Consider the following 67,101-nt stretch of genomic DNA (forward strand, 5'->3'; position numbering starts at 1 on the left):
GCCGGATCCGTGCCTCTGTTCATTGGGGGCAGTGCGCTAGAGTCTAAGCAATGGCTGACCAAACTTGAGCGAGCGCGACGGATGGGCAAGTGGTCTTTCGATCGGTTCATGGCGGTGGTTTCAACGAAAATGAGAAGAGGTGCGGCAACCTGGCTGGGAATCTCGGGGGAGTCGTGTGAAGCTTTTGATGGATGGCGGAGCGAATTTTTGAAAGCGTTCGTGCCGGCTAGATTGAGGAGTCAGCTCATGGAGCAATATGTTGCGAGTCGGCAAAATCGCGGAGAATCCATGATGGAATTCGCGAGACGGGTGGAAGCGTTAGGAATCGAGATAAATACGGACACGGAGGATATGAAGTACGTTATCATCCGATGGTTGAGCCCAATGAATAGGCGGTTCGGGGAGATGGTGGTTAATTCGTATCACAAGAAAACCACGGATCTCATCCATGACCTGGAGGAAGTCGAGGGTGGGCTCGGTAGGAACCTGCAGCGCACGAGTTCTTTTCAAAATGACGAAGGGCGGTATGTGGCACGGCAAATAACGTGTTATCGCTGCGGACATGAGGGGCATCGGACGATCGACTGTACGGAGCGGTATAGCCCAGGCGAGACGTCTTGGCGACGCACAATCCCAGTCTCGACGCCGGTTGAGTGAGGATAGAGGAGACAGAATTTCAAAATCTGGATCATATAGGGAGGGAGATACGCGGAGCAGCGAGGTGACTAATCAAAGGGGGAGAATGGCGAAGCCTTACGTGGCGGAACCTGCGGCGGCTAGAACGATGGCGAACGTCGGCGCGGTAATTGATCGACAGAGTGCACGTAACGCGTCGACAAGTCGCTATAGGTGCGGTCAGCCAGGCCCCTTTTCGCGCAAGTGCACTACGGTAGTAGCCGTGGGTGCGGACCATAGCGAAAATGAGGAGATGCTCGAAAGAAACGAAATGTATCATTGTCGGGCATTGAAAAACGTGCTGATCAATGGTCAGCCGTGGACGGCAAAGGTGTATACTGAGGCGGGAGTTAGCATAATATCGGAGAAGGCAGCGGAGATGTTGAGTCTCGAACTGTTGCCGGTACGGAAACATCACTAGCATGAGTAGAGACGCCTGCAAACCAGTAGGTAGGGCGGTAGTGCAGCTGGGAGTTGACGGTCTTCGCATTGAAAATTTCTCTTTGCAGGTATTACCCCGCGGTACATGGAGGCGGAACGAGGTACTTCTGGGAAAGGATTTGATCAACGAGGGTTTTGTATCAATCTTTTATGGCGGTTCCTCGTGGTTCGTTCAAGACATCGTTCGCAAGAATCGCGAAGGAATTACCTCCGGGAGATCCGAAGGTGGAGTTCATTTTTAGAACGGAGGGAAATATCGCATGCCACAGTGCTGTTTTATCCGTACTCACGTCTTCATCCTTTAGTTTTACAATGATTATAAGCTTGGAGTACAGTAGCAATGAGCTTGGTAAGCTTTCAGAAACTTGAAATCAGGTCGGTCGGGAATTCTCGGAACCCTAAGCGTCTCCCCTAGATTTCTCCCGCGTCTCCCCCAGGAGACGCGTCCCCCTAGTTTGAGAAACGCTGGTCTAGGATAAGGCGGTAAGGGTTCCGGTGATAAATAACAAGAACGAAACGGTCAATTCAGGGCCAGGTACGGTCATTGCGCGCGGGCAAAGGGTCTCAGATAAGCGTGACGAGTATTATGATATCACTCGCGAGGGCCTAGTTGGGAGTAGTACAGCGGACTACAAGAAGCGAAGTCTCAAGTTTGAGGAAGCGGGAGAAGCTTCAATAGAGGAGGAGTTGCCTACCGCGACACTAGTATGTACGGCGGTACGGACCTATGATGAAATGATGATGATACAGGCCGATGATGTCGATATACAGGATAAGATAAAAATGATGCAAAAACCGGCGGAGGATAGGACGGTACGAGAGAAGACGATGACCAGAGACTAAAAGCTGAGAGGTGGAGTGTTGTTTCATGCCGAGAAAGGATGCTTCTTAAATATATTTTTAGAACTTGTCATGCAGCTGCTTAGACGTGGAATCGTCTCGAGAATCCAACGCACTGAGTTCCAAGGCGTTCACAGCAATATTCCCGGAGCTAGACCGGTTCTCATGGGTTCCATAGAAAAAATTCGCCTATTGTCACGGCATCGGCAGAAAAAATGTTCGAATTTTGCTTTTTGAATATATTTTTAGAAACTGTTTTGCAGCTACTTAGATGTGAAATTGTCTCAGAAATCCAACGCACTAAGTTCCGAGGCGATCCGAGCAATATTTTCCGAGCTAGACCGGTTCTCGTGGGGTCCATTGAGCTTTGTGGTACCGGCGAAAATGCGAAAGCACGTGCTGGTAATGGCACATGACAAGGCGGGACACTTCGGAATTGAGAAAACAATCGAAATAATGAGGCGGTTTTACTGGTTTCCAAAGATGAGACAGTACGTGGTTCATCATATCCAATCGTGTATGGAGTGTCTGTTCAATAAAGCGGCGGTTGGAAGACAGGAGGGAATGCTGAATCCAATTCGGCCGGAACGACGACCATTCGAGCGGGTCCATATCGATCATTTAGGACCTCTTCCGAAAACGAAAGGGAAAGAACATATCAGTGTTGGTGGACGGCCTAACAAAGTGCGTATTGCTGGAGGCGGTAAAAACAAGAAACGCGGCGGCTGTAATTGATTCCCTGACACGGACATTCAGAACATGGGGAACATGGAACACCGATGTGGCTAGTGTCGGATCGTGGGACGGCGTTCACGGCGAAATCAACGGAGGAATTTCTGAGCGCGATGGGGGTTCGGCATATTTTGATCTCGACTCAGAGACCACAATCAAATGGTCAGGTGGAGCGGTTGAATAAGGAAGTAGCGAGACTACTACGAACATCAGGCGAGAGTCCGGATAAGTCAGATTGGGCGGAACATATTCAGGGGGCACAGATGCACATGAAAAGAGCACCAGCGAGGGGGCAGCCTTTCGAGACATTACATGGTTATCTTCCGAGGTTATACAATTTTTCGGGGTTGGTTTTACAAGAACCAGAGACGGTATGGACGCCGGCAGAGGAAATTCAGGAGGAGATTCGGGAGACGATCATTAAAAATCAAGCGAAATACGCGGAGGATTACGATAAGAAAAGGGAACCAGATTGGCGGCGGTAAGAGATCGGGGATATCGTATTAGTGAGGCAGCGTCCGGTGCAGACGAAGTTAGAGAATATTCAACGGTCGGAGGCATCGAAGCAGTCGCTGGTGGAGAAGAACATCGAGCAGAGTGAACAAGAGGACATTCGAGTCGACGAGTTGTCACAACATTTCGAGGGTCTGAACATGTCGATCCACGCAGAGGAGACGGAGCCGAAGATTAGAAAAACAACAAAGGCGGTGGGGGAGGAATCAAGTGACGATTCTAGAAAAGACGGGGCGCCAAAATCGAAGAGCGAACGGGCCCGAAATCACCAGAAGGTTGAGGTTACACGTTACACCGCTGACGGGGAGAGAGGCTCGAAAACGACGAAAAGAGGGTGAAGCAAGAGTTCGGCCGAAGCGAACAGTGCATTTCCGAGGCAAATATACTAAGCAGATGGTTAGGCGGAAAAAGCAAGGAGGAAATTAAGAATATATGATGAATTAGAGAAAAATATATAGGTGGTAATGTGCTGGTAGGCAGTGGAAAAAGAACGTCCAAGTTGAGGGCAACTGGAGGGTAACGACGGCAGAGCGAGCGGGCGATGCACGCTGCAATCGGCGGAAAGAAGACACCCCCAACGGAAAAAGAGATCGGAAGGCTCGAATTGAACAAAGCAGCAGTCTTTTCAACGTTCGGTGTGCTACGAGCAGGTCGACAATGAGCGTGTGCGCGGACTGCCTGGACAATCGGCATGAGACAGGGTCGCCGTATTGCAGTGCAAGAAGACGGACGTGTCGAGCGTGTAATAAGGTGGGACATTTTGAGAGGAACTGTCCAGCAAGAGTGTGTTTCCGGTGCGGCGGAACCGGACATCTGAGAGACATTTGTCCCAGCCCAAGAAACATGCCGCCGGTTGTTCAGGAGGTTCGAGATTCGAGAGGTTCGGGAGGAACAACGAGAGGACGGCCGCGGAGGAACAGTCGGCAGAGGTGAAAATGGCTGGACCGAAGAAGACGTGCACAATTGTAGGATGGTGGCGCAGGTCGACAATGAGCGTGTGCGCGGACTGCCTGGACAATCGGCATGAGACAGGGTCGCCGTATTGCAGTGCAAGAAGACGGACGTGTCGAGCGTGTAATAAGGTGGGACATTTTGAGAGGGACTGTCCAGCAAGAGTGTGTTTCCGGTGCGGCGGAACCGGGCATCTGAGAGACAATTGTCCCAGCCCAAGAAACATGCCGCCGGTGGTTCAGGAGGTTCGAGAGGTTCGGGAGGAACAGCGAGAGGACGGCCGCGGAGGAACAGTCGGCAGAGGTGAAAATGGCTGGACCGAAGAAGACGTGCACAATTGTAGGATGGTGGCGCATTATAAATGTGCGGTGTGTCTGATGGCGCCGGATGATCCGCAGACGACGAAGTGCGGTCATCTTTTCTGTTATCTATGTCTCGCGGAGGTGTTAAGGCGGAATCCGTTATGTCCGACGTGCAGAACGTCGTTACGAGGTGAAGATGCCGTCAGGAATTTGTATCTATATGGCGGTCGTTAGAGTTGGAGGAGCTGTCAGGAGTCAGCTTACAATCAGGTAGCGTGACCGAATGTCGTGGTCAAAATGTGGTGTAGATGGACGTTGGACGAGTGAGGTGTAAGACGGATGTTCAGATGTGCGAGGTGTACAGTGTGCGAGAAGCAGTTGGAGAGGACGGTCAAAAAGCGACGAGGGGTCGGCTGTGGCGGTTATTGAGAGTGTGAAATAAACTAGAGGTGTCACAAGTTGGTTCGATATTACCGAGGTCTTCACTTGCCGTATCCCAGAAAGACAGGCCCGATACATCAAATTCATATGGCCCCCTGCCTGTTCCGAAAAAATACATTCACAGTTCGCAGCGAAGCGCGACCGGGCACGATAGCACTCTAGGTTCTTCCCTTAAGGTTCTCCTCCATCGACTCCATCTCCGTCACAATATGATGCGACGCCCCGGAATCGATGAGCCAAGAAGACGAATCATAGTCGAGCTCGGATACGGTGGCAGTGGAGATCTCAACGTCATCATCACTGCGAGGGGCGACTTCTGTCACATTTGCGGAGGCCGGGTAAGGACTAAGGACGGCGTTGGCGATTGTTATGTTGGGACGCTGGAATCTCGGTTGATTATTTGGACGGACACGTCGGTTAGACCGTATTGACATCTGAGGGAACATCGCTGTTGGGGCCGTGGGTATCGAACTTCTTGGAGTTTATGGTTTCTGCCTGAAGTTTGATAGCTTCATACAGATTCGGCAGCGTTTGCTCAGAGGCGGCTTTCACAGACCAGAATAGCCCTAATTGTGTACATGACGGAAGCAGCAGCTGGAGGAGACGGCGACATGCCATGGGTTCTCCCAGCGCGGCATCCGCAGCCTCTACACCAGCCGTGACCATATCGAGGACATCCATGTTCTGGATTACCCTTTTCCTGGGATTCCATTCAAATTTGAAGAATCGCGACACAGCGGTGACTCTTGAGGCCTCGGCCGTCGCACCAAAGCGCTTGTTGAGTTTGTCTCAGATGTCCGAAGCAGCCGCATCCTTAACTGTCGAGCTGACTTTTGAGGCAACAAGATTTTGAGAAATCGAAAACAGCAAGATAGCTTTTGCGGATAAAGCTTGCTTGTATTTGTCGTCACAAGGCCCTAATTTTCTTTTCCACTACCTCCCAGGCATTACCCTCTAATTGGAGACGCGTAGTCACAGTCGATTTCCATGCCAGGGAGTTGGAGCCGTCGTCTGCAAGTATCACCGAACCGAGTCGATTGAATTTCTTACCAGATGTGCTTTCAGAAGAGTCAGCCATAACTCCTACCTGACTGGTAAAGAGTTGAGGTGGAGCCAAGTCGTGATCGCGAAGATCAAACGAATGCTCAATCTCTGACTCTTTCTGCATGCGCCGAAAGAACCGTGTGAAGCTGTACGTAGTCGTACGTTTAAACCAGTAGGTGAAGACTGCGTTTTCAGCTTACCCTCTCGATCGTTGAGGAGATGTACAGGAACTCTGTGCAGCCAGTTGGTCAGGCCAAAAGTGCTGATAACGTAATAGAGGTCAAGATTCGTAGCTCTGGTACGGAGTAGGAGAGCAGCCCGCTCAGGAATACACAGAGATTTAATCGATCACATGTTCTATGATAAGATATACCTTTGTTGCACAAATGAAGAGTTTTCCCATTAAAAAAAAGATACCACAGTGAATTTTATTGGCCCCGTGGGGTTGCCATGAGTCATAGTCCTATTACGGAACGAGGACTACTAGTTTTCAGTTTCTATCCAAACCTCAACACGGAGCATTGAATTCCTTGAATTAGTCGTCGAAATCCTCTGCCTCTATATCTTCCAGGGTTTCCCCTGACCGCAAGCCGCTTCGGATGTATCTCCACGGCGCTTCTCCGCGTCTCAGCGAACCTAGTTTAAACATGCGAAAAATTAGCCAATCACACACGCTCCTTTCGCCACAAATACGAGGCGTCCGGAGAATTCTCTCGCGGTGTCTCGTTAGTCGGGATGCCACGTCTTCGCGATGTGGGCAAGCGCCCCGATTACGGCGAATACGCCTTCGAATATCAGGCCTCCCTTCAGGAAGACAAGACTGTACTCGTGGGTGTCCTCCTTCTTTGCCCGCAAGTTTTCTGCGCTCGGTCGATTCCTCGGCGGAGAAATGTTCAGTAATAACACAAAACATGCTTGCTCACATATTGACGCAGGACTGCATCCTAGGTCGCACTTGACGTAGGACTGCGTCCTAAGTCGCTTTTCACGTAGGACTGCATCTTAGGTCGCACAGATATAGGGGCACTGCACGAAGTAAACGAATGCAACGGAAGTAGTGTAACGGATATCGAAACCACTAAGAGCCGCCCACCAATCAGGAACTCCTGTTTAGATGAGCATCACAGACCGCCACCGCCATTGGTCTATCTGTTCAAAGAAACGGGACAGACGCTCTAATACGCACACATACTTACTTTGGAAAACTGCCACTTGGCCAATTCCATCTCGACGGTGACGGCCAATTCGCGCGCCAGTCAACTTGCGCGCAGGATCAATTTGCGCGCAGATTCAGTTCGCGCGCAGATCCAATTCGCGCGCAGATCCAATTTGGGCGCAGGGCCAATTTGCACGCCGATACGACTTGAGCGCACCGCTGATCTGGCGGATAAGTACCTCGGGCGGCCATTTCCACGGTTCTTCAGCCCCGAATTTTCCTCCTTGGCTTTGTTGATTATTATTGATGATCAAATCGATAAGCGTGAATCTTGTCGCTCTCCCATACTTCAATAACATCTCCATCGGAGGTCCGCAATAATTTTTCATTCGCTTTGAGTGCTTTGAATTACGCTTCCTCTCGGCACCATGAACAAGATCTTCTAATGATATTTTAATTTCTCTTCTCTAGACTCTACATGGAGCTAGAAACGAATGCTGTGTGCAATCGCTATCAGATACTCGAGTGGATCACGTCTGTCATACGACTCAACTACTTCTTCCCTTGTAGTTCCCCTCGGGGGCGGAGGTCTCAATGCAGCGCGCGCGTTGTTTCCGGTCGTGGTTCGTCATTATTCTCAGAATTATCAGGACGATCCTCAACGCGAAGCCGTTGTGGTACTGGGACTCGGAGCAAGCCAGGCGTATACGAATTCCAAGTCGTAAAGCCTCGTCGAGATAGCGTTGCGCGATGCAGTCGAAGGCACGGAGCCAGCCTGAGTTGGAGGTGAGAAAGAAAATGATTGATAATAAGTTGAAGGACGTCAGAGGAAGCATATTTATACCGACTCGGAAATTTCGGAGTCGACACTGATACGAGCGAAGGTGGCCGTCTGCCCGCGACGTGTCTCTTTCGCTTTCTAATGAATCACGATGAGGAGGAGAGCCCTGAGAAGGAGCTCATCTGGGAAGTCAGGCATGGATCCCATCGGAATTCCAATTGAAACCCCTTGCGATTCACAGGGTCTTTCGTTTGACCCACGTACAGCATCGATACTGAATCTTCCTCGGGTTCCTTGAAAAGAGGAAGCTCTGACCGACGTGGAGACGGAGAACTCCGCAAGAGAAAAGAATCAACGTGTGAATACTCCGAGACGAGCTCACGCTCGAACAGAGCACACGCATTCCCTGTCAGAGCTGACGAAGTTTAAGGTCTCGAAAAATCAATATTCAGTAGAGCAAGACCGCTGATGCTCGGTCGATCAGATTCTCAGACCGCTCGAATCACTTTCACTCGATATCCGGCATCTGCGAGGAGTATCCAATCGGAAGGGCTTTTCATTCGTCGAGAGTCCTGGTAGAAACACCCATGGAGTAACGAAAGTGAACGAAACATTTTGAGATATTTTTCACATACAATCGCGTGGTCCGACATGTTGTCAGCTGTCTCACGCTACAGCACGGCTGAACCGAGTATGGTATCATTCCTTGTCCCGGCGTTTTCAGCCCGTGGCAATAGGGCGGCCTCCTAGGGTCCGATCCACCAACTACAAGCTTCAGCGTCCGATCGTTGACGAGTGCATGAGCCCCGGAAACCCACAACAAGAGCTGAGGTAGCGAATCGCCCTCACCGTGAGGATAAGCTTTGAAGGTGAGAAATGCAAGGCACGCGGGAACACAGAGATAAAAATATTCCCGCGGGCGATTCCGGAGACTTGGAAACGGGAGCGCTCGGGCTTCCGCGGTCACAGATTCCAAGCACGGACGAAGAGGCGCGTCGAGCAAAAAATGCAAGAACAGAGTCGAGCTCCAGACATCTCGGCCACGAGTTGCCAGACGTGAGTGATCCGGCTGGGAAGTCGTTCGCATTTCTCGGAGTTGGGCTCACAATCGAGCGTCAGACTCTAGGAAACTGAGTCAGTGAATTTTCCGATCGCGAGAAGTCGGAGAAATGCGGCGGGATAACAGGAAGAGAGATCCAGAAATTCGAGACATTCAGTAGAGAAAGAGCGCTCGGATGTTAAAGGGGGACGTCGTACTCCTGGAGGAGAACACTTTTGCACTACGGGTCTTCAGCGGCTCCTCTGAAGGACGCCAGAAACTTTTCGCTTCATAAGTTCCATGGCGACCGAAGCGGATCTATTACTCCGGCCGAGTCCGTCCGTCCATTTATTGGGATGCCGGAAGGACGGAAGTAGATTAGTAGATGCAAGCTTCAGGGATAGACGGCCATCAGTGTAATAGGTCCGCAACTTAAAAAAGTTCAGGATGAGGGATGATGTAATTTACATGATTCCGGATATCGGCGAAATCGTCGTGAGGTCTTGTCTTGCTGGGAAGCCGAATCTCTTTGAAGCGGCCATCCTTGTTTGAAGAAAGACAGAATCGACTCAGCGAGGCGGACGGACGAAGAGCCTCGGCTCGAGCGGTCTTCGAATGATGAACTTTTGATGACTTCAGTCGCCTGTTCATGAACCCCCATGTATCTCGTCTTCCGAAGACTCTCTCATTTCGGGAGGAAGGTTGCAAGGAATCAGGAATTCGAAGAAGGGATGGACGCTTACCTCACGCTTCGAATCTGACCTCTCTGCCGGGATTTGCTTCACGACCGATCTGTTGAGCTCAGCCATCATATAGATCTTATCTGCAAGCAATCCAGGGGCCAAACCAAGTACAGAATGCAGTGCTTCCATTCGCATCGGCTACCATCCAGTGATAATTGGTTCTCACGCGGGAGAGCAAGCGACGAGTTAGCAAACAGGCATCCCGTAAAGAGCTCCACCTTCGGATATTGATGGACACTCATACCGCACACAAGAATCTCAAAAGAAGTTCGGAACGGGGTTCCGATGACCGACGAGCGAGACCATCCGATCTGCTCTTCCTCCTAGCATGATGGCGAAGGAGAACGCCACAAGGAGGGAACTTCCGCTCTTACCACCCTCTCTGTGTTCCCTTTCTAGGATTGAGGTCCCCTAGTTTGGGCAGAGCCCTGCCATACCCAGACTCCCCTCGTGAAGTGGTGCGCTTACCTGCACTCAGCTGGAACTCTCCGTGAATGAGAGAGCGATTCACAAGTCTCATCCGAATTTTCTTGAGAATAACTCTCGAGGAGTAAGGGTTGTTTCTGGAAGTATCCCCGCCTCCGTCCCCGCAGCAAGCGCTTTTTCCCTCCAGGGATGACCGGAGAGACTGAGCAGCTCAGCTGAATTCAAGATCAGCTCTGAATGCTCGATGTGATTGATGAATAGTCTCATAGACATAAACGATCTTCGGGAAGAAGAAGCCAAGTTTGATAGAGACAAAAGAGCTCGCCCCTGCTCATAGTTCCCCGTTGCCTCCATTTATTGAGAATCAAGTCGTGCCGGTGCCATGTTACAACAAAATATCGACGATCAGGCTAACCTTCGTGATGATTGATTGGTTCTCAGGAGCCTAGCATATACAAAGCGATGAGAGAGCTCTGGAGGAGCTCGGAATTCGATCGCTATCCTCGGCTCCACAATCATTGGGACACTTCGAGTGGAGTTGAAGCATGTCAGAGCAATGGTCGTGCTCCGCGTCAGAGCCGCCCGAACGGATAGGATATTGAGAATATTCCGAATCACTGCACGATGCAAATCAGCGGTAGACGACGGCAGCATCGACGGTATGTACAGATGTCGAGAAACTTTTGATTTTCACCATTTGACCGCCTTCGATCAACATGGGTTTCGAGTCGGCCCAGAGTTCTTCGTTGACTTCACCGTCTCTTTTCGTGTACACTAAGAGGTCGAAAGCCACTGGAAAGAAATCCGCGTATTATTCACGAGAGTTTCGGAAGTCGGAGTAACGAGAATTAGAGAGTGGAGCTTGTCGCAAACTTCTTGGCAGGCTCACGCTGTCCCTCAAGTTGCGGCAGAAAGGTCACACTCGCGACAATTTGCCGAATGATGGCTGCAATTTCCTGCTGTATTGTCTTCAGCTCTTTCGTCTTCGGAGCACTCTCCTCGGTCATTTCTTCGTCGACATGGACTTTGAATTCCCAACGTTCTAAAGTCTCTTTCGTTTCGACATCGGCAATCACCTGTGGAAATGAATGGCCCACTTCGAACACCATCGCAAACGATTCAGGGTCCGCGTAGTATCTTGTTTTCGAGCTCAGATGTCCCAGAGGGTATCCCAAGCATACTTACAAGCACAAGCTGCCGAATCATCTTCTTCCTCAGGAGTTCCTTGAGTTGATTAGCAACTCCCTGAAGGTACTCTTTGAGACGCTCATCGTCTGTGACCAGCATGGTCAAACCATACTTCTGGACGCGGCAAAAATTTTCGGGTGGATAGACCCCTCTCTGATACAGGATGCTGTTCACGCTGAACTCTGCGAGGGTGAGTCGGCTTTTAGCGGGGAATGAGTCGCCTTAATCAGAATCTGATAGAAGGGATATATTGTCCATAGATCGATTCCCGAGAGACAAAGCTTTACCGAAGAATTCTGCCACGATTGCCGCAGATCCTTGAAGGGTGACTGTGTTGCTCTGAAGGGTGGTAGCCATGATTTCAAACCGTGATACCGCTGGAAAAAAAGCACCCTGATGGGTTGCCTTCCGAAACGATCAAGTCTTTCGAGAGCACAGCCGAACTTCGTCGAGAGGTTCTGACACTGAACATCTGTTCTCCGAGGCTTCAAAGCCGACCGGGCCGGAGGAGTCGACACGCACGGCTGAGTTCCAAACTTCACTACGAGTCTCGATTGCGAGCAAGGACAGGAGCATTTCGAACGTAGACCGAAAGGAGTAGGAGGAATAATTCGTTCCCACTCGCGGGGAAGGTTTGCCTTCTCTTGCCGACCCCCTTAAATATCGAAAGCGTCGATCGACGCCATCTGACATACTCACCCTTGCTCCCATCCGCAGAGACTGCTCATGAAGCTTGTCTCGATAGCTCGAGCGCTGCAGCTTCAATTCGCTCTCGATAGGTGCCGACCGGTAAACATTCGGAAAACGAACCTTCCTCACTGACCGCGCTCAGATGATGACTGTGATTCGATCTGGTCTGGGTGCCGACACGGGCGGCCGGGTGGGCCTCAAAGCCGGTGCATCAAAATTATTAGCGTAGGATTACTCTCTGAGGTTAGGATTGGGGAAAAATTAGTGAACCAATTCTCTCAGAAGCGAAGCCTTAATCGAGGAGAACTCTCCTGGTCGACCTTGTCTCGAAACACGGCTTGAAAGCATCGAGAGAATGGCCTGTTAGTCGTGTGAGAATCGAGAAGGCTGTCGTACCTGGGAGGACCGCATAGTCTCGACCGGCCGCAAGGCAATGATCATGGACATCATTGATGATAATCGTCTGCTAGCGTATAAACAAGTTGGGATAGATTTCTGCGTGAAGAAATGAAGTTTCGCGGGATACCCGCGGCCGAAGAGTTCATGCGAACATCGGTCTCGCAGCGCCGACTCGCCTGGCGGATCCCAAACGGACCTTCGGTCTCGAAACTCCGTGCTGCCACCATCTCATCCGCGCGAGGCGGAAAATTCCGCCGGTTTTATGAGCTGTCTGCTCGGGATATACCCTTTGGTCAAGATGGCGGCCGAGGTGCGGGCTGTTCTGAAGAACCGCTTTCCGAAAATCGACGAAGAACTCTATGAGTACCTAACAGGTGAGAGAGATCGGCAGTGCGAGATCAATGTCAAGTTTCTTTGTAGCGATTGTCTTCGCGACTTGACCAAGATCAGGTGCGGAAATTCTGGCGGGGACATGCACGTTTCGAAGGGTCACAGATGTACGATTTCGGCGAGGCAGAATTCACAGAATATCCCCATTTTGAGCTGGGAATTCAGGACAGCCCCATCTCGAGGACGATTCCAGTACTGGTCATCGATTCTCTTTCTCTCTGCTCTGAAAATATCAATACATCGATTTAGAACACTTCCTCTACCTTTGGGGCTAATGCTCGTCTGGCTCGCCTCCTCCGATTCATTTTACAGCTCGCATCGAGCTGTCAAGCGAGTTATTCACCCTGGACTTCACAACTGAATCAAGGCTATACCGTTGTTCACAGGCGTTCTCACCGCTGACGATTTCGAATCCGTGGAAGAAATTCAAGATGCGGTCGGAGAGATGCTCGTCGAGGTCTCTGGAAATCAGATGGATCCGAAGGAGCTCGAAATGCTGTGCTCACAGTTCTTCCTGGCAGTCAAACCCGACGGGTGAGATCTCTAGGTCGGGAATCAGCTAGGGCGATACAGGGGATTCGGTGGAAGGCAATACTCGGCCTTGAGTCCTGGTAGTTTGTAGGTTCGAATCGGAATCAGACAGAATAATTCGATTTTTCAGTTTGGGAACTGATCTCCCGAATGGCCTCCATAAACTGCAGCAGCTCAACACTCCAGTCCTCATGGGGACGATGGGGGCACCTCAGCAAGATCAAGAAGAAGTGTCTTCAATATGGCTAGCTCAGAAGCAAAGCAGCTCGGTAAGCTGTCCCCGATTCCTACCTTCTCACCTTCCGTCCCAGAAGGACCGACTAGACGCTGCTGCGGTCTGATGAGAGGGTTATTCTATGCTTCTTTGCAGACCGTGGATCAGAGGAAGCTGGAGAAGGCAGAAGCGAAAATTCGCGCGAAGCAAGAGCGCCGCGAGGGTATAGAGGCTCCGAGTGGGTTCCAAGGCGCAACTCTCCAGACAAACAAGGAAGCAACTGCCACGCAAGCCCTCTCTCGCCGAGGACAGACGTCCGAAGCGAGTTCCAAATCTAGGGATATCCGAATCGAGAACTTCGACATAAGCATCGGCGATAAGAATTTGCTACTCAACGCGACTCTGTCGCTGAGTTTCGGGAGACGTTATGGTGTCGTTGGTCGCAATGGAATAGGGAAATCCACTCTCTTGAGGATGATATCGGCGCGTCAACTTTGTCTGCCGGCGCACGTGACCGTCCTGCACGTGGAGCAAGAGGTCGTCGGCGATGAAACCTCTGCGCTGGAAAGTGTCCTTGAATGTGATGAAGAACGGGACACGCTCATGAAGGAGGAACAGACCTTGACGAAATCGGGAGCGAACGACGCACGACTTGCTGAAATATACGCTCGTCTCCATGAGATAGAGGCAGAGTCAGCACCGGCTCGCGCGTCTGTCATTCTGGCTGGTTTGGGGTTCACCCCGGACATGCAGAGAAAGGCGACGAAGGAATTCTCCGGAGGCTGGAGGATGCGAATCGCCTTAGCCCGAGCCTTGTTTACAAAACCTGACCTGTTGCTCCTCGACGAGCCGACGAACATGTTGGACATGAAAGCCATAATTTGGCTCGAGAACTATCTAAAGGTAGGTAACTGGAGACTCGATGGGAATCACTCCCCGCTCGGGAACATGCCGTAGAATCAATCGCAGGAGTTTATGTTGTCAAGGCCTCCCTTTCCGAAGGCAACCTTCCCGCTGCTCCGTCCTCTTCCTCAGTCACCTGAGACATATTTCCTGCTCTTTCAGGGCTGGGAGTCGACGTTACTCGTGGTGTCTCACGACCGACAGTTCCTTGACGAGGTGCCGACTGACATATATCACTTCTATTCACAACGCCTGGAGCCCTACCGAGGAAACTACACGGACTTCATCAAAACCATGAACGATCGTCTCACGAGTCAACAACGAGAATACGAGGCACAATTGGCGTATCGAAAGCAGGCCCAGCTTTTCATCGATAAGTTCAGATACAACGCCAAGCGAGCATCTCTCGTTCAAAGTAGAATTAAGGCCCTCGAAAAATTGTGAGTTGAAACTTTTTATCACTAGCCCTTCACACAAGCTCTCCGATTGCTCCCTCCGACATCTGGAATCCTTCCGCATGCATACACATGTTTAGAATAATATATACATATGTATAATATACGTATTTAGGTACGAGAGCTCCTGTATCTGAGACCGCAGGGCTCCCGCGATTTCCCCCACTGGCTGAACTTCGCTCAAGGCGGCTTCCCCTTCCAGGCCCGAGCTGAAACCTGTCGAACGCGAGCAGGTCGTCACACTGAAGTTCCCGGAGCCCGAAGCTCTGTTCCCACCTGTGCTACAATTGGATAGCGTAACTTTCGCCTATGACAAATCGGCCACTATTCTCCAAAACGTGGACTTGTCGGCAAACATGCAGAGTCGAATCTGCATTGTTGGAGACAACGGTGCTGGAAAAACGACCCTGCTGAAGTTAGTCAACGGTGAGCGCCTGGAACCTCGACCATCTGGCGACCCACCGGTATTCGATTCCTTAAATGAACAACTCCTCCGGTCAATAATAAGCGAGCCTCTCTACATCGCAGGGAGTCTCGAACCAACAAAGGGAATACGGATGGCCCACCGCAATTTGGTCATCGGATACTTCAGTCAACATCACGTCGACGCTCTTGAACTCGAAGTTTCTCCTGTAGAGCTTCTCGCCAAGAGATTCCCTGGTAAATGAAGAGTCTTCGCCTTAATTGCGGGAAATTCCGGCGGCATGTTCATGGCGGGATATTCAAGGCTGTGCCCTTCCAGGAAAACCTTCCGAGAGTTACAGAACTCAACTCGGTCAGTTCGGCATATCCGGCGAAATGGCTCTGCAACCGATAGCGTCATTGTCAGGAGGTCAGAAAAGTCGGGTCGCTTTCGGCGTCATCGCCATGACTGTTCCCCATCTATTGGTTCTCGACGAGCCGACGAATCATCTCGATATCGAGACCGTGGACGCTCTCGGAAAGTGAGTGGGCTGAGCGCGATTATCGAATGTGCCGTTGCCTATGTAACGTCTTACCGAAGTTCAGTCCGCTTGACTCTTTTGAGGATATCGGACAGACCCCGAATAAGGGAAGAAATCGTTTTCCAGATGTCTGCAGACCTTCAAGGGCGGCGTGATACTCGTCAGTCACGATGAGCGTCTCGTGAAAACAGTCTGCAAAGAGCTCTGGGTCTGCGCAAAGGGAACGGTCCGTAGCGTCGAGGGTGGATTCGACGAATACAGGAAGATGGTTGAGCGAGAATTGGCCGAGCAGTGATAAGTCCGTGATCAGCCAGAAAATCTGTGCAATGCGGAGATTCATGGAATCGGACTCGAATGGGACGATAATTGTCAGTCGGTGACCGGACGGAGGTCGAAGGGAATCTGGAACTCATAAGCCGCGCTGCTGTCAGCTTCGGAGTTCAGAATCCTAGAGATAGGGAATTTATACCTTGTGATGTTACAATTTTCGAATAGTTCAATCCGCTCAACCCTGCCAGCGAATCATCGTTGGGTTATCCGCTGTTGTCGTGGGGAGTGAGCGAAACATGTCTTGTTCGGCGCACAGGGACATCATCCTACCAGGATATGATGAATATTCACTATTCCGGACGGAGTTGATAGAAAACTAGAAAATTGGGATAATATTATATTTTTGCCGTTTCTACGGAAATGCTCTGCCTCTCGCCGGGTCGCGCCTAGAGCTCTCATGGGTGCGTTGAGGGTTTCAATGAGTGGAAAGTCTCGAAAAAAATACAAGACATATTTTGGAAATTCGTGCTTTTCTTCATTGGGGGGAGTCCATGAACCCCGCCTCCGAAAAAATTAGCCGTCCACCTTTTCAGAACCATTCAGGTGATGAAGGAAGGGATGTGTGATCGATTCACTGTGAGTCGCATTGAGCAAAACTCGGGTTCCTGAGGAGCACGGCGGACTTCGTACAACGAGGGTTCGGGGAACAGGCTCATGGTTCATGGCTCTGGATTCGCAGTAAGCCACCAAAAAACTGCGATCACCATCACTTACTGGGCTTTCCACCATCTGCTCCGGCATATTTATTGTATTTGTCTTCGCAATTGCATCCGCAAGTATATTAACTCTGAACATTAAACCGTTGTCATAAATTTGCCATATGATGGTCTTGGAGGGATTTCGGCTCGATAAAGCTTTCACTTCGAAACATTAGAATCCATGTGCGTTGCCCTCGAAGGCTGACTGAATCTCAGGCCATAGCAGAACTCCTTGCGGTGAACTGGAACATCTCTTTTCGATCGCTTTCGCAACGTTGTTCAGGAGGAAGCTCTCGTTACGTTGGATGAACTTTTGCTGCAAAGCAAGCGGGACTTCCTGTTAAAAGCGTGGTGCACTGAATCATGAATTAATTTCCGGAAGGTAGAGACGACTTGTTCCAGACCTCCTTTTTTCTCGAGGAGGCGCGGGGAAACCCAGTGGTCTCGGAAAGTCGAAAGACATGCTCCCGTGAGGGCACATCGGAATCTCAGTGAATTGCACTTACGTCCGACTTCAATTTGGTCGCTGAAAAAGCAGCGGCGATGTGACGACGATGAGCTCTGACGGCTTCACAAACGCTATCGACCATGAGTCGATGCAACGGCGGTGTGTAGAGAGCCATCAAATCGCTCACGAAATGGAGGAGAGACTTCGTGAAGGCCACGGTGTTCGAAGTGAGGTAAGTCATGTTCTCGTCGTAAATATAGGCACTCAGATCCAATCCATGTCTCTCGAGTGACTGTAGCCATTTGCTTTCAACCTGCAACGGAAAGAGGGTTGGTCCAAAATGATTCCGACGTCGAAAATGAACGGGCCAGATCAGCGAAGGAAGTAGAGCTCAAAATGTATCACCTTCTGTGGCTTCCAAGTGTCTTCAGTTGACCGATGCCGTATGGCTTCGAGGAGTTTGTCTCGTCCATCCGAGATGCTCCTCCCGAGTTCTTTCCTTAAGTTTCGCAGGATGACGAAACCCAGGTCTAGACCTGATATTTTCGGACAGAGGGGAATTAGTAGAGAATGCGCAATATCGGTCTCGGTACATCAACGTTCTAGTACATTTAGTTAGACCTGCTTCTCCGGAGCTTTACCGATATCTTGGAGTTGACCACACGATGCTATACAGGTCTGCACGGCCTCCGCGACCGTGGCCAGCGATGTCTGAGCCGAAAACAGTTGTCTCGATAGCAGATGCACGAACCAATCTAGCTGTGCGCAACACCAGCTCACGAGCGCTACGGAAAGACTCAGTGTTCTCATTCAGATGATCGACGACTTCGACGGGGCATCTTCTCGACTCGAGTATCGTTCGAACCGCAGCCTAGCACTCACCGGAGGCAATGGCAGGACTGTGGGATATGAAGGCTCTCTGGTATTGGCGTCCAGTTTCGGCAACATGATTGAAGAAGGCACCGCAGACGCGTTTCACAAAAGCGTTTACGGCACCCTCGCTATGCTGGCTCTGGTTTTTCGTCGCTGTCCGGAGCAGAACGGCTCTATGTGCGAGAAATAATCGACTCGCCGATGCGGTCTGGCCGAGTTCTATCAACAACTTCACTGCGCGTTTGGCGGCTCGAGGCCCGCCATGCAGCGAGACGCCGACACTCAATTCGCTACAAAGAACCTGAGCGATCGAGGAAGAGGGAAAAAATGTATAAAATGAGCAATCCGACCCCCGACGTCTGCAAGGGGCTGAAGGGAATCAAGGGCGGCTCAGAGACATATTGAGGTCTGACCTTGATCAGCTGTTCTTGACGATTGCTTATCCTCAGCCTGACGTCCCTCGCGGTACTACAGGAGTAACCTTCTTGGGAGGGCCAATATTCCTTGACTGTGAAGGACATATATTCGGATCAGTTACTATTGCCGACTCTATGTTGTCGCCGAACTGTGTTGGCTCCGGACCGTTTTGAGTACAGAATCATGTTAGACCCTCAGAGAAGGGAAGCTCCACGAACCTTTTTGCAACAATTCGACAGCCTGCTCGAAATTCCTCTCGGCGATGCATACGTCGAGTTCATCAGGGAGTTCGATCAGCCACTCAGGAATGAGTGCGTCTTCCTCGACAGAATCGGTTTGATCCAAGGCTAACGCGAGAGACGGATAATTTATACGAGCGTTGATGACCGCCTGACGGGTCAGTTTTACGGTTTTCGCCTTGCGAATCGCTTCCATCCAGACCAGTTTCTCCTGAGGAAATGAACGGCATCAAATCCATCGTCTACGTTACACCTTCCCGAATTATCGGGGCAGATGACTCGCGACGTTCCCATAGATAGTCGTCGTACCTGCAAAGACTCCATTTGTAGGAGAATGGTCTGAGGAAAGACGAGCATCTTCATCTGGGACGATGAGTTCCCGTCCACTGCCGCCAGCGAGTCCAACTCGAAAACCCAGCGAAGTCGATATTGTATCGTGCCTCGTTTCACTGGCAAACAGTCCGCGATCAGGAGGGAGTCAGTCAGCAGACACAGCTGGATCTGGAGGGTTCGAACAGGGCTCGTTTAATATCATCACTCATCACTCATTCCATTATATCGTTCGTTCGTAGACTAGGATATGAGTTAAGATCGCCAGCGTTTCAGACCAATAACTGGAAATCTCCACGGAGGGGGCATTAAGACGGAAAACCTACTTTCGAAATCTCGTCGCGTTCCACGAGCGTGGCCTCGCCGGTTTTCAAGACGTTCTTCTCGCTTCCGTCGAGCAGTCGAGCGCAGCCTTCAACCCGCTCCAACAGAAATGAGATGTTCTCTTTACGCTTTAACAAATCATCCTCTCCGTAGCAGCCATCGAGTGTATCTATCCCTGGGTCGCACTCGAGCTCCTCGGGTAATTCCAGCAGTTTGTTGGAATTCTTGTGCTGTACGATGGAAAGTCCAGTCATTCCATGCAGGAGCTGCTCTTGCTTGTGTAGCATCTCGCGGAGCTGATGCATTTCGCTCGCGACATCTGGAAACGTATGGAATATCTGTCCTAAGTCGCCCCTGGGATCCATCGATCAGGATATGTATGAAATAAACATCATACGGGTCTAGCGTATGAGCGTAAGAAGGATCAGCATCAGTTCTGTGTTGACTGCACGCGATGGGGAGTGCCGTTTGCTCACATGAGATCTCTCTGGCAGTGTCGATGAACTGCTTGTAATTGTCATAAACATTTTTCTTCAGCTGGTAACTCGTCTGTTCTTGTAAATTCAGGACATCTTGTTTTTCTTGAAGGATCTTCTCGACAGTCCCTGCTCGTTGAACGATACTGGACACATCTGTAAGCGAGCATTCATCAGTGGGTTTTCTCCAAGGAGAGCTCCGGTAATCTCAGCCAGGTGACCAAATGAAGCGATGTATGAACGGGAATAGTCACTCTCAACGACAGTCATGATCATCTGACTGGCGGAAATCAAAAACGAATTTTCGGAAAATCGAATCAGCCTTTCTTCAAGAAAGATTTGAGCTCTCCCTCCGGCGAGCTGATAAGAACTGTCACTTGGAAATGACTGCTGTGACTTCTGATGAGCGGTGGCGTCACCAAGAAGATCGCAGTGCGATTTCTAGCGATAGGAACTCGAATTCATATCGCGGGCAGCGAAGCCGTGACCTGTCGTCTTCGGAATCCTCACATTTCTCGGGGTCGAAGCTCAGCTGAGAGAACTTCTGAGCTGTCGCACTTTCCATCTCTGTTTCAAGAGGCATCCTCCTTCGGTCGCAAAAGTCGTCTATGGCACTCAGAACTTTCGGGCTCGCGTTGACCGACTGGGAAAGCTCTTCATTCACCGCAGGAAAACTCCCCAGTCATTTGTCCGGGGAAAACATCTGATTCAACGGAGCACACATTCGCACGAATACGATGTCGTCAGAGGAGGAGCTGCTGATTCTGATGCAGCATACTTCCTTACCACACACTCACCAAAACACAACCGGCGAACCGGAGAGCTGGTGCGGACTCGTCGCCATGATGGTCAAGCGCACAGTCAGCGCGACAATTCAGTCATCTACCAGAGACTGGCGGAGTGCTTCCCTTCTGGCTATATTCTTCTTTAACCTCGATCAACCAGCATAAGCCAGAGCGAATAGAATGTTCAGGCACTCGGGAGCAAAAACGGAGAAAATCCGGCCGAGCAAATATTCGGGACATCGCATTGCGTGACTCCCCCACAAATTACTCTGTGAGACATGCTTAAGCGACGGAGCCCGAGTTACTTGTCAATCGGTCCCGGGGAGCTCAGCTGTGAAGTGAGCGACGTGTGTTTTCCCGATAACGGTCATGGGGGCGATCTTGAAATCACCGGGGAAATCCGATAGCCGTCATCCCGATCTCTCGGCTCCGTTCCTTGCACGGTAGGGCCTGCCGTTGAAGAAAAGCACCGTCGATCAGCCGGCGTTCGCGAAGCACTTCCCCTAAACGACGGATGTCGTGTGCTCCTGTGTTTGTATCCGAAGAAGAGGCTGAAACAGCCGCAGCAGAGCAGTACCAGTTGTAGGCATTGTTCAAGTATCGAATCGTAGTGCGGTAAGGTGTGTGCTCGCAAGGTCTGGTTGTCTGCATAGAACGAGAGCTCCAGATCAAGCCCGTGATTGCCAGCCGCGGTCCCGTCGACGGAGTCTCGTGTCGTGGAGACTCAGCGAGTTCGAGGGGGAAGATTCATCGTCGGACGCGAGGCTAAGCGTTTTAACTGGCCGACTTAGTGACTGGGTGGGTGGCTAGCTGGCTCTTTTGCTGGCTGGCTGGCGGGCGGGTGGCCAGCAGAACATGCGAGTCTAGCATGTTTCCCTGAGAAAGTTTCCGCTATGCGAATTATTGTTCGGCAGTGAGGATCGCCGGCGTCTAATTGCTCATTGATAAACGATGGGAGGGCAGCTGTCATGTTGTTCTGCCCCCAACTCGCCGAGCACCCGGCAGCGCCGAAGTCATAAAAAGAACCAAAGGAATTCCATCGGAGGTTCCGGCGACGGGAAAAACCAGTCGTCCGGCCAGGCCGGTGGCGGCCAAGGAAAAAGTCCGGCTCAGCATCCGTGTCACTGCAGCACATCTCCGAACGTGAGCTATGCGACGACGAAATCGACCCGTCGACGGATCCGACCAAGGGCGCAATGTTCATGCAACGGTCGAAGAGCGACATGCAGAACCGCAACAACCGTCGGAGCGAAGTGTACCAGTCGCACGCCGTGCAAGGCACCCCCCGACTGAAAAAATCCAACTCGTGCTCGACCATCTACCTCGACGATTCCACACTGTCTCAACCAAATCTCAAGCACACGCTCAAGTGTGTCACCCTCGCCATATTCTACCATATCCGCAATAGGAAATCCAATCGAATTATCGAGATCTTCGACGAATCCGTATACCCGATCATGAAAGAGGACGTTGGCGCCTTGCGCGTCGAACCCGATCATCGCATGATCTACCGATTTATGCGAGCTCTGTTCAATGCAGCTCTGCTCAGCGCGGAGTGCGCCATCGTCACTCTTGTCTATCTTGAACGGTTGCTAACGTACGCCGAAACCGACATGATCCCTGTCACGTGGAGACGGATGCTTCTAGGTTCTATACTGCTCGCCTCGAAAGTCTGGGACGACCAGGCCGTTTGGAATGTCGACTACTGTCTCATACTCAAAGAGACCAAGGTGGAAGACATGAATAATCTCGAGCGACGCCTGTTGGAATTGATCGACTTCAACATCAATGTTCCGTCAAGCGTCTACGCGAAGTACTACTTCGAACTCCGGGCCCTGGCCGAGGAGAACGCCATCGCGTTTCCTCCGGAGCCGCTGAGCCGATCACGCGCACAACGACTCGAGGCCATGTCGAGATTTCTCGAAGACAAAGTGCTCGAGGACAAAGAGAAACGGTGGACCAGCCTCGAGAATGTCAACCATCAACCCAAACGGTCCACAGTGATCATTTCGTAGATAAGCGCATTCGTTCAGGAGAACAAACTAATAAACATATTAGCGACCGCTCGGTCGGCCGGCCGACCGATAAGGGAACGGAGGGACACTCCATGCCGCTCGTGAGGGGCCTGGAAAATCCCGGCTCTGGAGGAAACATCCGAACTACGCTCGACGACGACAGCAGCAGCAGCGTAGATTACCAAACCAAAATCCCTCCAACAAACAATCCTGCTCCCCGGGGGAACGTCTTAACAAAGTCACGGACTCCGTCCATTGTGTTCTTCGACTGTGCGACCGCGCATCTATTCCTCATTCAAATCGATGGAGTCAGCTCTTCCGACGGTCACCGACATGTATCCGGCCTGGAGTGCTGAATCAATCGCCAGAAGCCAGCGCCCCAAATCAAATATTCCCTCGACCTACTCTAACGCATGAGGTGCGAAAAAGAGAATCATCGGGATCGAGTCGAAATTCAAATTCTGCGGAGCATGTGATTTGCCTATGAGTAAGCTCCGCGAGTCCCACTGATGTACCCGTCCACGATATCGTCCCTTTCCCGGGAAGTGGCCAACAAATCTGCCAAGCGATCGATCGATCGACCGACCGACTGCCTGAATGGGGAGCGTCCGTCGAGAACCGATGCACAGGTTCTTCAGACTCCCCACCTCGTCAGCTGTTCACTGCACTTCTGTTGACAGCAAATGCACTCTTGAAATCGGGAATCTATCTATCAAATGGCGATCACATATCAAACGGCGCGGGCGATATTTTGAGATCTAGTTGAGACAAGTTCAAGTCCTCGATGAAGCTAAGTGAATAATTATGAGTGATCAAGTGTTCGACTATATTTATGACATGCCCCGAAGACATTCTCCGGAGACCGTCCTTCTCAATCCTAGTCTTCACCGGATCAATGTCCTTGGAGTTCTAATGATGGCGTTTGGGGCTGATAATTCTCCTCGTCTGGGCTTCACGAGACCTAGGCGGGCATAAATCCCGCCGAGAATGCGGAAATTCCTTGCTCCTTCAACAGGGGAATACGACTGACACGGTTTCTAGCGCCGTTTTCTCTCATGAGTCATCCCCTATTTCCGAAATTTCTCTTGATTTTTTTTCCCATACAAAGTGCTTTCCATCTCGAGCAGGTCGGTTGTTAACACATGCTCCACATTAGGCTGGTAGTGATCATGAGAGCTATGATCTCTTCTGCGATGATGGGCTCCGACGTTAGCTGCCCTCAGCTCAAGGAGCGGGTTACGCACGATAGGCTCGCAAATGCTTTCTGATTGTGCTAGCTTTCTTGGCTTCTACCAACTTTCGATTATTCTTGCGAATTGGGATGTTGTTTAAGGATAGGTGAATTCAGAATAGGAAGAGCCCGCGGGATTCGGCGTCTTGAGTTACGGGAAGCGGCATCCGATAGCTTCTGACAAACCTTCCCTCCTAGTCAGCCGTCGCTTGGGTTGAAAGCAATCATCGATCGCATAATTTTTTCTCTCAAATTTATAGCGACTTTGAAACTTATTTTTCCTTTGTGATGTTGTGCTCTCATTGAGATTCCTTCCGAATCATTCATAATTATCGCTGCCGGTGTCGCGCTCCTCATCGGTTTGGCCGATGAAGAAAATATTTCTCGCGGTTCGAATGATTGATAATATAGATGAAAATTTATCCGACCTCGACCGAATTCAGAATTATGCCCCTGATTCAGAATCGGTCCGAGCTCGCCGTTGAAGCCATCGCCCGGAGACCTCAGGAGTCAGCGGACCTGTTCGAACATATCGACGAGAAAATATCGGGACCATGATGTGAACGATAGCGTCGAGCACAGAGACCACGAATCATGATATGAAGGAACATATATCTATCAGGAGGATATATGATGGATTAGATGTTGCGACATCGGTCAACGGGCGGGCGTGGCATGCGGAAATGTACAGTTGCTTCATTATCCGAGCGAGGCTTCGAAACTCATCGTGATCTAGGAGAACTCGTCGTCTTCCGAAGGCTCCCTGCTTCGGGAAGGATCTCTTCGTACAAACCCAAACGGAGGCGGAACGGAAGTGAGCTGGAGAAAAAGCCTACAGAGTCCATGTTTCTCTCGCTTCATGCGGTTTTCTCAAACTCGAACAGCTCATAGCGCGCACTGCAAAACTCATCCGTTCAGATTTCACAATTCCATCGAGCCATCCAGATGTATAGAGATAATAATGGATAGAAACCTATATTCCGAAGCGGACCGAGATAATTATGACAATGAGAATAATTGGAAAATCGAAGCATCAAAGGACGAATGTGACGAAAATATACGGAGATATGAAGATGAGATATTTGTGGAGAGAATAAAAGATTGAAAACCAAAATAGTCATTTTCCTTTGATTTATCGAGATTCCGAGAGGTGTTGTCGGAGCCGGAATTCCTTCCGCGACGAATGCATGCATCAGTGACGAGCACTCGATGGGGAAGCATGTGATGGGATACATCCTTTTAGCGTTTCCGTTCAAGATCATTAATCTCTTTCGTGAATTATGGCTTCCGGTGGTAACTTTTTTCCCAGAAAGCCTCCCTATAATTTGAGCCCCCCCCCCCCTAAGTTTCTAGTCACTCCCTCAGATCCTGTGAGCCAGTCTCCCTGACTCTGCATTCGCTCGAATCTCAGCTGTGGAACTTGAAGTGGAACCTTTCCCGGATGCAAGATTCTGTCCTCGATGGATAGCGCAATGACTCAAGTCGGGAGCTCCGCGATCGACGCTTGGCGCCCTCTGGACTGCCAGCGATTCCATAGCGTAATTGAATGAGATCGATCCAGACTCCGGACTGCACGATGGCATGAGGGATCCCAATACGGCAAAGCAGGATTGTAAGTCCCGCCAGATTACCGGATCCTATCGTGATTTCCTGACGGCAATCATAACAATAATTCCCGCAGCGGGCATGCGCCGTAACGTCATTCGACCCTCTCTCCGTTTTTGAGAGGCCCGGCATCGTCGTCAGTGACCGCTGGGTCTCACCCGCAGCCCTGAGTTGAAACAGTCAGCTGGTATCGGAACACCGTCTTGGATTGGCGAACTCGGTTTTCATCGCAGATTTCGCGATCTGAGGAGCACCATGCTGGCGTTCAAGTGTCTCTCAGGCTTGCGGAGAGGCTCTGCTCCTCTGTTGCGGAAATTCAGCTGTGCGGTTTTCGCGGACAAGTTCGAGCCCTCCTTCGGGTCTCACCTGTCAAAAGTCTTAAAGAATACAGCCGTGGTCGACGACCGCGGAAGCTACACATACTCGGATGTCTTCAAAGTCGCAGGGGCCATCCGGCAACGGCTGGAGAATGCGGTTAGTGCCCACCTACACTCGGTAGTCTCTCGATTGGATGTTGATATCGATAGCATGTCGATGGACTTCCGGAAACAAAAATCCCTGATGCCAGAAGCCTCCAATGAAATGAGAGCGACTAGTCGGCCCCGGACGATAGCACCATGCTGATTCAACTTTTCTCCCTGAACGTGGTTCGATATCAGCGGCAGACAGCCTCGCGATGACCTTCTCTAAGCTCTTGAAAGGTACCACCTGAGCCTTGAAACGCCGATGGATCTTACTGAGCGCTGACTGAGTTCCAGCATCAAGGGTCTTCCCGAGAAAACCGCGACACCTCGGCTCTGAAATTCCAGACTCTGACTGCTTTGAGAAAATATGGAGCGAATCCTGTCGAATTGTGAATTCCGGTGAATCTCATATCTCATACATTGCATGCATATTCAGGGACCGCTCCTCCCCTGGTTCTCCAGTTTAGCGAGAAAGCCTTCCACGCTCGGGTGACGTAAGTGTAACCCTGGAGAGGGGCCTCTCGTGACGTCGCGGAGGCTGCGAAATGCCTGCGCGATCGATTGTAATACCGTTTGGTCGCGGTAACCCTCCGAGGGGAATTCGGAGCAGATACTGTCAAGCTGTGAAAAGTAACCCTTGAACGAGACGTCGACTCGGAGGCTGTCATCCGGCTCTCCTTGTTCGGATGGAGTGGTGGACAAGCGCGGAATGATTTTCTTTCATTTTTCAGGGTGGAGCTGACCCGAAGAAGAGCCACCGCGTCGCTTTCCTTTGCCCCGGCGATACACGCTTCGTAGCAACTCTCTGGTCGATTTGGCTTGGGGGAAACACCGCCGTTCCTCTATTCCATGAGCATCCCGTGAATCTCATGGAATACTACGTGAAAGACTGCCAGGCCAGTGTTATTCTAGGTTGGTCTAGTTGCGCGAGCGAAGTCGCTCTGATCGGGAAATCGCCCAGGTCTCCTGCACGGATGTTAATCATTCCCCTTTTTCTGGACCTATTTCCCCAGGAACTCAAGAATTCGAGCCTAAGCTGAAAGAGCTCGCCGAGAACACCGGAGTCCGCTACGTCATCCTGCCAGACTTGGATGCCATCGGCCTAGGAAACGATTGGGAGGATTCACCAAAATGGGTGAGATCCGCCTTCGAAGTTCCCGTTTCCATTTAGTAAGGGTTCGAAACTGCTGCAAGCCGAATAGAGCTCGGCTCAATTGTCAATCTCTGCCGACAGAACGCCCTCGAGAACCTCGACGCGCTCATGCTGTACACATCAGGCACCACAGGACCACCGAAAGGGGTCGTTCTCAGACACGCAAACCTGCGCTTCCAAACTAATCAGATACGCGACGCCTGGGAGTGGACCGGAGATGACGTCATGCTACACGCTCTGCCTTTGCACCATACGCACGGGATCGTATCTGGTATGATAGAAACCCATGTCGGCTCATTTCAGAGAAGAAAGCTTCCCATCACCCCCTTATTACAGCGACTTCCATCCAATCTTTCAGGAATCCTCACACCCCTGTACTCAGGATGCTCTATTCGAATGTTGCCCAAATTCGATCCCAAGCGGGTGAGCTCCTCTATTGCCGACGAATTGAGCCCAGTAGCCTTCCATAGCGCTGCTCCGCTGAATCCCGAAACTCTTCCTAGCCCGAATCCGTATCCGACCCAATTCGATGAAACTCTTCCAGATTTGGAATTTCATCACGGCGAACGGGGAGGATCCAGTGTCAATTTTCATGGGGGTGCCGACAATGTACGTCAAACTGATCGCTCACTACGAGGAAAGTCTCCGAGGCAAAGTCGACCCGAGTCAATTCAAGGAAGCCATAAAAAGGCACATAAGGTCAGCATAATTTCTCCCAAGAGCGTAAGGAAGACCACCGCATTTCCAATGTCTGGGCCGAGTTCTCCTCAGACGTCGGACCGTGATCCGGATAAGAGTGCTTCGGCGAGTTTCGGGCGACGGTCATGCGGCGTCGTTCCTGACCTCGTCCCGATTTAGGAACTCGGGAAACCTCAGTGCGGATTGAATCAGTACTCTCCTTGCAGATTCCTCATTAGTGGGTCGGCTTCGCTACCGGAACCGATTTATCATCGAATGCACGAGATAACCGGGATGGAGATTCTCGAAAGATACGGAATGACCGAAGTGGGAATTCCATTATCGAATAAACTCAACGGAAAAAGATTCCCAGGTAATACCCCGATTCTCTCGTGAGATCTGTGCGTCGCGTCGATGGAGATCGAACCGAGATCTTTTAGTACGAGTCCCCTTTGCACGCACTCTCGACCTGAGCACAGGGAGGGAAAGGAATTCTGTAAAATGAATCCTCTCGGTCCGACGATTTCTCGGGCTCATTCCAGGTTGCGTTGGATACCCCACTCGGGGAACCGAAACGATGATCGCTGAAATTGAGAAGCGAAAAATCGTTAAGAGAATCGCCGAAGGGAATTTCAACGGCACAACGATCTACGAGAAAGGTGAGCTGTCATACACGGGATTTATTGGATGCGCGGCCAAGCCTTCCTGAATTGATTCCTCTGCATGCCAGGAAAGTATATTGTATCAATGCGGATTCCCTGCTCTGAGGCGCACGTGGATGGAATAGATACTCCTCGACGAAAGCCCGAAATTCAATTCTCCAAAGTGCTCGTCCGAAAAAGCGGAAGAGGGATTCTTAGCGGGAAGAGTCGGGCAGAACGAAATATCCCTGGGAGGTTCCTGGTCAAGACCCTAATCGTTCTTGCCTTCAAGATGTCAGCGGAGACCTTCTCCTGCGGGGACCTTTCGTATTCAACCGCTACTGGAACAAGAAAGAAAAAACAGTGGAAACATTCACTGAATGTGGGTGGTTCATCACAGGCGATGAAGCTCAAGTGTCAGAGGACGGCGTCTACAAGATACTTGGTAGGCTACCATTGGAAGTTCAGAAGCAACTATCAAGACGACCCAGGTTCTTCTGGTCCGAGAGTACTCGTGACGGTGTCTCGTTCGAATGATACCGAATGCCTAGGAAGTCACACTCGATCTATTCCTCCTGACAGGTCGAACTTCTGCTGATATACTGAAGTCTGGAGGCTACAAGATATCGGCACTGGATGTGGAAAAGTATCTCATGCAGCATCCGGACATCGAAGAGTGTGTTGTGGTTGGCGTCCCAGACGAAGAATGGGGGGAGAGGGTCGCCGCGATTGCGGTTTTCAAGAAGGGAGCGACGGTACGAGTTCCTACGTAGAAGGTGTCTAATAGCTTCATTCTCAACACTTCCTGCTGATCTGCTCTGATTGCAGGTCCCCGACTTGGAAACTCTCCGCGCTTGGTGCAAAGAGAGAATGGCACACTACCAGGCCCCAACGATTCTCAAATCAGTCGAAAAACTCAACAGGAATTATCTAGGCAAGGTAATCCAATCGTTCAGGAGGGTTAAGAGATCCACATGAGCTGAGCGTGCAATGGAGTTGTGACCCACTATTCAACGCTTCCCAGGTGAACAAAAAAGAGCTCGTCAAAGAGCTTTTCGGTTGACCTGAGCCGGAAAGGGATGAGGCTCCACATCAAGGACATACAACATTGTACAATTACCTCCTACGTACAAACTAAACTTAAGCGAGACGCGAAGCAGGATGCGAGGTTGCCCTCAATGACAATGCGCAGTGGTATCGTTGCTTCTCTTGGCAGCAATCTTCACTTCCCCATTCCCAGAATATAGAATCATGCTCTCTAGCGTTGTACAAGAAGATTATTATCCTGGCTGTTTGAATAAAAGAGCAACGGGGATCTCGAGTGATGAGCGCTGCAGCCACGGATGAAGCAGGTTCGATGATGCGTACTCTCTGTATCCGGTCTGCTCAATGTTCCAGAGGGGGAATGGTCACGACAGGAAAAAATCAGTTCCCGCCGAGCTCTCCCAGCGTATTTCGTGAGAATTGTCGTCTCTCCTACGGCGAAATTCCACAGCCTCGAGCTCAACGCCAGATTTGGAGCTGCTCCTGAGGGAGAGCAATCACTGCAGAGAACTCTCGACGCTGGATTATTCCCTCCCAGCCGCACGCTGTGTGCGATCGACACCTGGCGATGACTCGCGTGGATACGAAAGTTCAAGATTCCCAATCGCGTTCCTCGCATTCCAGGCAGCGCGACCCTGTTCGGGTTCGTCTCACGGTCATGTTCCCCTAAGTCTCCCCCAACCCGACCTCTCGCTTGACGGGCACGCGAGATCGTTTCTCAGCCTAGCGCTAGCGTCTACGTCGGGGCCGCGCCCCCCGCTCAATATCCAAAGAAAAGACCATTTGATCATGTTTTTACAGTTTTATCGCATAAGAGCAGTCAGTTCAGAGAATGCGGGCTTAACATTGAATCTTCACTCTTGGTCTGAACCACCCGTCCCGCTTGACGGATACGCTTCGTAGCAGAGCTGTGCGCCGCGACCAGAGTTGACGGCGGCGGCGGCGGGGGAGAAATACCCGGCGCGGCGGCACGCCGCGGCGTTACAGCGGCGCACCTCGGCGCTGGAGATAGCCACTGGGAATAATATCAGAGAGACGATTATTTACAATTTATTTTCCACCCCAATAACAATGTAGGGAAGGGCATGCCTTAACTCAACATCGGAACTATGTGTCATATACGCGGCAAAAAACTTTTGCTGTCGTGAATGAAAAGAGTCTTCGTCATCGTTATTGGATCCAAAGTACACCGTTTTTCTCGCAACAAATTTCCTGCGATTGAAAACCTCCGTTCAGGTCGAAATTAGAGTCGAAATCTCTCATTCTGCCGCCGCCTAAGCAGCATCATGCACAGTATTGACTACCGAATTCGACGGCGCGCCGCCGGCGTTTTCGCCGCCGCCGCGCCGTGGAGATTCAGTGGCGGCTGGCGGCGGACTTGCACACTCGGCGCGCCGGCGATCTCGCCACGCAGCGCACAGCTCTGCTTCGTAGTCAAATGATGAGAAGCTCTCGGAATCCTGTGATTCGCGATCTTGCCTGGAAATATCAGCCATCTTCAGAAATTAAGTCACAGGACATCGTTGTGAGGACTTGATCTTCGGAAAGGGGCCGAGAACTTACCATTCCTCGTCTTCCGACAATTCGACGGCTTCAGATGTGAACCGTGGGTCGAAGCACCTGGAGTCTCGGTTCGAGCTCAGTCTGGGCTTGAAGGGTGGAGCGACTGATTTCTTCGACAATTTATCCCAGTCAAGCTCCGCGAAGAACGAATGCGCGCGAATCTCGGCGGATCCTTTGTCTGGGCGACAGCCCAAGCTGGGGACAACAGGAAGATAAACAGATTTCATCATGATTGCGTTTCCGGGGCAGCGAAAGCTCAACCCTTTCTCAGAGTCTTAACTCACCGCTCCGCTGGATCCCTCTTCAGAAGAGCTCTCAGGATCAGCTTTGCTTCTTCGGAGAGATAATCCGGGATGATGATGTCTTTGAACAGAATCTCGCGTATCAATTCATCAAGGTCCCATTGTGCGATATTCAAATCACCTGCGGGACGAAGCTCCTTGATTTCACCATCTCGATTCGAGTCGATGCAGCGTTTCGTACATGATGAGAATTCTCTCAGTCGCGTACCGCAAGAGTTGAAAGGAGAGAGGCCCACCAGCATCTCATAGAGCAGTACACCCAACGCCCACCAGTCTATGCCGAATGCATAATCTTGACCGCAGAGCATTTCTGGGGCGAGATAATTGGGAGTTCCGCATAGGGTCGACGCGGATCGATTGTTCTCGCTGATCCCCTCTCTGCACATTCCGTAGTCGCAGAGCTTCACGTGCCCCTCGTGGTCGAGTAGCACATTGTCCAGCTTCAGATCTCTGCAAAGAGCATCATGGTATTTCGTTTCAATCTGATTCGTCAGATGGGAGATACTGGTCAGAATCAGGGGTGCATGCTTGCGATTCCGCAAATCAGCATCGATCACCGCATGGAAATATACATCAGCGAAGACATGTCTTTCGGGAGTTCCCACAATGAATCGAATACCTGTAGATCACCCCCTCGCCGTGAAGGAATTCCAGAGCCAGACAAATCTCGGCCGAGTAGAAACGAGCGTGGACCTCCACGAACCGACCCGCCTGCTGCATGTGATACATGAGATCGCCGCCGCGAGCGATGTCCATTACGAAATAGAATCGTTTGCTGCTTTCGAAAGAGGCTTGAAGCCCTACTAGGAAGTTGCAAGAGAGAGCTAATCGCAGAACTCGCTCTTCGGTCCGTATACAGTCGAGGTATTCGTCGCGAGTGGCGCGCTGCTTGCTCATGACTTTCATGGCATAGAGCTCTTGGCTTGATCTGTGCTCGACCATGAACACTGTCGAATAGGAGCCTCGACCGATGACCTTAATTAGTTCATAGTTCTCTAGCTCGGGTGCACCGTCAAGCGACAAACAGGATTTGCTCAGAGAGCCATTCATCTGCAAGGTAGAAAACTGGGGCTTCATAGAGGAGGAGGGAGGAGGAGGCACCCTCTAGACTCTAGAACTCTAGAAGAATCTATCGCTCGGAATTTCTTCTCTGGAACTTTACGACCTCGCAACCTTCGACGAGGTAGAGAGTCTCACCATATCACGCCTCAGAGCGACTCCATCATCAGATGCATAGCAATAAGAAGACACTGACGCGCGTTCAGAGAGAACAGGGTCGAGGGAAGCGGATGGGTTTTTTCCCGCGGGACCATTCTCGATGGACCAGTTTTCGAATTTCACGACTTTCTGAGAAGAGAATCGGGCGCTGAATACTTACTTGGGAAGTTCGGAGAATTCGAAAAAAGGTTCTATACATACCGTGAAGAAGTAAGATATCAGGTTGCGCGCGATAGCGAAGGGCAGTCTGAGTATGTAAGCTGCCATTGGGTCTAAGCATCGATCTCTCCAGCAAAAAGAAGCTCCTCTGAGCTGTTTCGAGAACGATTCGAAATACGGAGCTCTCTTGGAAGACCGAGTGACTTACGGATTTTACGGTTCCCCGATTGGTTGGCCGATTAATGATAGGATCAGTGAGAGGGCGATACGGCTCGATACCATCGGAACCGCCTATATGGAAATCGGATACAAGAGATGCTCTCGAATCCGAGATGCTGGTTCTCTTGTTCTGGACGGAAGTATATACGAAACAGCCACGTATCGAAGTCTTCTCCCGGCATCCGCCGAAACTCTCTCATCGGCGGCACCGAAAACACGGAATAAAAACTGCCTGAATCGATTACCGCAGAATAATTCTGTCTCCCTTCAATTGATTGATTGATTGTTCCTTTATATTGCCTTCTGGGAACCCTAACGATCTAACGATAAGATCGATCGGTTAGGGTTGAGTCGATAAGTCCGCGGAGCTCTCGTCGTAGCAGAACTTCAATCTTGGCGACAAGGATACCGTGTGAATCTCCCAACATACTTTCTGATCTGCGGATATTCGATTTACACCGCGTAAAAACAGCAAGTCCGTGGATATCAACCAGTCTCTGATGTGAGCCTCTTTTCCGGCTCCCACAGCATTCGCAGACTCTGGTCGCTCCCGCGATATTTTTCACGGTGCTCTCGATTCAACGGGTGTCAGGCAGCATGACAACCTGATTCGTCGTCGCACATCGACTTGGGGCGCGTCGTATCATTCATGACGAGAATCTTCCGAATTGGAGTTACAAACAAATAAGCATGGTTCCGGGGCTCGGGTCCATTATCAGACTAAGGATACGTGAGGAAAAGCCAAGTTCCGATCGCGATACAGCCATCAAAGTCATCCAATCCCCCATCCAGCTTGCAATCCCTCAATAGCATGGGCAGTTGCGAGGAGAAGAGACTATAGGCAGAGACTTGATTGGAGTTCACATCTTTTTCGAAATACAATGATAGAATCTCTTCAGAGATTCGACGCTTAGGTTTTGTCGTGAGCAGACGCACCGACCACGCATCGACGCCGATCAGATAACCGAAATCGTGAGCTTCTGGATCGGACGATCCTTGTCACCCATGTTCGCTACGCAGTCTTCGATAGAAGTTCGTCCAGGAATACTCCAAGCCGCATCAGTGTCGAATGTTCCGTTAACGAGAGCAATCTACAATAATTCTCCAATCAGGCTCCCATCTTCATTCCGCAGCCGTGATCCGGGCTGTATCGAGGAGGGGGCTCAAGACCCTCCATCGTCTTCCGCATCTCTGGAATGTGGCGTTCTTCAATAGCCGGAGTTCAAGTTCCGGGTCGGAAACCACCCTGAAACCCTTCTGTGGGCCTCTCTCGTTGAGGGAGAGAGTTCCACCCCCCATCCCGGAGCTCCTGGATATAAATTCGTAGACGAAGGACTGAGAAAATCATTCGAGAACGCCTATGAGAATCCCTACGAGCAACAAGCACTGACTTCACTCGCAGCCCATCTGAAGATCTTGTGTGGACTTCGAAGTTATCCACTCGTGGCGACGGATTTTCGCGGGTTTTTCCTACCACGATTATCACAACAAGGAGCGTGGACGAGAGAATCATCGCCGAGAGGAAGCTAGGCAACAAAAAAGTCCGTGTGTGGGTTTGCCGTGTCTCGGAACAGACGACTCTCTTCTTCACACCGCTGCCTGCTTACTACTGCTACTACAGCTCGCTTGTTGGTGGTTGGTCGAGCGAGTGAACAATCATCATCATCAACGTCGTGGTGGTGGTGTTGAAGTCGTCGTCAGAGAACGGCGGTGGTGTGGTGGTACTTTGCCTACTGCAGTGTGTGTCTGAGCGCGTGCGGATGTGGTAGAAGCTCATTCCTTTCACCACATCGTCGAACGTACTCACCGCTCCCTTGGTCGTGCGTCCGGCTTCCCCGGTGCGGTACGGAGCTTTCATCGTATAGAGAAGGCGAAAAGAGTTCAGTGTCTTCGGCGGACTCTCGGCAGCTAAGCGAGAAGCACAACTTCTGGCAGAGGATCTGATTGTGTATAATTGTGTTCCGCTTGTTCAGTTGTTACTTCCGCTGTTGCTCCGCGATCGGCAGGAGCTCGAACCCGACCTCAAAACTTCCAACTCGAACCGACGAAGACCTTGTCGCGGGACCTTTCGCAAGGGAACGACAGGACCGGCGTTCTCTCCGTCTATTGCCGACTGATTGTCGGATCGCTCTTTGCGCTCCATCGACAGGCGGCAGACTCGCGAGTTCAGCGAGGGAGCTTTGTCTGTTCCGCACTGCGGTCTATGCGGCTTCCTGAGCTCTTCGAAGAATCTTCTGATGTGATGTGGACCGTTCAACAGGAGTGCTGAACCGAGCCAACGATTCCGGTACACTCGAATGTGGAATTGATCGACTGATTGATAATTAAATCGATCCATCGATCCAACGTGTGTCTGCCAGGGGAACACTCCTGGGAAACTCAATCGAAGGTCCATCAGCATTTATCGTCTGCGTGCATGGGACTCCATTGACGGTATGGCCGCGAAAAAAATCTGAGTGACTCTGGTGACTTCACGACCACTGCCCGTGAGGACTCGAAGGACGATATCCGAAGCAGCTGTTGAGAGAACCCTCACTGTCTTCGGAAGATTCCTGTCTCTAGATCGTGTTGAGGACTACCGGTCTATTGGCTTTGTGAACTTTGGACCCGAGAGTCTGCCTCGTTCTCGATCGCGATTCGTTCATCTTTTCGCTTTGGCCGATCATTCTACAGTGGGGCCATCGGACGGAATCCAGTGCATTGAGAACTCTAGTCGACTCCATTCATCGGCACCGGTGAAAACGATAATCGAACCTTTGAACACTCTCCTGGTTGTCTTGAGGACAATAATCTTCGAACGACTAAAATGAGCGCCTCAGGAGAATTCGGAATCGGGATGAACAGCGCGGGGGGCAACGGGGGTGGAGGAGCGAATTCCGTGGCCGCCGACATTCCAGAATTGTTCCAAGTCGGCTGTGTTGTGACTGTGGAGAACCTTTGCAAGGAACGATTCCAAGGCGAGGTGATCGCTTTCGACGAGGAGCACAAAGCTCTTGTTCTTAGTAAGTGCTGCTTAAATTAGCTGCTTAGCTGCTTAAATTAGCTGCTTAGCTGCTTAAATGACAATGCTGATCCATGAGGCTTCTGTTATGGAGCGATATCTCGACCTGGAACGCTGAATGGCTTCAACGTTCTCTATCGAATGAGGTTCCCCATCCTCTAGACGGTAGAGTTTATCAGTTTCCGTTTTTTTGGATTTTCAGAGTGTCAGACGGCAGACCGTAAGACCAACGATGTCCGCGTGGTCAATTTGCTGTGTGTGACTAATATAAATATCGAATCGGAAGCAGGAACGACTGCTCCGTCTCCTCCCGCACAAATAAACATCGAGAAGGTTAGTTCCGCCCCCGAATGAGAGAAACTTTAGATCACCAGGACCAGCCTCGACGGCTGCTCATGTCGGCTCAGCCAGCCTCCGTCCGCATACGTGACTTAACTTTTTCATTTTCTTGAAGGTTCGAGCTCGCATAAAGAAGAACAATGATGAGCGGAGGAAAATGGCCGCTGCGATCGCGAAAGGAGTTTCAGGAGAGGGCATAAGCCTATTCCTGGCCATTAGGAAAACGTAAGAACAGATCGCAAGTGTCCGCAATCCGAAACAAGCACCTCGACCGAACATTTCCCTAACCTTGTGTTCATCGTTTCCAGCATTGAAGAGGTCACGTGGCATGATCGAGATATTCTTGTCATGAACTCGGTTCGCATTCAGCCTCCATACCAACCCGAGAACTGCGTGCCCAGCCATGACGCGGCCGGACTTGATCATCAGTCTGTCGCGCACGTGAAGAACATCGTCGAAAAGCATCTCAAAGACTTGAAGCAAATGGACGTCTCTTCGCTGTCGAAAGCCAGTTTGAAGGACAAACCCTGAGAGAAAGAACGCGGAACCGCCCCACGGAAGTCGTCGATATATCCATAGGTCAACGAAGCGTGACCATCGGAAAATACATTTATTTTAGTTAAAAAAAGAAAACGAGCGCCTCTTCCTTCAAAATACACAATAACACCTGTATATTGTACGCGCATCTAACTACTAAGGGCGCTTTTGCGTCCCACAGCGGGAGAAAGGGCCGGATTCAGATCGTAGAGCGGAGGAAACCGGCATGCCCACCTCTCTGGGAAGAGACTTTTCGAAGCATCCTCAAGCGTGATGCCTCAATATGTCACACCTCGGGGCATTGAAATGTTCAAGCAGATTCGCAGGTTTCGAGGCTCCGAGTGAACTTGGAGCGGTCTCATCCGGGCATGAGCATTCGCTCATACAGAAAATTGAGTTTTAGCCAAACATAAGCCAGGATCATTATCAGGCTCCCAGTGGGGAACATCGATCTCGGAAGATCCGCTGAATGGTGGAATCTCACTGGGAAGCGATCTCTGTGATTTCTCGACGAAGAGAGAAGGGAGTCACCTCATCGCCCCTCTCTGCATGAGCGACTGTCGTTCGGTCAGGAGCATGATCAAAATTAAGCCGGATAAGCGGGATAATCGGTCTCTCGGGCACGCTACCGGACAACCCGTCACTGGTTTGCATGAATCTTCTACTTGCACGGTTGACGAGGTGTCTCTGGCGGATGTGGTTTCCGGTGAGTGAGGCCTTCTGGTCTCATCTGAGCGAAGCGAACGTCGAGAGTCCCCGCGGCGGGTCCCCATCAGGGGAAGCTATAGCGACGAGGACCCCGTCGAGGGTTCGCGCGACGGCAACACGAACTTCGTGAACTACGACTTGCGGCAGTCGTGCCAATGAGTTACTCTGATACGGTCCTATGATCCAAAAAATGTTTATATAATAGAGGCTGGCATGATCAGAGTGTATAATATCGAGAACGAGCAGAGGGAGATCACATAAACGAGGCTTCACTGTATTCCCGATCTCAGGCCATACTACGGAGACCCGAGGAAGCTGACGGACGTATTCAAGGTCAGCTTGGTCGCTGTACCGCCACCTCTGCATTGGGAGATACTTCCGCGAAAGACATCCGCATCGAGATCATCCAGGCTCTCCGGGAAGCCGGCGAATCATCTGCTGACCGCTGGATTGGCCGCTCTGCAGGACGAGGTCATGGACAGTGGCGGATCCAGGGGGGGTGGGGGAACGGTCGGCTGTCACGGCCGGTTAGCGCCCGAAGGTCGTACCAAAGCGCGTGAGACATCTCTGCGTGCTAACGACGCGATCGCTGAGGTAGTTCATCCTATCTGATCCGTGCTTTCATTTCCTTCGCTAGTGCTCGGATGCATGTGATTTCGGTTCATATTCCACCTGTATCGTACGCATACACCCCTCTTTCCGGATTCCTGCGTCGGGAGTTCCCGAATTCGGAACCAACCAGCGTCGGAATTCAGGACATACCGAATTTCCAAGAAGAAAAGTCTAGGCAGGGGAGGCAGATGCACCCGCCTGTGTGGTGTGTGGAGGTGCGGACCTGGTCCCTTGCTTCTTTCAAGCAGAGATCATCATCGTCAGACTCCCGTGATCAGCCGTCAGCCGCCTCTCCCCATAAGAGACTTCGATACGAGGTAAATTCCATCACTCCGTTTCGTCCCCTCACCTTCGTCATCGTTCCTACGGAGTTTATGAATGTGATGTGTTCCCTCATCATTCCAGGAGATTGACATTCCCTCGTTCGTCGATATCTTGACGATTGCGAGACTAGCCGCCGTCGAATCCGCGCCGTCTGCCGTCGAATGTGTTTCCCTCTCTTCTGACAGTCGACATTCGCTGGTTCCGCTAGGAGCAGTGCGGGAGAGGAAAACATCGTCGGTCTGTGGGCGACATTGCCTCTCCAGTGGATTGAGTGACAGTTGTTGCACGGATCGACACCTTTGATTCTCTATCCGGTGAAGTTCATCACCTGGAGAAATGGGTTGGTATAAACCTGAAAACATAGTTGTTGCTTCGCAGCCTGAGCTTCCCAAAAGACGAACAGATGGGTTGGGCGCCCCCGCTCTGATTTTCGGTCAAAGGAGAAATATTTCTTCTCCTAACCCATCTTGACGATTTCCGATGATTTTGCGCTGAGCGGCTTGCTCTCGGACTGGTTGCAATAGATCCGAGGGCTCACATTCGCTCACGCTATCACTGTGACATTCCCCCCAGATACTTATCACAATATATAAGATAGCATCGAATTTCATCCCTCCGACCCCTTCTGGGGAGGAGTCATGAAGTCATGAAGTCACCCAATGTCTCCAATAAGAGATCATCCCCTGAGATTTCCCCCGCTCTTGCCTCCTGGCGCCCTCCGACATCTCCCGCTCAGGAACTCCGGAACTTGAACGTATTCGCTCCACGCAGATTCGCGGAGCGAGCCACTGTGAGAGGGTCCACAAGAGTTTTGGAGTCGATTTCATGCTGTAGAAATCGAACGCAGCTGGAACGGGTTATCAGGCATGGAAGATTCGAAGTGTGTACGACGACTCTCTTCTCGCGAATGAGGGGTATACAGGCAAGCTCGAACTTCAAAATAGTAGTCAGGAGGTAAGCCTCAGCCGATTTCCGACTCATCTGGAAATCAATAGGCGATTGATGCGGTGAACAGCTGACTAGCAAATCGGTCGTTCATCGTCATGCCTCATGAGACCGCAATCGAACCCGGAAGCACGGGCCAGATTGAAGCGCCGGCATACAAGAGGCGGTCCGGAGTGAAGGAAGATTTTCTTGGCGTCTCGGACGGAATCTTCTGATTTCCTCCTCCGTGGATTCGCTCAAGCATGAGAGCCGTCCGTCATTCCACGAACCTCGACGACACGGGCAGCTCATTTCACCTCTCTGACTCGTTCGGAATTGTCCGAGGTCCGTGGAAAGGAGCTGCCTCCTCTAGTGAACGTGCCGTCATTGTCGGAGCCTGCTGTAATTGGTTTCCGCTGTCCGCGCAGGTGAACGCTTGATAGCTTAGGTTCAGCCGGTTTTGATGTCCGCTTCCACCCAAATCAGGAAAACTATTCTGAAGCGACTTCCTAGCGCTGCGGAAGCGGACCACGTAACCGAGCCAGGGACCAAGCATGATCCGAGCTGCCAGATAAGCTCGACGGGCGTTATTCGTATTTGTTCGATGCAATCGCAATGAAAGTTCACGAGAGGTCCAGCTGGTCCTGAATTGTTGAACAGCTCGATACGTCTTCTGAGACCGGCCGTGCGCCGTCCGCCTCACTCAGTCCTGATATTCGACATTGTCACTCCTGCCCCGTCGCAATCCCGGCTGACCGAACTCGGTCACTACTGTCCCGTCCTCGGCTTCTGAGTACTTCACATGTTTCGTGGCTCGCTCGCTTCTCATCGAAGCCCCGTTGCGTTGTCGTTCCTTTCTCCCTTCTGGACCATGAACCCTGTCGCTCGACAGCTCGCGCCGTTCTGTCGAGGGAAACCAAGCGTTCACGGAGCGGTATGGGCGAGCCGCTGAGAAAAGCATGAACTCTATGCAATTCGACACTCGAATGGAATCGAAATCTTCTCATTCCGAGCGAATGGAGTTGACTCAAGATGGGTTCAGGACGAATCGAGCTTTGTGAATGTCCGCTCGCGATCTACCATGCTCTTCCTCGAAGAGGCACTGGTCGTAGGCTGAAAAAACTTGGAGAAAGGATATTTCTTCATCGCCGAAAGTTTCGATGAGCGAGAGCGAGACGCGAGCAGGCTGTCTTGATTGATGACATCCTAGTCGCTCACGTTCGGTACGGAGCGTTCTATAATGGATGCAGTCCTCGAACGCGGACCTCTTGATTTTTTCCGGTCCAGTTTGTTCGTCGGATTCTCGCTCTCGTGTGTTCACACTCGAGCTTTTAGTGGGGACTTTTCATCGCTATTCGGTAATTTTCTCTCGGGGGACATATGCCCGGTCTCAAACAAAAGGAAAGGCCTTCTGGAATTCCTATCAGATGAAGATATTCTCCAGCGCCTGATCCCGTTTGCATGCGATGCCTCTACTCGATTCGGGCGCTTGATGAGTATTTCTTGGACGGATATGAGTAGACCGAACGGGGAGGTCGAGTCCGATGTGATTCTCCGGTAGTGGCTCCGATCGTGCTGAGAACTCACGCTTCCTTTTTTTCCGACCAGCTCGAACCGCAAGTGGGTGATCCTCATCGTGCCGACGTCATTGCTCAAGGGATGAAGTCCACGCTGCTACGACCGAAGAACCTTTGCGTTCTGCTCATCCTGCTGGTTGTGGCCACTCTGATCCTATGCTTTCAATACCAAAATACCAGCTTACGCGATTGGTACGCTTCGCCAAGGCTAGAGGAACCGAAAAAATCAGAGTCCGATGGATATCGACAGCCGCCGGAATCTATCGTCGATCCCAAGTGAGTCACCGGTCGCCTGTAAGACAAAATGACTTTCCGTAGCGACACCTCTAGCATTCGGATGATTCCACGAAAATTTATTACCATTTATTACGAAAACTTATTCGGATGAAATAAGTTTCGGATGATTCCACGACCCCGTCTGATACTAGTGTGTCTTCCATGTCGCAGCTCTCTGGACCAGCCAGTGGAGAAAGTCCCGGTTTCTTTCACCGCGATCCGGGTTGATGATCCGCCGAGCAAGGAGAGCTCCACGAAAGCGCTCCCCCCGATAATCGAGTGAGTTTTACCTGGAAAATCATAAGCTCGGTCCGAGAGCAGCACTCATTGGTGGCGAAGGGTTTCCATGGTGCATCGGGACACTTGGGAAGCCACTCTCTGTCGGCGTAAGCTATGAGTGTATCATCTCTGTCCGTTTTCCAGCTTCGAATCCCCCAAGAGGAAGTCAGACTTCTGTTCAGCGAAACTCTCCAAAAGCAAAGTGGACATCGACACTGTGGAAAGCTATAAGACCCTAGAGTTCTCGAAATACGATATGAATTTCTGGAACTCTCAATGGGAAGAGCGCTATCTGAAGATCAAGTCTGATCCTCAGAAGCCTCCCTTGAAGGTCAGTTCGATCATTCCGACGGTGATTTTCCGCAGCATCTGAATACGTTGCTCGTGCTCACTCATTCCAAGCGTGCTATTCTCGCAGGTCATAGTTGTCCCGCACTCCCACAACGACCCCGGCTGGCTCCGGACATTCGATGATTACTTCCAACGCCAGACGGCTCCGATATTAGACAACATGCTTGCGTTCTTGAGTTCTCACCAGGACTTCAAGTTCGTTTGGTCCGAAATGTCCCTCTTCGCCCGCTGGTGGCAAAGGTTACAGAATCGACCCAATGCGAAACCCCAGGTACTTTCCACATTATATATGATGTCCTCACTTCACTCGGCCGACCAATTAGCGGTTCCGAATCTCTCAGGCGAATTCTGACCTGGCTGCCTGATTCGGGCAAGGGTCCTTGCGAGAGCAAATATCCTATACCGCTGATCCTCACGCTCTCCATCAGGTCGTGGATCTCATTGAGCGCGGTCAGCTCGAGCTCCTGACCGGCGGGTGGGTGATGACGGATGAGGCTGGAGTGAATTTGTATGCGATGCTGGATCAATTGATCGAAGGTCATCAATGGATCCGCTTCCATCTCGGTGAGAAGGCCCTGCCAAAGAACGGCTGGTCCATCGATCCTTTCGGCCACGGTAACGCCGTGCCCTACCTGCTGAGACGCTCTGGAATCCACAACACGTTCATCCAACGCACTCACTATGCGTGGAAAAGGTGAGCACCGAGTTGTGAGTATAATCCTCATCCTCCACCGTCACTGCTCGCGATCGTAGAGATTTCCAGCGAGTGAAACTCTGCTGGACTGGATTTAAATTCGGAATCATATCCCACTTGCAGTCTCTTGACCGATCGACGGCAGCTCGAGTTTCTTTGGGAAACAATTTTCAAAAGGAAGACCGCATCGCCAGAAGCAATCATGTGCCACATGGCCCCATTCGATCTCTACTCGATCAAGCACGCTTGTGGGCCTGACAAACAGGTATGAGCATCAATGACAAGCGAGGGGGGCTTCGGTATGAATTCAGGATTATAGCGATCCCTGCTGACCATGTCTCGGCGGATTTCGAATAAGGAAGATTCTCTCCTCTACAGACCTGTCTCCGTTTCGATTATCGTAGGCTCTCTGGAGAATACTCAGAGAGCAGGAGCGAACCGGTCTCCGACAAGAATATCCACAGCCAAGCAACAGCGATGTTGGGTCAATATGGCCGCTTGGCATCCTTCTTCGAACACAACATCGCTTTGGTCCTGCTGGGCGATGACTTTAGATTCGATCACTCATTGGAGTGGGAGCAACAATACGACAACTACAATAAAATCATCAATTACGTGAACGATCACAGCGCGGTTTTCGGTGACGCTCATATGTCATTCGGAACGCTGGCTGACTACTGGAACGAGGTCTACAAACGCCAGAAGGAGTTTCCGAAACTTTCGGGGGATTTCATGCCGTACAGCGATGTCTACTCCGAAGGTCTGCCCAATTATTGGACGGGTTACTACACGACGCGACCATTCCTCAAACAACTGTCACGAGAAGTTCAACATTACTTGCGCGCAGCGGAGATTCTCTTCACTTTGGGGAGGTGAGTTTCCCTTCTGCAGATTTTCCCTCAACAATATTCGGATGCAGTGGACTCTTAGGAGCCGATAATTACTTTCCCCCTTTCCCAGGCGGAGCCTCCTCAGCGGTGGGAATGAGCAGCTGCGGTCCCGACTCGATGCGGATTACCGCGCGCTGACTACGGCGCGGAACCAGCTTGGAATTTTCCAACATCACGACGCCGTGACCGGAACGTCGAAAGATTTCGTCATGAAAGACTACGGAGCGCGCTTGTTCGTGGCTCTCACGAACGTCCAATCGATTATCGCTCATCTGGTTCAGTACCTACAGGTCAAGAACAAACCTCGATATCAACCTCTGGGAGCAAACAACTCCTCTCAGCAACCTTTCTCGACGTATCTACAATTCAGCGAAAAGAAGCAGTCGTACGAAACGCTCCCGGTCCGGATGCCGCTCAGAATTAGCCCGCGACAGCCGAATGTACTCGTAGTGTACAATAGTCACGGTCACGTCGTCCAGGACGTGATTCGATGCGTCGTCACACAACCCGTCCAGAAAGTCGTCGGTCCAGGAAACAAAGAATTCGTCTTCCAGCTGAATCCAATCTGGGAGTACAGTGCGGAAATTAATGCGGATATGTACGAGCTCGTGTTCATCGGAGACCTGGCACCTCTATCGACGACGACTTTCGAAATCCATGGACTGGCCGCCGGAGAGACTTCCAAAATCCCCGCAGTGAGCGTGAAACTCTTTCTGTCAGACACGTGGGGCGATGCGGCCACGTCGACTTTATCAAACGGCCACCTCTTCAATTTTGAGAATTCGGGACACGGTGACGTATCGCTCACGAATGATAATCTACATGCTGTTTTCTCGTCCCACACCGGCCTCCTGAGTCACTTGAATGGAAGGCCGGTCGGCCTCAGTTTCGGCGCCTACCGATCAGTCGATTTCCACAGCGGGGCCTATCTGTTCAGACCTGAGACCGGATCGCCACCGTTCAACGTAACAGGACGTTTCCCCATGACGCGTCTCGTGCGAGGCCCGGTCATGAGTGAGATGATCGTCGTTTATCCCAATACGGTCATGCAGAGAGCGAGAGTATATCACACGACGGGCCCACTCTCGCTAGGTGTGGAACTGGAAACGAGTTTCGACCTTTCGATCCGGAGAGAATATTTTGAGTTCTTCATGACGATCAAGTCTGACGTGTCGTCCGGTCAAGAATTTTTCACCGACTCTGGCGGCTTCGAGATCGTTCGACGGGTGCGGAACGATCTTTTGCCGATCGAGGCTAACTATTATCCAATGACGGAAGCTCTGTTCATCGAAGACGATACCCGCCGTCTCACGCTTCTCGCCAACCATCCCCACGGCGTCACTTCGAGCTCACCCGGTCATCTTGAGGTGATGCTCGAGCGCAAATTGCGTCACGACGATGCTCGAGGTCTCGGCGAGGGTGTTGTGGACAATCTTCACACGAAGGCCAAGTTTTGGCTGTTGGCAGAGAGTCTTCAAGGAAAAACTGAAGTTCCTCTCCTGAGCCGAAACTCACACATCCTGTCCACAATGCTCAACTACCCGCCCATCGTTCTCCAATCGACGCCGCAGGCAGACCAACGTGAACTGATCGAACAAGTTTCGTTTTTGCGGCAGCCCACAGCTTGTGATCTTCATTTACTCGCTATTCGGACAATGCCGTCAGATAAGTACCACAAGCCGAGCGATAAGGCTTTGATGGTCCTCCATCATCGAGCTCCCGATTGCAGATTCTCATCTGCGACTGGATGTTCAGACAACTCGCGAGGCGTCGATTTCGAAGACGGCCTCGTTGCTTTGATTACGGAAACTAGTCTAACGGGCACTACAAACGGAAAAACGGTCCCCGGCAAGCGAATTCAAGTCGCTCCGCACGAGCTCGCGTCTTTCGTCCTTCTAATGAAGGAGGGAGATGGTGAGGTTTTGAAAGCGGTCCCACACGAAGTTGATGGCATCGAAAGGCCTCCATCAACATGAAGCACGCGGAGGGTAGCGATCGCATGCGATTTTCGGGCAGCTCGGTGAACGTGCGCGAAGGCTCCTTGGATTTAAATCCGAGATGAGAGATTTGAATCGAGAGCTTCGTGCGATCGAAACTTCGGTGATGGAAGCTCGAGATGGCTACTCGAGAGCTTGCTTGCATGGTAGAAATGTCCAGAATTTGATCAGCGTTGGGAAATTGCTCTCATTCCCCGAGAGAGAAATGTTCCAGCCTGAAAGACGGTATTGCCGGGCGAGATCCATCCATGCCTCGGACGCTCGCTCTTGCGGTCGTCTTGGGTGCTCTGTGTATAGTCAGGGTCCTTTCTTCCCGGGTATACTTCGTGCTATACTCCTAGATCCCGCAGTGAGCTGTTCTGAAGTATTTACGCTTAACGATACACCGGGACGAACCCGGCGGAATCGGAGGCATGATTTCATTTCCAGGGTATGGCTCCATCGGAATCGCGCCATGGTTCCTCGGAAAAATATTGTTCAGCAGGCTGATACTCAGGCATTTCTCCAGTTTCCTAGCTCTGATGGAGAACATTGTTCTCACGCCGGTACGCACACGACAGCTCTTGGCGTTGGCTGTCACAAATATTCCATGTATAAACTTCCTAGGGTCCACCTGGATATCCTGTAGACCAAACCGTCGGCGCCCTCGACGGTAAAATACGGATGTCACAAGCGCGAACTCCATGGATGATTTAGGACGAAATTCAAATAATCATAAACCCTATTTATAATTATACGTTACCGGGTTTCGGGAGTTTCTACCGTGAAACTCCGAATTTCCGAGGGACTCCGTGAACCGATTCGGGTTTCCGCTGTAAGATACTCGTGTGAATTTTGAGCATATCGATGTAGTCTGATGTTAGGTTCTGTGTAAAGCGTCTGCTAATTGCTTTTGTTCTAATAAAGAAAGAACGAAACAGCGTCCTTGTTTCCTCCCCACAACACCCAGGATTCTCGCAAGCCAGAAACCGATCGGCGGGGAATTATCCGCAGTCGATTGGGATATCGGGGCTCGTTCCGCCTTCCATTTTTCTTCGGATCATTATGTATCATTACTGCTGTGTGTCCGGTGACCAGGAAGACGAAAGATGAAAATTCACCGAAAGGAATGAATTGTTCCATCGACCAAGCGTTATTCCAATGAACTTCATTGGTGCACGCAAAAAGGGCGAAGGAGACCCGAAATTGCTCAACACGCGGGACCAGTCGAAAATCTCAATAACATTCATGAAGATCGTGAAGCCTTCGAGATATGCATACGTGCACGAAAATATTGCACAGAACGCACAGCCTCAAGTACCACGTAAATCCTGTATGTATTCCGGCTCCGGTCCCCAGCCCCGGAGCGGAGCAGGGTAGCACCTCCACGCAGCTCACTTTGGATCTCCCTCTCCCGGGTTATCCTCGCTCAGCCGTCCACGGGGACGGTCGCTCCGTAAACAGTCAAGTGCGATGTAAACCCCGGCCCCCTCGCTCAATCGCTTGACGTAGGCAGCTTAGATTGACGCTGATTGGGCACTTGCACGGTCTCCTCGTTCTCCCTGGTCACCACAGCAGCTCCATCGTAAGCATTTCCCCCGAACTACAGTCGAACGTCGAGTTCGCTCGAATGATCTCTCCGAGCCAACCTTCACAGTAGTCCATCAAGCAACAATCCCTCATCACATCTCTCCACAATCCCTTTTCCCGACGAGATTCGAGTTCCGCGTGAACTTCCCGCGCGTATTTAGATCAGAACACCAGTAGAACCCGGCATTTCGCTTGGGTACCGAGGACTGACCCTTCAAATCGTAAACTGTGGACGTGCATGAAGAGAGTAAGGCATGCATGATTCTATGTATCATCCGGAGCGCATGACACGAGCTGAGCATAAGCTTCCGCCGGCGGATCGAGCTTGGCTCTGGCCGGCAAAATCGCTGTAGAATCCCTTCTGGCTCCGCGGGGCTTCATCGGCAGTGAGATAATAATTTACCGATGATGACTTCCCGAGTCTCACCCGAGAGAGAGTCTTTCTTCCCATGCGCTCCAAAACAGACCATACTCTCAGGACCATAGGAATGCTATGCTTCCCGAAGATCAGCGAGGTTCAGGAAGACTGATTGATCGGAATGGTCTCATTCTCCCATATCCATGTTGATACAAATCAGTTTGCGGTAAAGTGGAGGACCTTGCAGGAGCCGAATCACCCTTGGGGTTGCAATGATCAATCTACTAGACGTGCTATGGTCCAGTTGCACCTTCCCCCTGTGGATCACTTATCTATTCCTCGTGCACCGTCCTGAAAAGGTGAGCAGAGGAACCCTGCTCGCCCAGAATCGCGCCATGCTCTGTCGATAGATAAAGTACTCGATGAATATTCTCTAGTCGGTGATGCGTTCCCCCGCATGTCCCTGAGGACTAAACTAGCGAGAGTAAGAGATCGGAATCGTTTCAGGTATCGGATCTCCTCGTATCAGCTTTCCTATATGGGAAGCTTTCGAGTAATAACAAGAAAGCCGGACGCCTCAACAATATCGCAATACCGAAAAGGTGCGTTCGAGTCCTCTCTATCGGGAAGAGAACCAAAAACCTCCAATTTCATCCGTGGCTCATACACCCTAGAAGAACGGGAATGGTTCGGAATTGCTGAGTACATACTCACCTCGGGAATCTATCGATGAAAAACTTCATGGCTCTTTGATAATCCCTTGCAGGTGGTTCACGCATTTCTATCAGTACGCCGTAGTACTCTTCAGCTTGTGGTCTCTGATCCTCCTGGTGAGCGCGTTCACGGGCCACGCAGCGGTTCCGTCCTCTCTGAGCTTCTCACTGGATGTCCTGATACATAACAGGCGCAGTCATGGTGAGGCATTCTTACGCGAGCTATGAGTGTTGAGCTCCAGGTAACATTCAACTGTTCGACGGTCCCGCATTGTCGTTTTCGAACTTTGCAGTGCCTTTCGCCGTTGCTCTGTGGGTTCAGCTCCTGACGACCCTACAGGTTTGTGGGAAATCTAGCGAACCTATGCCGCTCCCTTGTGATCTAAAATCATGCTTCAATTCGATAGGATTGAATCTTCGGTTCTTCGCAAAAGAAGTGTCCCACGGAACTCCTCTCAATTATGAATAATGATTTTTCTCGCTCAAAGGTATACCGGCGTTGCTACGAATGCATGTTCGTCAGCGTGTACTCCGACGCGAAGATGCACGTGTGGCATTATGCCGTAGGTTACATATTCTATACAGGTGAGTGCATTGGAGAGGGCGGAAGCCCGGGGGAGAAGTCTGACCCTCGCAACACATTCCTTTCGATGGTTCTTATTCTCCTCAGGAATCCAATACTCGATCCTTTCGATGACGCTTGGGAGCGACTCTTCGACGATTTTCCGATTCTCGGATCTTTTTCGTTTCAACGTCCTCATCGGAACCTTGATCTTCGCTGCGGCCTTCCACTTGGAACATGACACAACTAAGCGCTTCGCGAACTTCCGGAAGGACGCCACAGGAAAGGTGAAGTATCTCCCTTCTTGACTTCGGGTGTTTCGCCCTAAGGTGCCTCCGAGAACACCTGACTCCATGAGGAAACATATTTCATGTCAATTTTCTCAGGTGGTCTCGTCGAAACACCAAGCACCTGTAGGAGGGATGTTCGAATACGTCTCGTCTCCGCATTATCTCGCCGAGATGTTGGTATACACTGGACTGACGGTGATACTTTGGAGCTTCAACTTCACCTGGTTCAATGCGCTTCTGTGGACGTACGTCAACCAATCGGCTATGGCCTTTCTCAGTCACCGCTGGTATCAGTCCAACTTCAAGGACTACCCAAAAACACGCACAGCAGTTATTCCTTTCTTATTGTAAACAAGCATGGAGTGGAATCTCCGTGTTTTGCCACAACGTGAAGGGATGGGAGCAGCGGAGACTTTCAAGGAAAAGCTCGTGACTCATGGAGAATGCATAAAAGAATTCACTGTCTGGAAGACGAGTTTCCAGCGCTCAGGGATATCGAGAATATAATTGTGGAATAATTATGGTCCACCAGGACGCTCGCTCTCCTCAATGTCTAGGGATGATTCCATGTCTCTCGTATAATAATCATTTTCAGCTCGCAGGAAGGATATCGATCTGGAATCGATTCCAGGAGAACATGGAAATCGAGGGAGCAGTTTGTATAGGTAGATAACAAAGATATGCTTTTATTATGACATACGGATATATGGATCCTTGCTCCTCCGACGCCTCTCATGTAACAGCCTTGATATTTGTCTCGACGAACTGTGTTCGAGCAAACGACCCTCTGACCCTGGCAAACTCAAACCACGCAAGGAAGTGTTATATCAGAATCATTCTCATTAATTTTATCGGTGTCTCCCTCGGCCGGGCTGACCTCTGAACTTTCGTCGAGATCGGTCGCATTCCCTGCCTTCGACACGGAACTCAACTCCTCATTTTGCTTCCCGCCAGTCTTTGGACACTTTTCAGGTGAAGTCGGGTCCAGATCACTATTTGAGGTATTGCTCGCGTCCTTCTTCCCGTCCTCATTCGGCCCATTTGAATAGTCACAGTCATTGACAGCTTCCCCCTCCAAATTCGGTTCATCGCAAGGATCATCACAGACTTCGTGGTCCTCTTCCATCTTCTCCCGCTGACTTTCAACGATTCGAGTCTCAGATTCTGGCTCGACGGCAGAACCTGGCCTAGATCCGGCGTTGGCAGAGTCGTCGTCCGGGCTCGAAACAGAATTCTCGTGGGCGAGGGCAGGGTTTGATACGTAACCGGCATCTTCATCCTTCTCTCGATCCATGCTGTCATTTTCTGCAGCATCATCCCCTTGAGGAGATGATGAATCGCGTCGGAGAACTTCGGATTCACCGCAAGCTCCTTCAATAGGTACCTCTGCTGTTTCTTTCTCCGCCTTCTCAGCGTCGTCCGATACATCGGCAATCGCCTCCGATTTCCCGCTGGACTCCTCGTTTTGTACGGTGCCGCCATCGATATCCACCTGGATTTCGTCTGCGACAAGCTCATTCGGCTCTACCGTGGCTCCTGAAACCGTCTCCGACCCAACAACAACTTCCGGAGCAGCTCCCAACTCAGGAACAACTCCCGGAGCGGCTTCCGACTCATGAACAACTTCTGGAGCAGCTTGAGGCTCAAGGACCGGTGCAGACGGAACTTCCAGGGGCGAATTCCCATCCCGAGCGGCGTCGCAGCCTCCGTCGCTGACCTCGAGCGCGTCGTCCGCAGAGGCGGCAACTACGGGAATTTCCCCGTCCAGGCTTTCATCAGAGCTCTCTTCAAGCACGAGTTTGACATCTGACACCGAATTTTGATCTCTATCGGACCCATTGCACGCCTCGTCGACCAATATTGGAATCAGCGCCGGGGCTTGAGACTCCTCGGCTTCTGAGGCTTCACAAAATTCTCTCCCATCCGCCGAGCTCTGTAGACCAGCCGGTGAGTCAGTCGCTGAGTCTCGCGCTTCTTCATTCGCCTCGTCGAGATCGTCTTGGTCAACATTTGAAGTTCTATCCTGAACACTGAGAGAATCTGCTCCCATGCTCAGAGTTTCGTCGTCGCCGCGTGAAGTCGAATCAACGAAATCCGAAGAACTGCCCTGAGGCGCACTTGTTGACGGATGGTCCGTACGAGATTCCGAACTCGTCGCTTCGGCTTGACATCCAGGAGAACCAGGAATCTCCGTAGGGTCGTCGATGAGCTCCGGCGTGGTGTCTCCTGCTATCCTCTTCGATCGTCGCTCCGGAAGCGGCCGAGGTCTGACCGCGGCTTTCGGAACCTTCGTTCTACCGGCGTTGGAATCAACGTGAGCAGTCAGTCTGCGACGTTTGTTCATCCGTTCGAGGAAAGTTGTGATGAGCGGCTGATTCCTGTCCAATGGTTCCTCTTCCGCCTTGCAAGCACAAGTACAATGAGAGCATCTGCCATTCTGCTGCAAACTCAGATACGTCGGCGGATTGCACCCGTTGAGATAATTCTGCATCGGAACAATGGCGAGTCTTTCTAGCACAACCGCCGCGTTCGAGTTGTTCAGAACAATGCTCTGATTTCCGGACGCGTTGACCGTAACGACCTCCGCGGGTCCAGTCGATCTCTCGGGAGTCCCATCCCAACAAACCGATCGACTTTCATCGACGTCCTCTGATCGTCCACACGTCCCTCGAGCGGTTTTCGATTTACTCGACACGGAAGCTCTGCCTTTGGACGCAGATGTCGATTCCTTACGCTTTGAGCCTTTTTCCTGGGGGCGTCGTCTGACTGCGATTGCGAGGAGCCGCGACGTCTCGCGCCGCCGCACGGGTGTCCTGACGCCGGAGCTGGCGTCTGGGCTTTGTGCAACAGAATCGTCGCTCACGCATATTGCGTCGTCAATAGCAGAATCCGACTCAGTGGTGCCGCGTTTCCGTTTCCGTGAGCTTGGGGGACCCCCGCGACCTCTTACGGTGAGCTGAGGCTTCCCCTCGTGGGCTCCGTCGTCCGACTTCGGCACTTTAGTCGGTGGCTCCTCGAATGTCTCAACCGACTGCTTGGATTCCGTCGTCGAGGTTCTCCTTTTCGAAGTCGATGCATCGCGGGGGGATTTGTTGACACTACTCGCCGACTTCCGAGATGCTCTGAACAGGGCTGACATGCGCCGCTTCGTTTTAGCATCGAGGATCACCGTCTCGGGTATATCCACGGATTTGAGGACGATACGGCATGTCGGGAGGGACTCTGGTCTGATATTCTGCATTGATTCGATCGTTTCGATTTTGACCGGAGAGAGTTTCCCGACTGGAGTTTCTGTCTTCTTGGTCTTTTGCGCATCGATGGATTTCGTCTTCCGTTTTGTTGGGGGTTCATTTCTAGGAACCGTTTTCGCTCTCGTGGTGGGGGACTTCGCCTTCCCGGCTCCCATCGCGCTACTGGTCTCTCCGCTCTGCGAGCTCTGCTTCGGAACGGTCGATCGCATACTCCGACGCGTACCGGGAGCATACGTAGCCGTGTCCGATTCTATACGAGCCGCCATTGCGGTTTCGCGATTGGTTTCAATAACTGCAGCAGTCGCAGATCTTCTCGTACCGCTTGTTCGTGGGGATTTCCGTGGGTCCGATTTGCCCGGGAGCTCTCCCGGATCAAATCGACTCAGACAAACGAAGGCGGGGGTGAAGTTGATTTGTCTTTCCGCTATGACATTACCCCCGTCACCTAGAATACGATTCATGACTAATTGCAAGGCATCACCGACATGTTTGTTTACAGGACGATTTCACGATTCACAATTCGAATGGCCTCTCTCGATTCACGAGGCAGACCGGGGATTCCGGCTCACTTACAGAGTTTCTCGATGATTGTTCGGTTAGGATTGAGAGCACACATTTCGGACGAGTCCAGAGAGATTTCACATCAAAATACGTGAACTTGTAACGAGAAACACCGATCGTTCGGACTCGCGCGCTCAATCACCAGCGGCTCACACAGCCTCCGGTAGCGAGAACCCAGAAGAGGAGCGTCGCTGGGAGAGGGGAATCGGACAATGCGCAGCAGACGGCAGCTCGCGGCGCGCAAACCGACTCAAGTCGCCGTATTTCCCGCGCCAGCGGCGCCCAGACTCAAGCCGCTGCGCGAGAAATTGCCAGCTTCTCTCTCAACTTTGACCGTCAACATTCTGAATCGTCAACTCCGACTCTTCTTCGAGAGACACACGACTTGGCTTCGATTAGCAGACGACGACGCTCCAGACAGCTTTTGCCGAGAGCGCGCGATCGAAGTCGAGAGTTTGCTCCGAATTTCTGAATCCGTGTGGCGAAGGCGGACCGCGCGTCCCAATTCAGGAGATCGCATTGAGTCTTTATCTTGGAGTTGAAATTCAGGTGCTAGTTCTCAACTCATTGGGTCGCTATCGAAAACTTTTTCGGAATGCCAAGTGAGCTGGAAGCCACTTCCGTAGAGTTGGCCTCCGCAGTCAGGACCGGTCAACTAGCTGTGAGAAGCGAACTTCGCGAAGAAATCGTGTATACCGCCGGCTTGGGCGGCGTGATTATATCCCGCGGGAGAAAAGGATGCTGTAGATCATTCTGCGGAGATTCTACAGGTACTCTCCGGCGTACGTACGGCCACGTATCTCTATCAACAGTGGATGAAAGGGAAGCCGAGCGGTACTCGGCGTCGCGGAAAAATCATTCTATACAGTATTGAAGAAGTCGGAGCCCATGACCCTTAAAGCAGTGTTTGATGACATGAACACCTCGTCAACGACCGCCGCACTTCGTACGTTCCCTCTGCAAGAAGCTCTGGGGCCGAAAACTCGTAGGAAACACGGAGAACACCATTCCTCGGAAGAGCGCTCAAGTTAGCTCCCGAATCAATGTCGGCGCCTTCTTTGGCTTAATGCAGCTTCTTTCGCCTTTCAAGGTTGATTGACGGACCAACTCGAAGCTTATCATCAAAGGCATTCATGAGATTGTCGGGAGAGAGTACACGTCGACATCTGAGTCAGAAGTTCTGACACGGAGAATGAGTTATTGTCATTCTCCGACCGTTCTTACATATGTAGCTCCAGATAACCGATCACGCGCACAACTCACTCTCACACTCGCTCTCTCCTTTGCTCATTATCTGCTGCTCCCATGTCCTCGCGGTCGGACTATTCCTGACTCTAGGGTTTATCTCATGCGGGTCGGGTTCATTCTCAAGAAACCTTTCCGCTGCAAGTCCGGAATCTCAGGTCGAAATTCAAGTATCCCAGTGAGCAACTCTCCGAGCCGCGCAGGCGGTCAGGTCGGATTAGATTTCCCCCTTCGCGAACTTTCAAAAGCGAAATCAGCGGGCCCTACCGGGTTCCGACTTAAGCCGACATAGTCGTCGAGCTCGGAGCTCGTTCACGGTGTGCTACAATCCTAAAAAAATAACAATATTCCCTAGAATATACGGGTTGACGGTTCGAGGTCGGGGCCGAGATGGTTGTTCACATTCGCCCGACATTCCAACGCGCTCGGCGCATGTCAGATCCGTGTCTCGAATGTCAAAGCGTCGGGTATCACCCTTTCGATCCCCTCTGGCTCACACAAAATCTCCCCTAGGACGGATGAGTCTTTACACTCGAAGATACTCATTTCAATCGGTGGATTGCCGATGGCCGTAAACAGCGTTCTCCCCGTGGTTCGAGTTCACGTCAGTCTGCGATGTCGCCTTTGCGGAATGCTCCGCGCTCTGTCCCGTTGACATCAATCCGGACCTCGACTCCGCCCCTAGAGAATGGGAGCCGTTACTCATGTTACAATGAGTAATTGTGGGGAGCGGAAGGCGCGGCGAGGCGCTGGCTCCAGGTCTCCCTCCACATTAATTTCAGGGAGTGAAGGAGAACCCATAGATTCCATGTTGTTGATCAGTAGCTAACGAGGATATTTGTTTAACATCTCGATGCTTGCGTCAATCCATTGGGGCATCCTATGTGGATGTTGTCCCAGTGATCGGACCGTCAGGATAGGTCCTGCGACCGTTCCATGCATGGCTGTTGGTTATGGAGCGAATTCAACACCGAGAGCTGCTCGAAGTGCAAATCCTATCTAAGGGGCTATCTATAGCGGACTCTCGATGCGCTGAAGCCGGCGATTCCTGGGCGGTATATTGGAGCAAACTCCAGAAGCTCCGATATCTCAAAAGAGGTCTCGAGAGCCAAAGCCGGAAAGTCGGACTGCTGATCTGCGACCGTAGAAGCGTCGACCGGGAAAAAAGAGCGAGAGCGGGACTTATCCCGCAGCTCGTAACCATGGTCGACTCATGGTTCCGCAATCCTCCGAGTTTCAAGGTGAGAAGACTCGCCTCCGACTGTTCCAGATCATTCGATTCGCTCTCTACTGGTAGACCATATTACCATATATATATTCATATAATAAATATATAAAAATCTGAATACTATATATTATGACCCTTCAAATCATCTTCCTCAGCCAAGCCGAGTATATCCGATCATCGTTGACGAGGCTCCAGTATCGGACCACAGTCACTTCGCATGGAGAAGTTTTTTTAAGCCGTGCATTCCAAGTGATTTCATCGACGCTCTTTGAGAGAAAGAGCTCTTTATTCATGCTATGCGGGTGCGCCTTGTACCGGCGGAGAGTGATTTTCTCTTCAAGGGGATTTTGTTCCAGCAGCAGGCAACTCCATCATCGTCCACCAGCGGTCCTCTGAGAAAGCGAACGGAACTCACTTCCTGGCAGAAAGCATGCTCCTCATGATTATCCGACGAGGTGATCCCTTCGAGTCATGCCTGCCATGCTCTCCTCTTTTCTGTTCTGTTGCGCTCACAAGTCGCAGTCCGGTGTCTTATCTGACTCCTATCCGAGGGTTCACTGATCTCTTCTGATGCGAGCAAATGACCGTCGCAAAGCAGGGTATTGCTCATTAACGAGCAATCCTCAATAGATCTATATATGTGAAAACGAATCTATGCTATGAGGGAGAAGCGTGGGAGTGGGAAGTCCTTTATTCGGGAGATTCCGAGCCATACTCAGGATTCCTATGATCTCCCAGACCATGATGCCGTCTCCACGGCGAGATATCTCAGAGTCGGAAGTATGTCCGTTTGCTAACTTCTTTGAATAGCTCATCGACTTGACAACATTGAGAGTCAACTCGGGTCAGCACCACGTCTTATTTCAACGAGCAGTCACATTCTGGAGTCCGAGGCGGCACTACATAAAGTATTTACGGCTCCTGCGTTCGCTGCGTGGCCAGGAAAGGAAACGGACCGGCGATCTTCTGACTGAGATCAACACACTCACGAAGAAGAAATCAATGACGAATCGAAATCAGAAGTTGGAAGCTTATGCTTTATGCAGGTGCATGCCTTAGGCAGACGCTTATTTTTGCACTCCATCCGTCTCTGATTCTCTCCCTGAAGAGATCCTGCTCCGCGCCATGCTGCCGCATCTTATTCGACAGCTGAAAGAAGTCAGATGCAATAATTTCTTGAAATAATACCCTTTCGTCAATGAGCATGTCCGTTCCATGAAAAATTATCACGGCCATCTGACAGTTTGTTCGTCCCCCCCCCTTCCGCGGCAGAAATCCTGGCTTCCACTTGTTCGGGCTCCCACAAACTCGGGTTCTCACAAAGTCTGGCTTTCGCCATTCGGCGGATCTTCACGCGACGTGCGCAACGAGTCCGTTCCCTGTTCGCCGTCCTTAGCCCTCACAAATATCCAAGTATGCAACATAAAAATGATATCGAGCCTCCTCCGACCGTCTGCATCGACTCTCAAGAGGACCGAACACTCATAGCGGCGGGCAGGGTTTACTCCTCTTTTCCCGTACGTTTGACGAATAGAAACGGCATCCTTCAGTCTTGATCTGATCATAGATGATGGTGGGAATTATGACAATCTGAGACTTTCTACGACTTCTTGACCTCTGCCCCCGTCGGAGCGCTAGCATTCCATCTGGGAGCGCCAACAGACATCAGTACTTCATGAGCGTGCATATCTTGTCCATCCAAGTTCATCTTATTGGGCGCGTCGATCGCTTTCTCCGAGCTCTCATCTTACTTGGAGCTGCTTTATCTCCAAGGCGAAGGATCTACAGAGAGTTATTCCGACAGGGTGAGAGGGATCGCCCTTCGATCGGGTCTAGGCCTCCCTCGTTCAAACTTATTATTTTTCCGCCCGGCCTGAGGCGATCTTGTTCCAGCTGCGGTCTTCTTCTTCCCACGAATGCGCATATACCCCGACTATGCCCCGAATGACCCCTTCCGCTTCAGGAGGCAAGCGAGTTCCCTCAGACACAGGTCATAGTCTCGAGGGAAGAGGACACCGTCAAACCCTCTTCGACTGACTACCCGGAAGTCAGTCGATGTTCGTGCACATGTTCGAGCTCCGCGCATCCCTATCGAGTCGTGCTCAGTGGAACAGCCTCGGCTGAATGGCTTGGCCTCGCAGCGGTCGTTGACCCACGACCCTTGCACAGTTTTCACTGACCGCCAGGGTTTCTGATTTCTGCTTCGCGGGTCTGATATCATCTGACCACGATCATGTGAGATGCATCAACGCAGATTCTGCTGTCGCGCGCGCGGGGGTCCGCCCCGAGTTTCGTATCGACCGCGTGTCGTCTGCTAGAAGCTGGTGGCTGCCATTTTTTTATTCACTGCCAGAGCTTCCTATCGGTTGTAGTCTGTGGATGTTGTGTAACAACTGAACATGGCGACCTCCGCTTGCTGGTGAAAAGCTGTTCTTAGCGTTGGTCACTATCGTCCAGTCGTGCCGAGAGCATCGGACGCTTAACGTTCCTCGCGACGTGTCCGTGAGGTAACCGAACCCTTCCGGACGCTCTCGAGACAGCCAAAGCCTCTCCCGAGCCTTCCGAAGCCCCTCACGACCAGCAGTAGACTCATAAACTCCCCGAGTCGGAGAGAGGCAATGGGCCGATATGGTGCAAGCCTCTTTGTGCGAAGAACTGATTGAGTGCGGTGCTTTGTGATCCTGCCGGCCAGGTCTGCACAGCGATTCGCTGTATAGCTGGCTTTATTTCAGGGCCTGTGCACCTGCGGCGCCATCAGCGAGTGCCTGTCGACGAAGAAAAACTTCTGCTGTTTCAAAAGCATTCGTTTTCCGCCCGCTCGCCTCTGTGGTCGTTCGTTGCTCGTTGCAGCTCCTAGAATCGCCGGTCTGTCTTCTCACAAAAATGTCGTCGAAGAATCCCGGTGGATCCAAGCAGGCTCGTAAGAGTCTCCGAAGAAAAAGCGTCGGAGTTCCCGTGAATGGAAATCAGCAAGCTTCTACTTCCAAGAGAGCGCGGAGTTCAGGTGAATAGAGTCCGACTAATTCATTACAGCAGTTCAATGGGAGGTGTTCAAACAATAGCGCGTGCCAGGTACGAGTTCACGTCGGGAAGCTCATAGCCCATTTCGGTGAGTGCCAGCTGCCCACGGACTGCATGGCGTCTCACCCGGACGCCGGAGAAACGCGCTAGTCTTCGTTTTCCCCGGACGACATCGGAGAACCGCAAGGAGCAAAGTATACTCAGCGTAACTTCGGCTCCGGGCGTGCCGATGACTGCATGCGAGTGATCAAGAGGCCACCATGCGTTTCGAAGCCTCCCTTGATATCGATCACTTCTGCCCAGAAAATCGTTTTCTGAGAGAAGGATGGAAATACCGGGATAATTTGCTGATAGAAGAACTGTGGAGTCCATGAGATTTATACCAGAGGGGAACGTGAAGCATCCATGAGTGACTCGGGCTTCGAAAAATAGAGAGACCTGAACAGAGTCGCTGAATTGTAATCATCTCAACAGGGCTCACCCCACATATTGTGATGATGATCTCTATAGTTCTCTCAAGCCCAAGCGATCGAAACAGCTCCTCCGTCTGAAGCCTCAGAGGCGACGGAATGAGACGAAGATTTTCGTCCTTTCCTGCCATTTTCCCCAGCGATTCGACGGGATACACGATACTACGAGTCATGGGTCGATTTCAGGTTTCGCTGACCCCTCAATGGCTGAAAGCTCGGAAAGGAAAATGCGTGCCGCCGAAGACGCGAACCAGAATCCTGTGCCAGGTGAGCTTTCCCGAAATTCCTCAGACTAAGGTAGACGTGCTGCTGAGTGGGGTAGCGTCCTTGAAACTATATAACTCCCCAGGTTCCGCCGCCTCTCTGACCTGTCCGGCAGGCGCCGTCGCCCCGCATCAGCCACCTTACGACCTGCGCAGGAAGATCTATTACCTCACGTCTCTGGGACCGAATTGGGCCGCAGCAGCTCCGAGGAAACGCCAAAGACGGACCGGGAGTTCGTCACCGGAGGAACCTCTATGTCTCGATTCGGCCCTCATGTCGCTCGAGCCCGTGCTCCCGACGAGCGCCTCGGTTGGAAGTTCCTCTCCGCTGGGCCAAAATGAAGCGTCGATGGAAGGTGAGGCTACCGTCTGCAAACAATCCGGAAGGTCCTCCAGGCTCTCAATTCGAGTCTGGAATTCCGGTATCTCTCCGGGGAAACTGATTCCTCCTACCTGAGCGCTTGTGGACATTCGAGTAATCTCAGGGTGTCCCGCATTTGCAGACACCATGAGTGGGTACATGATGTCACCCGAACATATGATGCCCGGCTGCTCCGAGCCCGTTGATCGCGGCCTGAACATTGTTGAACTACCTGATGAAGTATTATTGACTATCTTCTCGTACTTGGTCGAGCAAGATCTTTGTCGTTTAGCACAAGTTTGCAAGCGTTTCCATACAATTGGTGAGTACAAGGCAGATGTCCATGGATAGGAGCGATGTGTTCGGATTCTAGAAGCCTCACGACTCTCCTTCCGCAGCCAACGACACCGAGTTATGGAAGCATCTCTACCAGCTTGTTTATGAATACGATCTACCGCTGATGGTCGGCTCGAGTCCCGGACAATTCTATTTTGTTCAAATGTGTCCCCAGAGCTCATGTAGTCCACAGCCTCTACCTCAGCCTCAACCGCAGCTACAGATCGCGCTTCAGGGCAACGAAGTCGATGTGAACCGCGCAGGGGTAGTGAGTCCACCACCCATTGGCGCCGGTCCGTCATCGGGTATGTGAAATTAAACAAGGGTCGACATTTTCTGGAGAAGTCAGAATATTCGTGTGGCTGTGTCATCTTTCAGTTTTTGTCTCACTCGGACATTGAGGTTGCTGTTCCGATTATGTTTGTTCCTATTCGACGTGGCAATATGCTCCCATTCTATGTGGGAATATACTCTGTTCTGACAATGACTGCGCTCTGCTATCCCAACAGATTCGACAGCTGGACCGACTAACACGTCAGGCCCCTGTCCCGGGATGCAAATCAAACCGTGGCTCGCAGAGAAACCCCCGGCGCAGCTTGGCTCTCTCAATCATGAAATTCCGCGAGCTCCTTCGGCAGGTTCCGCCAGTTCGACTTCATCACTGTCAGGTGGGTGGAGCTCCTTCTTCTCTCTCCTCCCTACGCCCCTCGAAATCCTGGACAGTACCGGAGCAGTACCGAATTCGCTTTCAGGTGGTTTGCACTTCGTTCGAAACCCCTGGAAAGAAAGTTTCCGTCAACTTTATCGCGCTCTACACGTCCGTCCTGGTTACGCGGACAGGTGAGGTTTTGAACCAGGGTCTGAGGAGCGAACGAATCGACTCGTCAACTGAGAAGGATCTTTATTCATGTTCTCCCCCCTTCTATCGTGAGTAGGGGACGACCCAGGACCTACTTCGACACGATCGAGAGTGCGCTAAATCGGACCGAAGACATGGACAACTCTAATGCGTTTCATAGAGACGACCGGCTACTCCTATCCGACAGTCCGGCGGCAGACGCGCCGAATCAACCACCGTTGATACTCATCCACTCGGGGACTTACAAAGGCGAATTTATCATTGTCGACAGTCCGATCATGATGTTGGGCTGCGGTCCGGGCTGGAACCCAGCCGATAAAGTGATACTCGAGCGAGACTCTGAGTCTACGATCACATTCGTCGAAGGCAGCCGCGGTTCCTACTTGGGCTATCTGACACTACGGTTTAGTCCCGATGTCACGTCCAGCGGTGAGTTCCGACGTGACGCTCGATTGCCCAGAATCGACTAAGAGGGCCCCTATTTACCGTCGGCATCCATTGTGGGCTGTCAACATTACCATTCTTTCCAGTACCCCATCACAAACACTATTGTCTCGAAATCAATGAGAATTCAGCGCCGATCATCGACCACTGCATAATCCGATCGTCGTCGGTAGTGGGAGCTGCAGTTTGCGTGTCGGGTGAGTCACTTATTTTCGCGAAGACTCGAAGCCGCAGAGTCGAGCGAAGACAGATCACATCGATATCCATGCAGGAGACCTTCCGTCGAATTCTATTGAATATTTCTCTCTCTAATGTGCCATCCGCCTCTCTCGATAGGTACGGGGGCCGAACCTACAGTACGGCACTGTGACATATCAGACTGCGAGAACGTTGGCCTCTACATCACCGACCACGCTCAGGGTCTTTACGAAGAAAACGAAATCTCAAGGTAGGCAACTGGCACGCAGCTGAAGAGCCTGTCCTGTCCCAGGACTTCGATGGCAGAGACCACTCCAACATTTTGAATCCTTCTTCCAGGAATGCCCTCGCAGGAGTTTGGGTCAAGAACCACGCAAACCCAGTTATGCGTAGAAACCACATCCATCACGGCCGGGACGTCGGCGTGTTCACGTTCGATAACGGCTTGGGATATTTCGAAGCGAACGATATTCATAACAATCGCATCGCCGGTTTTGAGGTCAAAGCCGGTGCCAACCCAACCGTAGTTCGGTGAGTAATTCCGAGCCGAACGAGGAGATTGCCAATTATGTTTGAGCCCGCTTCCGCGCGTTGGTCTCCGGATCCCTATGGATTGGCCCACTCCAATTGAGATGGTCGCTTTCCAGTTGTGAAATTCATCATGGTCAAACCGGTGGCGTCTACGTTCACGAGAGCGGACGAGGTCAATTTCTTGTAAACAAGATACACTCGAACAATTTCGCCGGCGTATGGATCACGTCGAACAGCAATCCGACGATACGTCGAAACGACATCTACAACGGCCACCAAGGAGGCGTGTACATATTCGGTGAAGGTCGCGGCCTCATCGAACACAACAACATTCACGGCAACGCTTTGGCGGGTATCCAGATTCGCACAAACTCTGACCCCATTGTGCGCCATAACAAAATTCACCACGGCCAGCACGGAGGCATTTACGTGCACGAGAAAGGCCAGGGCCTCATCGAGGAGAACGAAGTTTACGCCAACACGCTCGCGGGAGTCTGGATCACGACCGGCAGTACGCCTGTTCTCCGACGGAATCGAATCCACTCGGGGAAACAAGTCGGCGTGTATTTCTACGACAACGGCCACGGTCGCCTGGAGGAGAACGATATTTTCAATCATCTCTATTCTGGGGTCCAGATACGAACCGGCAGCAATCCTATCATTCGGCGGAACAAGATATGGGGCGGTCAAAACGGCGGCGTCTTGGTTTACAATGGAGGTTCGTATTCGTTTGGAGCTCGGCTGTTCCGGCATTCCTCGTCGAGACGTTGCAGCGCTCGACCATTCACATCACAATGTTCCAATCCTCTATTCCCCTCGACTTCACAGGTCTAGGAGTTCTGGAGCACAACGAGATCTTTGACAATGCCATGGCCGGAGTTTGGATTAAGACCGACTCGAATCCCACTCTTCGACGCAATAAAATCTATGATGGCCGAGACGGGGGCGTCTGCATTTTCAACGGAGGAAAAGGTGTCCTCGAGGAAAACGACATCTTCCGAAACGCACAGGTATTTGAACTCAGGGAGCTGGTCTCCCATCCCGAACTGAATTCGGGGGAAGAGTGCCGCTAGTTCATTGCGTGTAGGGTATGCTACAAATCTGCCCAGCGAGTAGGGTCAACCCTTCGCGAGCCCCTCAACAAAACAGAAGTGAGCTCAAGGCTGGAAATTGTGCTTGCAGGCCGGTGTTCTCATCTCGACGCAGAGTCATCCGCTTCTGAAGCGGAATCGAATTTTCGATGGTCTTGCAGCTGGCGTGGAGATCACCAATGGAGCTACGGCCACTCTCGAGGGCAATCAGGTCTTCAACAATCGCTTCGGAGGTCTTTGTTTAGCGAGCGGTGTTCAACCGCATCTGAAGAATAATCGTCTGTTCGGAAATCACGATGCCGTCGAGAAGGCCGTCGCCGGTGGTCAATGCCTCTACAAGATCAGCAGCTACACCTCGTTTCCGATGCATGACTTCTACAGGTGGGTTCGGAGGAATGATTTCGTGGACGAAGATCGTAGTATCGAACGTAGTATCCCTTCAGAGCCTCACGCTCAATTTGCCTCCCGGAGACCGCAGTCTGTGTCCTTGAGCGCACGCTGTTCCATCTGAGATCTTTCTGAAGAAGTTATCCCCTTCATCACAGATGCCGAACGTGCAATACGACGGACAGGAACGCCATCTGCGTGAACTGTATTCGGACGTGCCATTCAGGTCACGACGTCGAGTTCATTCGCCACGACAGATTCTTCTGTGACTGCGGCGCTGGCACGCTCTCGAATCAGTGTCAACTCCAAGGCGAACCGACGCAAGATACGGATACGTTATACGACTCGGCCGCCCCCATGGAATCCCACACGCTGTTGGTCAACTAAGTAATCCGAGAACCGGTTTCAAGGCATTCGACTCAAGGTCAAAATAGCTCGCATATTCACTTAGACGGTGTGCTCCCAGCGCGAACATCGAGAAAAAAACTATATATCCCCTTGTGAGGAGGGCGTAGCAACAGCGTGTCCCTCAGCTCAATCACAACTTTTCAACTCACTATCCGACACGCTGATCCTCGGCCTCTGGCTCACGAGGACGAAACTCTTCGTATGTATGTAGTCCTTAGCTAGATTCAGCAGTTTAAAATTAGTGCAATTACGAGAGAAGAGCGTGAAGCTAGCCGTGAAACGTTAGCTCGCAAGCGTATAGAAAACATCAAGCGAGGTAATTCAGGGTCCCACGATGAGAGCCCCGAAGGGCAAACACACATCGGTAATTACTAACCCTGCACGCCCGACCCTTGTTGATGGTCTTGAGATCCACGGATTCTCAGAGAACAATGTCTATTAGCGTCTAAGAAATTGAGAGTTTTTCGCGTTAAACTTGACTATCCCAACTCGCAGTTCTCTCTCTGCTGTCGACTATTCGTCGATTTCGATTGCGAACCGCGGCAATACTTGACCTTATCTGCTCCGGTGGAAATCTCAAACGTGAAGCGAACAACGAACTGAGATTCTGAATTATCATCGATCATCGCCTCTAACTACGTGTTAGCCAAGTTAGACCTTCGAAGCGATTGTGTATTTATCCCAATTTCCCTCTTCGACGAATGACAGCTCATTAAGTTCAATATATAGAGTCGCCAAACAGAAGCAGGCGTTTCTCCTCCAACTAGGTAAGAGTATTACGGAAGCATGTGTTGGGCATTGTGGAGAGGGTGAAAACCTTGTAAAAAACGTGAGATCCGAATCGTTGTCATCATCATCCTACTACGGTTGTACAGGAGCCGTTTGCAGAAGTGTGTTTTGCTTGGTTTCGCTGCTTACGGATATAAACGTGCGCGTCTCTACTCTACATATATGAGTAGACAACGCTGTCATAAATATCCATATATGTAGACTGTAGACACTGTGTTCACCTTCCTGTATACATATTGATAACTTTCTTATTTCATCCCGGGAGACTGGTTCTCGTGGAAGATCTACCGCGTGCGACAACTCAATTACTCGAGGTTGCGAGAGCGGATGAATCGCTCAGCTGGAGCAATAAGCTTTGATATCGCTGGATAGCGATCTAGACGAGCTCAATGTTCACAGAGGTTCGATGGATGCGGTGTGATTGATGCGCAGACCTCGATCGCTTTTGGCATCGAGTCTTGGCTTCCAATGCGGTGGACGGAAGCAAGAAATTCCTTCGGGTACCGTCGACCAACCTTGGAACCCTGGACCGACCTCCGATTCCAACCTTGGAAATTATTTCATAGACCTCAGAATGCGCGATCACAACACGACGATGGATCGTTTTCTAATCAAACTCATTGTATTCCTATGTTCTGATACTTATTCCGCGCGGATCCCGCGGTCCGGTCGACCTAATCGAGCAACAGCGCAAGGTATCCAACTGGTTGAAGACGGGCTCGAATTTCGCCCTTCGAGAGCTGGTCGGTCCTGAATGGAACCTGGAACTTACTTAGTTACTTCGCGCCGAATATTTTCCTCCAAAAAATCACATGATGTTGAACACCTATGTTCCGTTATGAGCGCCCAACTGTTGGATACTGTTCAACAACGGAGATTATTCGCACAGGTTTGTAAAAAAAGGAATTCCTCACATCGCGGAAGCAGTGTTGTGGTTCCTAGCCCCTTGAGTTGGTCCTTTCCTAGGCGACAAGGCAGCAGCACATCGTCCCGAAGACGTTGTGCGATTAGCTATACTGATTAAGCATGTGTCGACACTACCACAATTACCACCGATCTCTAGCCCTGTCCACATGTGTGTTGTTGTACAAAGTTTTCAATCATGACCTCAAGGGTCCTCGATCGATTGATGCATTGCTTGTAACGAATCATTCGTGACCGACCGAACGATCGACTGGTATCGGTAGTTAGGATCTTATTCGCCGGGAGCGTTGTGAGCAGCTTCTGACGACGGTGGAGAGGTCTTCTCTCCGAATGAACGGTCTGGACCAGATTGTCGATGGAGACGGCAATGTTGTTGATGATGCTCAGACTCCTGCCCCACTGTCATCAACGATCCACCCCGTTCATTGGGAATGATGGAACATTCAGACCCTCTACGCCAATGAAACTATAATGGGAAACCTCCAGCTTCACTGATTAGCAATATGATCGGCGCGATACGATAGACGAAGAGTCATCTTCGAGAACTTGGCGGAATACCGCAGGAACGAGGCGAATGGTATCTCCATGAAGTGATACCTTCAACCCATTGTCTACACAAGTTTATCCTAGATCGCATGAAAACATTCATTCATCCATGAATAAATCAACACTTGAATATAATCGTCTCTGATTCTTCCCCCTCCTGGGATTGCCTCGTCATGGATGCTATGGGGTATCGAAAGCTTGGAGGGTTCCCGTGTGGGACCCTCCAAGGTCGATTGTTATCAACATTGAGAATAGTTTCGGGTTATGAGCATTCGTAAATGAGACTGGAGCATGATTATTCGATCTTCAGCGTTCTAGAGCAGAGAGAATTCACCGGACGACTCGTCCATCCCGAAAACGATCTTTGCAAGGGTTGATAGCACCGCCTCTCGGCATTTTCGAGACTCACACCTGGCTACACCCGATTCGTTATGCAACATCTACCGGAGACCAGAAACATCCATGAAATACCAGTCGAAGGCACAGAACTGGGGAGCGCTCACTCTGCTGTACAAAGGGGACGCGACGATTCCGATGGCACTCCTCCCGAGGTGATATGATTAAGAATGTTCAAGCCCAGATCGCCGCAGACTCTGGCGACGCCGAAGGCAGTCAAGTTCCGAGGTTTGCAGCGAGTGTGCTGAATAGCCTTTGGAAGAACTCCATCAATCGAATTGGGCAGGTCATAGATGACAAGGAAATCAGCCTGGTTGACCGTCTGATACTCGTGATGATCCTCAATGGGGAGCTTGTGGTCCTCGATCTGACGCTCGCAAAACTGTGAGTTTCTCTGCGGTTCTGGTAAGCTGGACAAGGAATGACCACAGCAACGCCACGTGTTCCGCTTTTCGATTCCTCGAAGAGTCTCTTCATGTCATGGCGGATCGATCCGGATACGGAGGGAGGTCTTTGACCTGAACTCAGGTGAAGTGCTCAAAGGAACTCATGGCTCTGGTTCCCTTCACGGGCTCCTTCGAAGGGAGCGAGGGAACGCACAGTTCTTCCGAGCTACCGGGAGACAGCGAAAAAAAGCTGAGTGGTCTCGGAATAAGCTCACAGCTGACAGAGGACTTTTAATTTATCCTCGATCCCCCGATTCCCGACAGAAAGGAACAAAACAATCGGAGGTTCTCTCTCTCCGCATGGAATTTTCATTCCTGCCCTCTCGATTGATTCA

General features: G+C 51.3%; 10 protein-coding genes across 10 annotated transcripts; 7 read left to right on the forward strand and 3 right to left on the reverse strand.

Moving 5' to 3' along the window:
• Positions 1-10,406: 10,406 nt before the first annotated feature.
• Positions 10,407-12,099, reverse strand: LOC100901385 (mitotic spindle assembly checkpoint protein MAD2A). Its single transcript, XM_003739437.1, has 5 exons — positions 11,972-12,099; positions 11,560-11,649; positions 11,270-11,454; positions 10,974-11,160; positions 10,407-10,876 (listed from the first exon to the last, which is right to left on the reverse strand). The coding sequence occupies exons 2-5, from the start codon at positions 11,627-11,629 to the stop codon at positions 10,716-10,718; spliced, it is 603 nt and encodes a 200-aa protein (XP_003739485.1). The 5' UTR covers positions 11,630-11,649; positions 11,972-12,099; the 3' UTR covers positions 10,407-10,715.
• Positions 12,100-12,659: 560 nt separating this feature from the next.
• Positions 12,660-16,590, forward strand: LOC100902534 (ATP-binding cassette sub-family F member 3). The gene is made up of 9 exons (XM_018642106.1): positions 12,660-12,735; positions 13,138-13,258; positions 13,395-13,551; positions 13,653-14,399; positions 14,562-14,839; positions 15,057-15,284; positions 15,387-15,514; positions 15,597-15,798; positions 15,925-16,590. Exons 1-9 carry the CDS (start codon positions 12,660-12,662, stop codon positions 16,091-16,093), a joined length of 2,106 nt encoding a protein of 701 aa, XP_018497622.1. The 3' UTR covers positions 16,094-16,590.
• A 277-nt stretch (positions 16,591-16,867) lies between these two features.
• On the reverse strand, positions 16,868-20,564 carry Exo84 (exocyst complex component Exo84). The gene is made up of 11 exons (XM_003739445.1): positions 20,444-20,564; positions 19,934-20,089; positions 19,460-19,776; positions 19,113-19,304; positions 18,783-19,014; positions 18,561-18,655; positions 18,157-18,448; positions 17,916-18,059; positions 17,680-17,810; positions 17,333-17,587; positions 16,868-17,142 (listed from the first exon to the last, which is right to left on the reverse strand). The coding sequence occupies exons 1-11, from the start codon at positions 20,514-20,516 to the stop codon at positions 16,999-17,001; spliced, it is 2,031 nt and encodes a 676-aa protein (XP_003739493.1). The 5' UTR covers positions 20,517-20,564; the 3' UTR covers positions 16,868-16,998.
• A 1,105-nt stretch (positions 20,565-21,669) lies between these two features.
• On the forward strand, positions 21,670-22,733 carry CycY (cyclin Y). Its single transcript, XM_029113289.1, is given in 2 exon segments — positions 21,670-21,810; positions 21,813-22,733. Coding segments are annotated over 2 exon segments (1,062 nt in total).
• Positions 22,734-25,737: 3,004 nt separating this feature from the next.
• On the forward strand, positions 25,738-29,664 carry LOC100901528 (acyl-CoA synthetase family member 3, mitochondrial). Its single transcript, XM_003739438.2, has 12 exons — positions 25,738-26,043; positions 26,765-26,945; positions 27,047-27,168; positions 27,268-27,457; positions 27,545-27,609; positions 27,731-27,885; positions 28,092-28,237; positions 28,407-28,523; positions 28,798-28,950; positions 29,088-29,260; positions 29,334-29,444; positions 29,530-29,664. The coding sequence occupies exons 1-12, from the start codon at positions 25,825-25,827 to the stop codon at positions 29,566-29,568; spliced, it is 1,671 nt and encodes a 556-aa protein (XP_003739486.1). The 5' UTR covers positions 25,738-25,824; the 3' UTR covers positions 29,569-29,664.
• A 30-nt stretch (positions 29,665-29,694) lies between these two features.
• Positions 29,695-49,541, forward strand: LOC100901672 (polyprenol reductase). Its single transcript, XM_003739439.1, has 9 exons — positions 29,695-29,704; positions 47,020-47,083; positions 47,694-47,805; positions 47,954-48,048; positions 48,213-48,361; positions 48,453-48,499; positions 48,648-48,744; positions 48,830-49,008; positions 49,108-49,541. Exons 3-9 carry the CDS (start codon positions 47,719-47,721, stop codon positions 49,360-49,362), a joined length of 909 nt encoding a protein of 302 aa, XP_003739487.1. The 5' UTR covers positions 29,695-29,704; positions 47,020-47,083; positions 47,694-47,718; the 3' UTR covers positions 49,363-49,541.
• LOC100902971 (atypical protein kinase C-like) lies at positions 30,824-32,899 on the reverse strand. Its single transcript, XM_003739447.1, has 7 exons — positions 32,834-32,899; positions 32,612-32,761; positions 32,034-32,464; positions 31,623-31,864; positions 31,397-31,535; positions 31,113-31,307; positions 30,824-31,028 (listed from the first exon to the last, which is right to left on the reverse strand). The coding sequence occupies exons 1-7, from the start codon at positions 32,897-32,899 to the stop codon at positions 30,824-30,826; spliced, it is 1,428 nt and encodes a 475-aa protein (XP_003739495.1).
• LOC100901814 (protein LSM12 homolog) lies at positions 35,673-36,977 on the forward strand. The gene is made up of 4 exons (XM_003739440.2): positions 35,673-36,012; positions 36,214-36,344; positions 36,466-36,575; positions 36,659-36,977. Exons 1-4 carry the CDS (start codon positions 35,817-35,819, stop codon positions 36,879-36,881), a joined length of 660 nt encoding a protein of 219 aa, XP_003739488.1. The 5' UTR covers positions 35,673-35,816; the 3' UTR covers positions 36,882-36,977.
• On the forward strand, positions 38,747-45,784 carry alpha-Man-IIb (alpha-Mannosidase class II b). Its single transcript, XM_003739448.3, has 9 exons — positions 38,747-38,871; positions 41,064-41,308; positions 41,480-41,587; positions 41,732-41,918; positions 42,006-42,209; positions 42,367-42,632; positions 42,756-42,897; positions 43,011-43,504; positions 43,593-45,784. Exons 2-9 carry the CDS (start codon positions 41,115-41,117, stop codon positions 45,496-45,498), a joined length of 3,501 nt encoding a protein of 1,166 aa, XP_003739496.1. The 5' UTR covers positions 38,747-38,871; positions 41,064-41,114; the 3' UTR covers positions 45,499-45,784.
• Positions 49,542-58,179: 8,638 nt separating the features above from the next.
• On the forward strand, positions 58,180-63,943 carry FBXO11 (F-box protein 11). The gene is made up of 14 exons (XM_029113291.1): positions 58,180-58,216; positions 58,974-59,054; positions 59,137-59,406; positions 59,509-59,733; positions 59,810-59,914; positions 60,500-60,587; positions 60,683-61,035; positions 61,137-61,247; positions 61,387-61,498; positions 61,588-61,779; positions 61,896-62,497; positions 62,608-62,789; positions 62,962-63,251; positions 63,416-63,943. Exons 1-14 carry the CDS (start codon positions 58,180-58,182, stop codon positions 63,642-63,644), a joined length of 2,877 nt encoding a protein of 958 aa, XP_028969124.1. The 3' UTR covers positions 63,645-63,943.
• The last annotated feature ends 3,158 nt before the right edge of the window (positions 63,944-67,101 follow it).

This window comes from Galendromus occidentalis, unplaced genomic scaffold (assembly GCF_000255335.2).
Source record: "Galendromus occidentalis unplaced genomic scaffold, Mocc_1.1 scf7180000076525, whole genome shotgun sequence".
Classification (NCBI taxonomy): Eukaryota; Metazoa; Arthropoda; class Arachnida; order Mesostigmata; family Phytoseiidae; genus Galendromus; species Galendromus occidentalis.

Bases quoted from the DNA above. Each gene is read 5' to 3' on its own strand.
- LOC100902971 (XM_003739447.1), bottom strand. From the start codon at position 32,899: ATGGCAGCTTACATACTCAGACTGCCCTTCGCTATCGCGCGCAACCTG. The intron at 32,465-32,611 runs GTGAGACTCTCT...TCTACCTTGCAG, and splicing joins TCGCTCTGAGGCGTGATATG to ATGAATGGCTCTCTGAGCAA. The intron at 31,029-31,112 runs GTAAGTTCTCGG...TGATATTTCCAG, and splicing joins TTGTCGGAAGACGAGGAATG to GCAAGATCGCGAATCACAGG.
- LOC100901528 (XM_003739438.2), top strand. From the start codon at position 25,825: ATGCTGGCGTTCAAGTGTCTCTCAGGCTTGCGGAGAGGCTCTGCTCCT. The intron at 28,238-28,406 runs GTAATACCCCGA...GGCTCATTCCAG, and splicing joins CAACGGAAAAAGATTCCCAG to GTTGCGTTGGATACCCCACT. The intron at 28,524-28,797 runs GTGAGCTGTCAT...CTTGCCTTCAAG, and splicing joins CACAACGATCTACGAGAAAG to ATGTCAGCGGAGACCTTCTC.
- LOC100901672 (XM_003739439.1), top strand. From the start codon at position 47,719: ATGATCAATCTACTAGACGTGCTATGGTCCAGTTGCACCTTCCCCCTG. The intron at 48,500-48,647 runs GTTTGTGGGAAA...TCTCGCTCAAAG, and splicing joins AGCTCCTGACGACCCTACAG to GTATACCGGCGTTGCTACGA. The intron at 49,009-49,107 runs GTGAAGTATCTC...CAATTTTCTCAG, and splicing joins GGAAGGACGCCACAGGAAAG to GTGGTCTCGTCGAAACACCA.
- LOC100901385 (XM_003739437.1), bottom strand. From the start codon at position 11,629: ATGGCTACCACCCTTCAGAGCAACACAGTCACCCTTCAAGGATCTGCG. The intron at 11,455-11,559 runs GTAAAGCTTTGT...TCACCCTCGCAG, and splicing joins AATCGTGGCAGAATTCTTCG to AGTTCAGCGTGAACAGCATC. The intron at 10,877-10,973 runs GTGAGCCTGCCA...ATTTCTTTCCAG, and splicing joins GCCGCAACTTGAGGGACAGC to TGGCTTTCGACCTCTTAGTG.
- Exo84 (XM_003739445.1), bottom strand. From the start codon at position 20,516: ATGCCTCTTGAAACAGAGATGGAAAGTGCGACAGCTCAGAAGTTCTCT. The intron at 18,060-18,156 runs GTGAGTGCTAGG...GTCTTTCCGTAG, and splicing joins CAGTCCTGCCATTGCCTCCG to CGCTCGTGAGCTGGTGTTGC. The intron at 17,811-17,915 runs GTAAAGCTCCGG...CGAAAATATCAG, and splicing joins TGGTCAACTCCAAGATATCG to GTCTAGACCTGGGTTTCGTC.
- FBXO11 (XM_029113291.1), top strand. From the start codon at position 58,180: ATGTCGTCGAAGAATCCCGGTGGATCCAAGCAGGCTC. The intron at 58,217-58,973 runs GTAAGAGTCTCC...GGTCGATTTCAG, and splicing joins CGGTGGATCCAAGCAGGCTC to GTTTCGCTGACCCCTCAATG. The intron at 61,036-61,136 runs GTGAGTTCCGAC...CATTCTTTCCAG, and splicing joins TCCCGATGTCACGTCCAGCG to TACCCCATCACAAACACTAT.
- LOC100902534 (XM_018642106.1), top strand. From the start codon at position 12,660: ATGGCGGCCGAGGTGCGGGCTGTTCTGAAGAACCGCTTTCCGAAAATC. The intron at 12,736-13,137 runs GTGAGAGAGATC...CGTTGTTCACAG, and splicing joins ACTCTATGAGTACCTAACAG to GCGTTCTCACCGCTGACGAT. The intron at 14,400-14,561 runs GTAGGTAACTGG...CTGCTCTTTCAG, and splicing joins GGCTCGAGAACTATCTAAAG to GGCTGGGAGTCGACGTTACT.
- alpha-Man-IIb (XM_003739448.3), top strand. From the start codon at position 41,115: ATGAAGTCCACGCTGCTACGACCGAAGAACCTTTGCGTTCTGCTCATC. The intron at 42,210-42,366 runs GTACTTTCCACA...GCTCTCCATCAG, and splicing joins GACCCAATGCGAAACCCCAG to GTCGTGGATCTCATTGAGCG. The intron at 42,633-42,755 runs GTGAGCACCGAG...TCCCACTTGCAG, and splicing joins ACTCACTATGCGTGGAAAAG to TCTCTTGACCGATCGACGGC.
- LOC100901814 (XM_003739440.2), top strand. From the start codon at position 35,817: ATGAGCGCCTCAGGAGAATTCGGAATCGGGATGAACAGCGCGGGGGGC. The intron at 36,345-36,465 runs GTTAGTTCCGCC...ATTTTCTTGAAG, and splicing joins CACAAATAAACATCGAGAAG to GTTCGAGCTCGCATAAAGAA. The intron at 36,576-36,658 runs GTAAGAACAGAT...CATCGTTTCCAG, and splicing joins TTCCTGGCCATTAGGAAAAC to CATTGAAGAGGTCACGTGGC.